Source organism: Chlorocebus sabaeus, chromosome 22, assembly GCF_047675955.1.
Source record: "Chlorocebus sabaeus isolate Y175 chromosome 22, mChlSab1.0.hap1, whole genome shotgun sequence".
Classification (NCBI taxonomy): Eukaryota; Metazoa; Chordata; class Mammalia; order Primates; family Cercopithecidae; genus Chlorocebus; species Chlorocebus sabaeus.
The window spans coordinates 46,687,785-46,759,873 of record NC_132925.1 but is presented as its reverse complement, the minus strand read 5'-3'; the positions used below and the strand labels follow the sequence as shown (position 1 = coordinate 46,759,873).

Here is a 72,089-nt window from a genome sequence, read left to right as displayed (position 1 = left end):
TGTTGAGTTCCTTAATATTAGAAATATAGTAAGATGCACATTTCCATGTAAAATGTATCTGCAAGCACAACAAAATTACTGTAACATACCAACTCTAAAACCCAAAGCATAATCTTTGTTCACAGAGGGTCAGGTGTATCTGGCTCCAGGCTCCAAGGAATCACACATCTGAACCTGCCCCATTCTGCTGTCTCTCTCTATGACTCTGCTGGGACACTAAGTCCCTGCTTACTTGGAGACCTTGCTCCTGTGCATCATGTGTTGTCATTGTTGTTGAGACAGAGTCTTGCTCTGTCACCCAGGCTAGAGTGCAATGGTGTGATATTGGCTCAATGCAACCTACGCCTCCTGGGTTCAAGCAATTCTTGTACCTCAGCCTCCCGAGTAGCTGGGATTACAGGCACAAACCTGCCACCATGCCCCACTAAGTTTTGTATTTTTAGTAGAGACTGGGTTTCACCATGTTGGCCAGACTGGTCTGGAACTCCTGACCTCAAGTGATACCCCGACCTTGGCCTTCCAAAGTTCTGGGATTACAGTCATGAGCCACTATGCCTGGCCTGTGTGTCATGTGTTTTTAATTTTATTCACTTGTACTGAGTTTGTGTCTGCCACCTGGAAATTTCACTTATTGCTTTAGAGCTCAGCTAAGTTCTTAAAACTTAAGTATGTAGCTGGATGCTGACTCAGTCCATTTGGGGTGCTGTAATGAAACACCTTAGACTGGGTAGTTTACAAACAACTGAAATGTATTTCTTGCAGTGCTGGAGTCTGGGAAGTCCAAGATCAACACAGCAGCAGGTTCAGTGCCTGGTGAGGGCTCATTCCTCATAGATGATGCCTTCTTTGTGTCTTCACGTGGCAGAAGGAACAAACAAATTCTCCCTGGCCTCTTTTATAAAGGCACTAATCCCATTCACAAGGGCTCTACCCTTATGATCTAATTGCCTCCCAGATGCCCCACCTCTCAACACTACTGCACTAGAAATTAGGTTTCAACATAAGAATTATGTGGTGGGGGACACAAAGCCTTCAGACATAGCAGGTACCTCCACACTTTTGGGGTGCATGTTGGGGGTAGATTTTACATGTGCCTGCTCTATCATTTGACCTACAAGTTCCATTTTTCACTCCTGGCTGGTTAACTAGTTGGGTAGTAATGTAGACTGTGAACTTTCACAATGCTTAGCACAAAATAAGACTTAATTGTTGTTTGATGAATTGATGAACAAAGAGATGAATGAATGAATGAATGAATGAATGAATGAATGAATGAGGCTTCCTAGGAGAGCAAACAATTTAAATTCAAGAGACAAATCACCAGCACTGAAGGAGCAGGAGCAGGGCAATCTATCGGGAGTTGATTAAAGCAAAAGCTTACACAGCCTCACCTGGCCCTGGAGGCTGCTCAGTGTGCAACTCAGCCAAAACTTGGACAATGTGAAGGAGGAGTTTGTTCAATTGACCCTGGATACTTCCACTTGCTCTTAAGGGAGGAAGAGGCAGCAAGACTGAGATTCTCCAGTTTGAGGATCTAAAGCTAGACAAATTTGAGGTTGAGTCTTAGCACTGCACTATGAGCTGTGTGGCCTCGGCCAAGTTACTCAATGTTTACTGCCTCAATTTTCTCAACTGTGAAATAGGGAAGGATAAACAAGAGTGTAGCCTCATCAGGGCACAGAGATGCATAGACATCAAGCACTGCATCTGGCACCAAGGAAGTGCTCACATATCCATTAGTATTGTGAACCAGGTGACACCTGCTGCCTACCACCAGGAGCAGGATGTCAACCCACTGCACAGTTTGCAGGTGTCAGGGTTGCCAAGAAAGGGTTGCCAAGAAAACTCACACAGGCACGGGATGGAACAATACTTTACTTACATGGAGAAACTTCACTAGTGACTGTTGGTTCCCCATGGCCAGCAGGTCTTGTCCTGAAGCCGATGCAGGGAGGTGGTCTGCACGTGTCCCTCTCAGGCTGCAGGCAAAGGACCTTATTTCCTTCTTGTTGGCAACAGATGTGGCAGTGAGGTTGGCCAGGTACCATATGATGGATACTATGAAACAGACCAAAGAAATACACACAAGGAAACAACTGAGAAAGGTATCCTCAAGCACAGTGGTGAGTTCAGCACAGGTTGTGTTTCCTGAGTTCCTTATCTCCAGGGAAGGAATGGCTCCAGGCACAACTTCGTGAGATTGAGCAGGGGTCGAGCAAGCTGCTCACGGCTGCCTTTCCTGGCAAGTGTTGCTACCAATATGATGGTCCTGGTGGTCATTTCTCGTTGACCCCCCTCTGCATCTCATTCTCCTTCTCACCTTCTCTCTTTTTTTATTATATCCTTCTCACCTTCTTTATGAGAACTCATCTGTGCGCCATGAGTCTCAGACTTCAGCTTCAGAGGAAGCCCCAGCAGTCTTGGTGCTTTCTTCACCTCTTTGGCTTATTTAGTTTTTCATTTATACTATTGTCTGATTACAACATTAACATATGTTCATTGTTTTAAAAAGACAAAAAAATCCCTGAACATGCAGAAAAATGGAAAGAACAAAATTTAAATTATTAGTAAGTTTATCATTGCTGTCAGTATTTTGGAGTATTTCCTTCAAGCTTTCTTTCTACACATAAACATACACACATTATAAACAAACTTGAAATTATATTACATATAAAGTTCTTAATATATGTTCTTACTTAACATTTTCTCATCTCATTACGTATTCTTTGAAAGCACCTTTTTATGCCTACAAAGCATTTTATCTTATGGGTGCAACATGCTTATATAACTGCAGCGATGTAATTCTGGTAGATGTGATATTTTTGAGTCTTGTCCTCAGATAGCAAACATTTGTAGCATGTTGCATTTATCTAAGTCTGTACTCAATTCCACCTCACACCCTTTCTTCAGAAGGCAGAAACTTTGATCTAGTCATTTCCAGGTAAAGTCAGTCACTTGAGATTTAAAATTAGATCATTTCTGCTTCTCTCCTTTTTCCTCTTCTCCTAGGTTGGCATCTAAGATTCATTCTTTTCTGTTTTTCAAAAGCAAAACCCTAAAAGCCTCAAGACACGAAGTCAACATCACCAACCACAGTCAGTTTTCCCACCAGTCCGGGTAGGATAAAGCCATGCAACAGCAAGTCAAAAGGAGTGGGGGCCTGAAGCCCAAAGATAGCAGAGTGCAGGTCCCTGGAACTTGCCTGGGTCTGTACTTCTCCCTAGCTGCATGGCACTATCCCTTGGGAGCTTTCCAAATTCCTGAAACCAGGCCATGCTCCAGGTGAAGGACATCAGATTCTATGGCTGGCTCCTGGCTTCAGTGCTTTTTATCTCTCTCCAGACGATTCCAGTGTGCAGCAGCCAATGCTACTTGCCTTTTGCTGTGCACGTGTGGTCCAATCAATGGATACCATTCCATTAAAATGTGGAATCTCGGTCCCACCTCAGACCTGCCCCCTCAGAATCTGCACCTTAGCAAGGTCTCCAGGTGGCTTAAATGCACATTAAAGTGTGAAGAATTTATATGAAAAATAATAAAAGTCGTAAAAACCATTTATACAGCTCTTAACCTCTCATGCGTATTGATGGTATAAGAGGACAAATAATTGGCTTTTGAGAAATACTGGAATAGGATTACTTTAGAGAGAGCTCTGCTGTGATTCCCACCTGCCCAAGGGGTGTGGTGGTGGTGCGATCTTGTCATTGTACCAAAGAATCTGCTGAGAACTTGTTGTCTGCCCTTGTGGTTTGGGGAATGCCATAGCACACTGTCTGAATCACATATAAAAGTACAGGCTGGGCGCTGTGGCTCATGCCTGCAATCCCAGCAGTTTGGGAGGCCAAGGAGGGCAGATCACGAGGTCAGGAGTTCAAGACCAGCCTGGCCAATATGGTGAAACCCTGTCTCTACTAAAAATACAAAAAATAATTAGTAGGGCCTGGTGGCACATACCTGTAGTCCCAGCTACTCGGGAGGCTGAGGCAGAAGAATCACTTGAACCCTGGAGGCGGAGGTTGTAGTGAGCTGAGTTTGCACCACTGTGCTCCAGCTTGGGTGACAGAGTGAACCTCTGTCTCAAACAACAACAGCAACAACAACAACAACAATAACAACAACAACGAAACTACAGAGAGTGAGGGCTGGCTGAGTGACCTGCAGAGGCTAAACTAAAGGACTCTGGTTTGGAAAGTCACTCTGCTTCCAAGAATTGCTGGGTTAAGGAGTGAGTGAGTGTGTCCCCTGGACTGGAGGTGGACACATGCCTGAGAGAGTATCCTGGATGCCCGGGGCTTGAAGGGACACACAGATCTGGGGCTGTAGAAGGAATTGGGAGTGATCACAGCAAGGCAGCTGTCAATATGAGGCATCCCGTAGGATGAGCAGACCGTGGAAGGCCCTGTAAGAGGAAGCACCAGCTCGAAACACCTGGCACATTCCAGAAACCAGAGAACAACCATAGTCCCAATCAAGGAAAATTCTTCCTGTCCCCTGCTTCCCAGTGGGGGTAATGTAGTTTGGCATGATGGAGGAGTGGAAGGAGCTGAGCACGCAGTTCTTCCTGGTCTGCAGCAGGCCCCAGAGCAGGGGAAGGAGACATGGCTCTAAATCCTGGCTGATTGCTTCCTGCATGAGGATGTCAGATCACTGATTTGAAACAGAGGCTGGTTATTTAATGTGGCCCTGGGATGCTGTATTGGCAACACGATGACTGTAACTATCACTGCTCCTGCCATCTACAGGACCAGAGAAGTTATGGGGCCTGCCCAGCACGGAAGAACAAGGAATGGAGAAAGAAAACTCAGAATGAAGTTACTTCTCCTTGTCCTGCAATGGCTGGCATGGCATTTGCAGGCTGGGTGGGGTTGGGGAAGCCCCCGGGCAGAGGCCTCTGAGGCGGGATGGATAGAATCCCAGATGTATTTGGGAATCTGGATAGGAGAAACTCTAGTGCCTGCTGCCCTCCAGGGCTCTGGAAGGCCACGAGTGGTCCAGGGTTCCTCTGGGGCCTGGCCTTCCTCGAGATTCCACACCTGGCCATGGAGTGAGGCAAAGGAGGTCCTCGTGGGAGGTGTTTGGGTCATGGGGGGAGTCCCTCATCCTGCTGTACGAGCTCCACGAGAACTGATTGTTCAAAAGAGTCTGGCACCTCCCTCCCCTCTCTCTCTCTCTTGCTCTGCTCTCACCATGTGACATGCTAGCTCCCCTCCACTTCCACCATGAGTGGAGTCTTCCTGAGGCCTCACCAAGAGCAGGTGCTGGAGCCATGCCTCCTATACAGTCTGCAGAACCATGAGCCAAATAAGCCAAATAAACCTCCCTTCTTTATAAATTACCCAGCCTCAGGTATTTCTTTATAGCAATGCAAATGGACTAAGACAAGGTCTATTATAGCATTATATACATATTCATATGTAATCTCTGGAAAGCTTTATATTAAATGTTAGTAGAGAACTCTTTGGGTTATGGAATTGTGGGTAATTTTTATTTTAGTAATAGCTGTGCTATGATTTTTACATAGAATATGTATTACTTTGATAAAAACAATAAAATTTACCTTAGAAGTCCTTTTCCATTTTGGCATAAGGTAAATTATTATGTTTATTTTCTTCCACTTATTTTATTTGTTCACTTTTTACTTTGAAATCTTTAATCCATCTGTAATTAACTTTGGTGCAAGGTGATGATCTGTATTTTTTTAGAGTATTTAGCCAATATTCCAGTAGCATTCATTGCACAGTCCAGCCTTTTCTTCTGATGTCTTAGCCTTTCTTCCTATTTCCCTTGCTCCTGTATTCTGTGCTACCTCTATCACACATAAGTTTGTCATACATACAAGGTCAGTTTCCATTTATCTGCTCAGCTGTTCTAGTGCCAGGATCACACCATGGTATTATGCCTTTTAATAATATTATTATCTAGTAATGTAAGATCATGCTCATCATTTTTAAAGTGTATTCTTCCACGTAATCTTTAGAACTACCCTGCCAAGTTTGAATTAGATATCACAATTATTTAAGAAGAAATAGCATATCTATTTAGGCTTTCCATTCAGGGACATGGATCTAACAGACTTCTTTAATGTCTATTATTATCTTAATTTTTTTTCCTTTGACTAGTACCTGCAGTCTTCGGGGGGAAGAAAAGTCTTGGCTGAAGAAAAATAAGACTTCAATTATAATTTGTTTAAAAAGCAACAATAGTGAAAACACTACATACTTAAACAAATAGGGACATTAAAACTATATTTAGAGGATTATTCAAAGCCTTTAGTACTTTTTTTATTTTTTTAGATGGAGTCTCACTCTGTCACCAGGCTACAGTGCAGTGGTACGATCTCAGCTCACTGCAACCTCTGGCTCCTGCGTTCAAGTGATTCTCCTGCCTCAGCCTCCCGAGTAGCTAGGACTACAGGTGCGGTCCACCACGCCCAGATAATTTTTGTATTTTTAGTAGAGATAAGGTTTCATCATGTTGGCCAGGATGGTCTCGATCTCTTGACCTCGTGATCTGCCCACCTTGGCTTCCCAAAGTGCTGGGATTACCAACGTGAGCCACCTAGCCTGGCCAAGTACTTTCAATAGTATATAAGAAAACCTGAAAATAAACTAAGAATTCAATTAAAAAAAAAAAAAGCAGAGCAAAAGAAAGCAAGAGAAAGGAAATGGTAGCATTACAGTCAGAATTTTGAAAACAAGAAAATTAGAACTGATGAATAAATCCAAGGTCCACTTATTTAGTCTCTAGATGTATTAATGAATTTATTTGTTTCTTCTTTCAGTCCTATCAGTTTCTGCTCCATGTGTTTTAAGACTCTGTTGCTAGATGCATGTATGTTCAGGATTATTCATGTCTTCTTGCAGAATTGACTCTTTTATCACTGTGCAAAAATGTCCCCTTTTTCACGAAAAATATTTACTTTTATCTTTTGTGATGACTGTGTGTGTCTGCAGCTTTCAGTTAGTATTTTCATGGTATATCTTTTCATCCCATTGCTTTTATCCTCTTTTTGTCTTACCTTTTGTAATAAATACTTATTTCTTTTTGTGGTAAATTGGCAATAGTAAGTAAAATGTTTCTTTGAGTTCTTTGATTTGTCCTGACAAATTATTAAACATGAGGAGGGCAGTCGTGGGAACCCTGATTCACAGCAGGTCGGTCAGAAGCACAGGAAAAATGACCTGGGGCTCCCATTTAAAGTGGGAGCAGACTTGTGGTGCTGAGCCCTCAAACTGTGGTATCTGACACAATCTCCAGGTAGGTGGTGTCGGAATTGAGTTAAATTGTGAGACACCCAGCTGGTGTCCGCTAGAGTATTGCTTGGTCTGTGGGAAAAACCCACACATGTTTGATGTCAGAAGTGAAATATTGAGGGTGTCGAGTGAGAATATAGTAGGAGAAAAAACTGGTTTTATTCCTTTATAGACAAGTGATCAATACAATAAACGTGGAGCCCTCTAATTTATTGACCGCAGCCTGTTAGCAGTATAGAAAATTTAGTCAGAGGATGAAAACGTTTTACAACATCGAAATGAGGAAGCTACTGTGTCTACAAACAGAGGACATGTGTGTTACAAATGCACGCTGCATTCAGATCTATGCTGGTCATTTTGAAACCTTGAAAAAGTGAAAGATTTTATCTTAAAAATACGAATGATCAAAATTGATTCAAGAAAATGTAGAAATGGGATATGTCGGGAACTATGAAATAATAAAGGTATGCAAAAGCAAAAATGACCTTTAATGATAGCACTGGAGTTTGGCTGGGTAGGATTTTTTTTTTTTTTTCACACTTTGAGGGAATTGGTAAATTCCTGGCTATACAAAGATTTGGTGCTATTCCTCACTGAGGATAGCTACAGGAGTTATTTCTTTCTTTGTGTAGTCTGGATTTATTATCTTTTGTTGTTCATACCCTATTGATTTTTTTCTGGGCTGGTTACTTCTCCCCATTGGGGCCCCATTTTTCCCTGGAGAGGAGACTGACAGGTGCTTCCATCCCAGCTCGAGTGCAGGCATTGAATAATAAAATCCTTAGGAACTAGTTTCTTTAAAAATGTGTAAATACACAAGGAATGCATTATAGTTATGAGGAAATAAGGAGAAAAACAGCTATTGCCAAAGTCTCTGGTTCCAGAACTCTGCTGTACAACTCTGTACCTATAGTTAACAATACTGTATTGTACACTTAAAAATTTAAGAGCGTAGATCTCATGTTAAGTGTTTTTACCATGACAAAAAAAGAATATTACAGTTCATGAAGCCTTTAAAAATAAAGCCTTTATTGAATCCTTGTACTGAAGGAAATAACTTTATCTTGTATAAAAAAGTGTTTTACTTCGGGAATATAAAAGATATGTGCCTACAAATAAAAATAAAGCTTGATTTTTTTTTTTTTTTGAGACGGAGTCCAGCCCTGTCGCCCAAGCTGGAGTGCAGTGGCCGGATCTCAGCTCACTGCAAGCTCTGCCTCCCGGGTTTATGCCATTCTCCTGCCTCAGCCTCCCGAGTAGCTGGGACTACAGGCGCCTGCCACCTCGCCCGGCTAGATTTTTGTATTTTTTTTAGTAGAGACGGGATTTCACCGGGTTAGCCTGGATGGTCTCGATCTCCTGACCTCGTGATCCACCCGTCTCAGCCTCCCAAAGTGCTGGGATTACAGGCTTGAGCCACCGCGCCGGGCCAAAGCTTGATTTTTTTAAATGGGTGAAAAGGAGAAAAGAAAGAGAGAGAGAGAGAGAGAGAGAGAGAGAGAGAAAGAGAAAGAAAGAAAGAAAAAGTCAGTCAGTCCCTGGAGACAATCTTCTCCATTCCAAGACACTTTCCTCCTCATGGGCAGTGAGTGGAATTAATGGGTGAGAGCCACATTCTTAATAGGGTCCGTCAAGATCTTCATGGCTTCCTGCAGAGATGAAAGGTCTTTTTGCAGAGTTTATTTCCTCATTTTATAATTATACTATATCTAAATTGTCTTTATCTTATTTTCTTTGCTTTCCCTTTTGATGTATGTAAACGTTATGGGAAATTTTTTTTATTGGTATCCAAACTAAGGTAAAAAAGATACTTTGATTAGACATTAACTTGGGTGCTCATTTTATGCCTCAAGAGAAAACCGACATAAAAATTAATAGAACACACCAACCCCATTCCCCTTTCCCCGAAGATGTCCACTGCTCAGCCCCTTGATGGAGCTTAGGAAGTTTTGGCTACAGTTGTAGAACCTCAGATACCTGATGTCTCTTACTCACCCAAGTGAGTTGCGTGGGCTCAGATCTTTGAAGAATTCCATCTTTCAGAGAGCAGTCTGAGGGGAGTGCATGAAATATCTGTCATGGTATGAAAAGAGGATGTGAAAAATGGGACTTTTGCTGACATCTGGAGTTTGGCGGAGGCCCCAAGTCCGAGGCCCCAGTGTCAATGCCCACATCCTGGGGCCAGATGCTGGCTTATCTGTGGTAGAGACTCCTGCCCTTCCTGAGAACCATTCTTCTTTCTTCCCTGGTCTTCCTTGGAGTTCATGTGGTCCTGTGATACCTCGAAACATAGGGAGAGGAAGGAAGGCTGACTCCAGGAGCCTGTCCCTCTTCGCCTTTCCCTGTTTTTCTGCTTGAAATATGAAGAGGAAAGCGAGAGTTCTGCAACCATCCTGAGGACTCAACAGTGGCTCAGACATTTGGAAAGGCAGAATGTGACCCTCAGGGCATGGCCTCATGCCAACGTGGAGCTCTACCTCCAGACTTCGTCTGGGTGATACACTCAGGCCACTGTTTGGGAAGCTCTGCAAGTACAGCCAAGCACAACTACTGGCTTGGACATTGAAATGCAACATGGTGCTAGATTTGAAAAGGCCATAGAAGGGAGGGCTGAGACCTGACTGTGGGAGGGAGACTGGAGGGGAGGGCTGCTGGCACACCCTGCCACTTTCTCCGCTTTGCTAGGTGAGGGGCCTCAGGAGGACAACTCTGAGATTGGCAAGCACCTCTTCCTGAGCTTCAGAGCATGTAGTGACTGACCTGACTCCCCTGAGCCACCTTTAAGAGAGACTGGGAAGGCGGAGTGTGGGGGACAACTGCTGGGCTGCTGGCTCCTCAGCACTGACCTTACTCCCACCACAGCTGTCCTGCAGGCCCCAGGAGGGCCCCATAAAGAGAAGCCGGACTGGGCCACCTCGAATGAGATTCTTCTCAGAAAAGGCACCTGCAGAAGGGTGGCCTGGAAGTCAGCATGGGGCAGAGGGCCAGGGACAGAGGAAAGAGGGTGCGACGCTGTAGACAGTCTCAGTCTCGCCTGGAAGCTGCCAGGGTGGCTAGGGAGAATGTCAAGAAGCTGGGAGCCCCATGGAAGGGAAGAGTCAGTGTCAGAGGGACCTGTGGCTGCTGCAACAAAGCCCAGGCATGGTTGGCAGCTTGGTGGCAACAGACATTTACTCCTCACGGGGCTGCAGGCTGGACCCGAGGTTGGGCACCCGTGGGGCTGGGCTCCGGGCTGCTCCCTTTCAGGCTGTAAGTGGCTGCCTTCTCGCTGTCCTCACACCGTAGAGAGAGGCAGGAGCTCTCTTGGGGCCTCTTTCATAAGGGCTCTTATCCCATTCATGGGGCCCCCATCCTCATGACCCAGTCACTAATGCCACACCCAAAAGCCCCACTCGTAACACCATCCTTTTAGGGGCTAAGATTTCAAGATGTGGATTGGGGGGACACAAACATTCACTTCATAGGAGGCAGCATCTGGGCTCTCATCATGGGGAGCTCTGGCAACGCCAAGGGATGGAAGGCTGCCTGATGCGGTCCTCGACCCAGGTGACCTCTGCAGCCACAGAGTCTGCCATGCAGAGGAGGAGTGGGGGACAAGGAGAGGAAAAAGTAACCACTCTTCCTTTCTCAGCCAAAGGCCTCATTGAGATAAGCGCTAGAGGAGCAAAAGTTTTTAATGAGATAAAAGTCTGGAGTTTTGATATCGGACCAGACCAGACTTTGTCTTCTTTGTTAGGGATCAGAAATGCTGTGAAGCCTGCCTGAGATTTCACTGAGGTGGGGAAGAAAGATTTAACACAGCCGGGAGAAAAGGCGGCAGTGTCAAAGACGGAGGCTGCTTTCTATCTGCCCCTTTCTGAGCCAAGCTTGTTTAGTGACATGCCTGGAAATTTAAAGGGGACCAAAAGGGGGGTGAGCTCCTCTAGCTGGTGGCTGCCTCTTGGTGTCCTGCGGTTTCTGTTTCGTTGGAAGCAAAGGAATCAAAGCACTTTGCTGTCAGAGAGGTAAGGCATTCCCAATTTTGGCACACCATCAGATAACAGACGCACAAAAAGAATAAAATAAAAGTCGCCTGTATTCTGCTTCTCACAGATAACATTTTTGTGCCTGGTCTTTCAAATTTGATAACTGGACAGCAATGGCACTTTCTGTTGTCTCAGAGAAGTGTCTCTGAAAAACTGGTCCTAGACACATCCCTGCAGGATTTAACAATAGCCAACTGGATCCATCTTCATCACCCATTGCCTCTAGCTTTGAGAAGAGGTGAGCTGCTCAGCAGAAGAAAAGATTATTTGCTGGAAACTTTTAGACGTAGAGGCCTCTGCCTTTGATTTGCCTTTCAATACCTATAGTCAAGGAGAGTGTGTTCCTTCTTTGGGTCAAATACGAGGGTGCCCCAAGAGAGTCACTATAAAATTTAGGTTGGCATCCAATAGGGGAGTCCATGGCTGGAGGAGCTGTGGAAACTTGTGCTATGCTTGGGTGGAAGTATCAGCTGGTTCTTGGAAGAAACTTGTGTCCCTTGGAGTTTAGGGGTGTATGAACATGAGGACAGGTGCCTGACTCACCCAAGAACCTGGATGGCAGTGCTTTCCATGGCAGCCAGGAACAGGGAGCAGGAAAGTTGCCTGCAGGTACCGCCAGTCATGGCAAGGACATTTGATGTCTTCATGTCAGTGGACAATAGGGTAGAGGTCTGGTCATGAGTCATCCCAGAAGGACCCCAGCCCAAAGCCTGCCTGCCAAAGGGACTGTAGACAGGAGTCTACAGTCCCTTAGGGGACAGGAGTGGAGAGCAGAGGTGGGAAGGAGGAGTGCTCATTGGCAAGTCAGGGCATGGTGCAGTGGGTGTCCCTTGGGCGGTGGCTCTAGAACCACAGCACCCGCAAATGGAAAGGGCTTTGCCATTTTCCTCATATCCTAGAGGATCCAGAGCATGGAGGGTGGAAGTGCAGACTGTGCCCTCTCTCTGCCCTGCACTGGTCCCGAGGCCGAGTACCATGCCACGGCCTGGGGAAGGGAGACCTGAGGGTCCTCTGGAAAGGCTGTGGTGGGAGGAGAGCAGTGCCCTGTGCCACTGTACCTGGGAGGGGGGCGGAGCTGTATGCCACTGTACCCAGGAGAGGGGGGCAGAGCTGTGTGTATTGTACCTGGGAGGGGGCGGGGCAGAACTGCGTGCACTGTACTCAGGAGGGGGCAGGGCGGAGCTTTGTGTATTGGACTCAGAAAGGGGGGCAGGTCTGTATGTACTGTATCCGGGAGGGGGAGTGGCAGAGCTGTGTGTACTGTACCCAGGAGGGAGCGGGGCAGAACTGTGTGTTCTGTACCCGAGACGGGGCGGGGCAGAGCTTTGTGTACTGTACCCTGGAAGGGGCGGGCAGAGCTGCGTGCCACTGTACCTGAGAGAGGGCAGAGCTGTGTATACTATACTAGAGAGGGGGCGGGGTGGAGCTGTGTGTACTGTACCCGGGAGAGGGCGGGGCCGAGTTCTGTGCACTGTGCCGGGGAGGGAGTGGTGCCCAGCTGTGTGCACTGTACCCGGGAGGGTGCAGGTCCGCAGCCTTCTGGACGTCATGTGGTTTCGCCTTAAGCAATGAAGGAATAAGTAGTGTTTAGGATCTTGCATTTAACCTAAGAATGTATTGTGACCATTTTTCCGTATAGATAAACTTCTACAGCTACATTGTCAGTGCTTAATTGACACATTTATTTAATTCCTTAAAAGAAATTGGGTATTTGTAAGGATTCTTCTTTATTCAGTCTGAAACTCAATCTCACATCAGCAGCCATCACACCAAAGTCTAATAGAAATTAGGACTAAAATGTGGATATTGGTTTCTATTATTTTTATTTAACATTTTCCTGCAGTTTCTAGCTACTTCAATTACATATGAACCATAAATAAGAGGTATAATTCTTATAAGTGAAGAAACAAAATTATAATTATATGCAAATAATATGTTTATATATCTATGCTTCCCAAGAGTATCAAAGAAAAAATAACTGGAATTAATTAAGAGGCTTCAGTCTAAACACAATTTTACTCAAGTGAATTTTCTGTATAACGTAAGTAACCAGTACCATTGAAAAAGAGATCATTTACATAGGGACAGAAAATATTTAAATATTTGAAAGTAACATTTACCAAAAAATTTTAAGACTGCTATAAATACATTTACTATATTTTGCTGAAAAGAAAATCAATGGAGAACTGTATTTCTGGATAAGAACACTTAATATATTTTAAAACGTGTTGTGACAACTAAGCATATTTATAAAATTTTCATCATCATATGCCATCAGGGAAATGAAAATTAAAACAATGAGATACCACTGCACACCTATTAGAATGGCCAAAATTCAGAACACTACAACACCAAATGCTGGTGAAAAAGTGAGGCAGAAAGAACTCTCATTCATTGCTCATGGGAATGCAAAACGGTACAGCCACCTTGAAAGATACTTTGGCCATTTCTGACAAAGCTACACATACTGTTACTATATAATTTGGCAATTTTGCACTCTTAGGTATTTACTCAAATTATTTGAAAACTTATGCCCAGAAAAAATTGCACACGAATGTTGATAGCAGCTTTATGCATTATTGTCAAATCTTGGAAGCAACCAAGTTGTCCTTTAATAGGCGAATGGATAACTAAATGGTAGTACATCCATACAATGAAATATTATTCAGCAATAAAAATAAATGAGCTATCACACCATGAAAAGACATGGAGAAATGTCTTAAGGGCTTAAATGCATGTTACTAAGTGAAAGAACTCAGTCTGAAAAGGCTACAAACTGTATGATTCCAACTACATGATATTCTGGAAAAAGATAAAACTATGGGGACAGTAAAAAGATGAGTGGTTGCCAAGGGTTCATGGGAAGAGAAGGATAAATACATACAACACAGAAAATATTTAGGATGATGGAGCTGCTCTACCTGACACTATAATGGTGAATACATGACATTATATATTTGTCAAAACCCACAAAATGTACTCCACAAAGAGCAAACCCTAGTGTAAAGGGCAGGTCATCATAAAGTATGTATGTTCATTCATCAGTTTAAAGAAGTGTACCCCACTAGTGCAAGATATTAACAATAGAGGAAACTGGGGAGGTGGGTATAAACTCTGTACTTTTTGTTTAGTTTTTCGGTAAACCTAAAACTGCTCTAAAAAAAAAAAAAGCTATTAATTAAAAGAAAAAAACTATCCAGTCACAAAAAAGCATGGATAAATATTCATTGCTAAGTGAAATAAGTCAGTCTGAAAAAGCTACATATTGCGTGATTCCAATTATATGACATTCTAGAAAAGAAAAACCTATAGAGACAATTGAAATATGAGGGGCTGGGGGTTGGTTGAGCAGGGGAAGCACAGATTTTTTATTGTGGTGAAACTATTCTACATGATACTGTAGTGGTGAATGCGACACTATGCATTTGTTAAAGCTCATAGAACTTCACAGCACAAAGAATGAACCTTAATATATTCAAATTAAAGAAACAGTCATTTAGGAGGTGGAAGGATCCCAATGTAGGATGCAGGATATGACAAAACAATCTAACTGTATTACAAATGTATGAAACCACCTCACTGAAGGGGATGAAGGAAAATGGCACTGACCTAAGTAACTTTAGAAATGAGTGGAGACTGAAAATATAATAAATATATGTCAATAAAAATATATATCAACTCTTTCTTAGACAATTTACTGATTTAATGTAATTCAAAATCTCCAGTAAAATTGTTTTTTCCAAAAAAATCACAAAAATAATACAGATTATTTTTAAAAGAGGAGGAATAGCTAAGTAAATATTGGATAAGCAAAGCTGGGAGGTGAATTTCCATAACTGGTTATAGGCAAAAAGAACTTTACAAAATCATAGGACTGTTGATAAAGTTGTTTCCCATTGGCATTCAGTATAACACTTCTAAGTTAATGGACTGGATGGTGGGAGCCAAGTTTCTCACTGTTGGAGTGGGATGTTTCAGTTAAGCAAGGGAGGAAGCTAGAATGATCCATGTGACAATGGATTAGAGTTGGAGACATCAGCATGAACTTAGGTTTAGCTTAATATAGATGTAATTGGTTATACAGAGAGATTCACACATATGGATAGATGATGGATAGGTCAATAGATAGATGTATGTGATTTGTATACACACCTACTTCCTTGTTCTGTCAGCTGAGCAGACCTCGAAGCAATGACACTCCAGCAGCAACAAGAACAGCTGGGGCCCAGGTATTGGTTTCTAATACTCTCCAATGAAAGGAACCAAAGCTCATGGGAAAAATGACTGGTTTTAGGACTAGGGCAGGAAATATACCAAATCCAAAACCAAAACCCCTATGATGATGGGAGTATTTAAAAGGACAGAGGCACTACCTGGAAGAGTTCCCAATGAACCTTTGAATGGCAAAATAAATAGTGTAGCATCAAGTTACAACCCCCCCTTAATGAGTTGCAAAATAAATGCCCATAAGTCCATACTGATATAGACAAGTGATTGAATAAAGAACTTAGTAGGGTTGGGGAAGGGAAAAGACAAATCTATAGAGAATTCCAAATAATTTAGATACTCTGCCCTCAGGAAGGTAGGGCCTAGCCCCCACCCCTTAAGTGTGGGCTGCACATAGTATCTTCCTTCTAAAGATTATGGTGGAAATGGGAAAAAAGGACTAACTGCAGTAGAGAAACCTGACAAATCCTACCTCTGCCAGGTGACCATAGTCAACGTTAGTAGTGGTTTGAGTCATGTTGAGAGCAAGTGCCCTTGATAGACATGATGAGAAGGGTACTTTTCCTCTGTGGTCTTCCTCCCTAGCACACCTCATCTTGGTCTAATCATGAGAAAAATACCAGACAAATCTCAGTGGCAAGACATCCTGCAAAATATCCGACCAGTATGCCTCAAAAATGTCAAGGTCATCACAAGCAAAGAACGTCTGAGAAACTGTCACAGCCATTAGGAGCTGAAGGAGGCATGATGACTAGTTGTAATGTGGCACCCCGATAGGATCCTGGGACAGCAAGAAGGCCATCACATAAAACCGAAGAAAATCTGAATGGAGTATGGGTTGTAGTTAATAATAATTATCAATATTGGTTCATTAATTGTAACAAATACAAGGTAATTGTAACTAATTTAAGATGTTAGTAATGGGGAACTGGGTACCAAGTGTATGGGGAATATCAGTAAGAGCTCTACAATTTTTCTGTAAATATGAAACTATTCTAAAGTTGAAAATTTACTTAAAATTATATGTCAACTCTTTCTTAGCCAATTAAGTAATTTTAATGTAATTCAAAATCCCCAGTAATTTTTTTTCCAAAGTGGAAAACTGATCACAAAATTATGCAGGTTATTTCCCAAAGAGGAGGAATAGCTAAGTAAATATTGGATTAGCAAAGCTGGGGAGTGAATTTCTATAAGTGATTTTAAAACACGTAAAGGGACAACCTTAAAACAATATGGTCCTGATGCAAAAACAGAGCAAGGAAATGGAATGCTTGACCCCAAAACAGGCTTGAGAGCTTGCCTCTATAAAGGTGGCTGCTCTGAAGGACCAAAAAAAGAAGGAATTGCCATATTTGCAGATGTATCAGGCATAGAATCATTCAAAAAGCATCTCATTTTATTTTAAAATGTGGTCTGAGGAGCAGAAGGCTATTGGTAGCACTCCTCAGATCATGGCTGGCTCTCATCCTCACTCCATGCAAGGTTCCTTCTGGTTCTTTTACGTTTCCCCCTTATCCTTCATCCTGACCTTACCTCCCCAGCAGTAGCCAATCCAGTGTGTTTGGTTTATGTCTTTAGAAAAGCAAGTACTTCTGAAAAATAGGTAGTATTGTTTTATGTATATATTTTCAGCTTAGATAAATGGTAATATCCAGTAGGTCTAAATGTATTTCTTTCCTTTTTAGCCCAACAATACGCATCTTCAGATGAAGCCATGTTGCTGTATGTGCTCTAGTGTAAGGCTTTGGGCTGCTGCATGGTGTCACGTAGAATGCGCCCACCATGTGGATCGCTCCCTTCCTCTAGCAATGGAAGTTGCCTCGCCCTTCCCAGTCCCACGTGTGATACTACGATGAAATAACTTTCTGGTTCTCGTTTCTTGTGTATGTGTGACTTTCACCAGGATTGACAGGAGGGTGGGTGCTGGGTCATAGGGCCACTCATACTTGATTTCCTGAGTGCTACCAGCTTGCTCTTCATAATAAATGCACAGCGCACATTACAGCCAGCTGTGCACAGGGCTTCCATGACCTACATTCTCCCCAACATGTGTATTACCCAATTTCCTCATTTTTCCCATTGAACAGGAATATGTTGCATCCTGTGGATGCAGTGTTTTCGTTTAATTACTGAAAAGGCTGAGCACTGCTCCCTCTTCTTCTCTAGTCCAGCTTCTTCAACGGACAGCCCATTCATATTTTTGCTCATTGTTCTATTGAATTTCCTGCCTTTTTTGACCATCTTGTTATGTTATCTTCTTTATTTATGATGTTTTATAGATTGAGAGGGCACAGATGTAGTTTTGTTACACAGATATATTGCATAGTGTGCAGGTGGGCTTTGAGTGTAGCCATCGCCTGAACAATGACATTGTACCCACTAGACAGTTTCTCACCCCCACCCCCAGTCCACCCTCCCACCTTTCTGAGTCTCCAGGGTGTATTACTTCACTCACTAGGCCCATGTGTACACATTATTTAGCTCCCACTTAAAAATAAGAACAAATGTCCTGACTTTTGCTCATTGATTTGCATGAGTCCCTGGTATATCCCAGATTCGCCCCTCTGGCTGATGGCTGTCTTTCTGCCTTACTGTGGAGATCAGCAGGCCATGGCTTACTTGAGACAATGTGGGGAGACTAGAGTTACCCCCAAAGTCCTCCTCCTCCACCTCTGTCTTGTGCTAAGGGCCTTCCTCCTCCACCTCTGTCCTGTGCAAAGGGTCCTGCCCTCTCTTCTACTCAAAAGTGCCAGTGCTCCATCTCCCTGCCAGTTCTCCAAGCACCAGTCACAGCCAGTGGCCCCAGGGGGTCTCACTGCTTTTAGTGTTGGTTTGACAAATCCATCCACCTCCCTCCGGCATTGGTGTATCTCTGAGGCTATCTTGAAGCAGTGACCCTGTGCTAATTTGACATCTTACCAAGAGACAGAAGACAGTGTGCCACATGCCAGTTTTACAGGGAAAAAGATTCAGGAGAAAAGTATTTAAGTACTTTTCACATTGTATATTGAAAATATATTAAAGTTTTTTTTTTAAATTTTTTATTTTAAGGGAAAACGTAATTATTGTGTTTGTCACATCTAGTGGTTGAAAGCTGCTCTTCTTGTTTTCTCCAAGTCCTTATCATTTTCTTCGTGGGTGGCAGACCTCACATGAGGCCTGTACCATTAAACAGAACCCAGGGTCATGGCAACAACTTGAGTGCTTCTGCACCATGGGCTGTGGGAGCGAAGGATTGAAATCTGAATGATTCAAGAATAACGCAAACTGTAGTTCCTGTGTACCGAATGGCCTGTGATTCATTATTTTTGTGAAGAAATATACAAAAGGAAGTGGAGTTGGTGTTTGGAAGTGGAGCTGGTGTTTTCCTTGTGAGTTTTTTTTCCATGACCGCACTTCATCAGAATCTCTGGGAGTGGGACCCAGGCGTCCTTGTTTTTAAAACTCTTCAGGTGACTTCAAGGACAGTCAAGGTTGAAAGCCACTGCCAACCTAGACAACTGGTTTTTAAACCCGGCTACACATTGTATTGCCCAAGAGGATCCTGCTTCCTGGCTCCCACTCCCAGAGGTTCCTATTTAATTGGTATGGAATACAGCCCGGGCACTGGGATTTCTAATGCTGCTCTAGTGATTCTAATGTGCAGCAAGGCTGAAGAGCCTTGGCTTTTGAGTGTGGCAGTTCCTCTCCCCTATACCTCTCACACCACTGTGTTCTTTGGTTTCATTCCATCTGATTTTTGAACTTCCCTTCCAATAGTCACTATTTATTTATTTTTGTCCTGAAGGCTCTTCTGGGATGTTGCATATGTTTATCTGTTGTTTATTCACCATTGCTTTTTGTATCTCATGCTTTTCTTTGGTACTTTTTCTTTTCCCTACACAACAGCTTCCTTTAGAAGTTCATTTAGCAGGAGTCTGGATGGAGCTATACATTTTCTGCACAGGTTTTAGAAAATGTATTTTTTTTTAATCTTCTGTACTAATGGTTTGGCTGGGTATGGAATTCTGCCTTGATGGGCTCTCCCACTCTGAAGGCATTGTTCCACTGCCTTCTTTCCTCCAGGGCTGCCAGCGAGAGGGCTCTGCCAGGCTGTTAGGTGTTTTATATAATGTCTCTTTTTTGTCCGGTTGCTTTTATGCTTTCTCTCTTTGCCTTTTGTTTTTGGCAGTTGCACTCATATAATGTTTGGGTGTCAAGTTATTTATTCTTAGCCTGCTTGCAGTTTTTTTATTCTTTCATCTTAGCATTCAAGTCTTAGCTCGACTCCAAAGCATGTTCAGCTATGCCCTCTGTGGATGTGTCTCTTCTCTCTCCTCTGAAATGTATGTTGGATGCCTTTAGAACCTCCCACATGTTTGTCTCCTAACCTGTCTTTCATATATTCCACCTCTTTGTCTATTCATTTGCACTATATTTGAATTCTTTACCTTTAAGCTATGTAATATTAATTTAATTTAATTTAAATATTTTTAAGGTAGGGTCTTTTTCTGTTGCCCAGGCTGGAGTGCAATGGTACAAGCATAGCTCACTGCAGCCTCAAACTCCTGGGCTCAAGCCTCCCATGTTGCTGAGACTACAGGCACATGTCACCATGTCCAACTAAGATTTTTTATTTAAAAAAAAATTTTGAAATAGGGATGGGATCTCACTATGTTTCCCAAGCTGGTCTCAAACTCCTGGACTCAAATGATTCTCCCACCTCAGCCTTCCAAAGTGCTAGGCCACTTAAAATTTAAATTTTGATGTTTATACTTACTTCAAGAAGTTGTATTTGTATTTGCTTCATTTCAAAATCTACATGTTTTATTTGTTTTCATATTTTCCTGTTCATGCTTATGCATTTTATTCCTTATTTTATCTTGTTAATAATTTTAAGCATATTGGCTTTATACTTGTTATTTAAATTTCTTGATATGCTAATCATTCTCTTCCTTTTTTTAGCTGACTCTTCCACTCAGAGACTCACTTCGTTATCATTCATATGGGAGTCCTTATCTTCTGGAGATGTGTATTGAAATATTTATTATTGAAATGGCATGGTGCCTAAGGTTTGCTTCAAAAGGATCGGGTGTTGAGGGAGTGGGTAGGGTATAGATAAAGCAATACTGGGTTCAGGTTTTGTAGTTTTTACTTATGAGCTCATCTTTACTGAAGACTTTTTCCTTTGGGAATTCTCGTGTTCTGTGTTGTGGAAGTATTGCTAGAGAGAAAATTTTTGTTTTCCTTAGCTACTTATCCTCATAAATTTAACAGATTCTGGATAAGATTTTAAAAAATTGATATCTTGTCTTTGAGATTTTGGCAACATATGGTTAGTATAAATTGGGATTCCACACCCTGCTTAGGAACCTAGGATTCTTTTACCCAGAGCTTCAGTAGACCTCAGCCTCTTTGTTGCTTCTCTGGGCTGCTGGAAGATTCATTTTAGTTCCCTTTTTCACCAATGGGCAGTTTTTCCAGGGTCCCAGTTTGTAACTCAAGTCTCACTTCTGGCTCTCAAATGCGGGGGTACAAGGGCAAGTCTCCATTATGAGCCAATGTTTATAAGGTCACCATTATATCAGTTATTTTTGTCTTTCAAGGTCAGTTCTATATTTATACATTTTCCAGCATTTCTATGTATGTGTGTATGTTTGTAGTCTGTGTTCTGCCATGCCATTGGTTTTTGATTGTATATAGGAAATAACTTAGCTTTTTCCATTTAAATTTGTAATCAAGACTTTTCTTAATTATCTTATTCTTGGATTTCTCAGATAGATAATATCGCTTGAATATGTTTATAAAAATAATAATTAAAATGTATTGTTTTCCTATAAACAATATTATCCATCATTGTTTCATTATTTCACCTATTATTTCAAATTATCCTCGGATAAATCTCTGAGTCATTATGAGTATCCACTCTGCAGGTGGAGGAATGAAGGCTTGGAGCTGTTAGGTGACTTGCCCAAGGTCATGTACTGTGAGTGGGACACGGGATTTGCAGCCTGGGTATAGCCACTTTGAGTCTGCAGAGTTAATGCCTACTCCATGGTACCTCCCTAAATGATTATGATACATTTGCTTTTTAAAAAAATTCCTTTTTTGGTGTTTTATTAAAGTGACTAAATGTTCCAGAACAGTCTTTCAGTACAAACCTCCTGTAGGATAGAAAAGTTGACCCACACCCAGTGTCCAGGTGCTCCTCCACATTCCCACCCTCACCTGAACTTAGGTTGAGGCCACGTGCCTGGAGCTGGCCAATGAAACGGGAGTGAGAGTGAAATTTCGTGTTCCAGGTGGCAGAGGCTGCCAAACCCACATCAACCTTACATGAGGAAGAAGTAAGCTTGCACTGAGGAAAGCAACTGGGGTGGGAGAAGGGTTTTGTTGTGACAGCAAGTGCCAGTTACCCAGCTTTTTCCTGCTACTTTGTAAGAAATAAATCTCTGCTCTTTACACATTGCTCAGTCTCAGATATTCTGTCATAGAGGCACAACATACACACACACACTACCTACACCTTTTCCTTCCTCACTGTCACCATAGTGTCCCCTCCTTTTGTCTAAAATCAATCCTTCCAACCCTGTTTCTCTCATTATCTGTGCCTTCTCTTCTCAGAACCTAATCAATTCATCTTTCTCAACCTCATATATTCAATCCTGTTCTCTTAATGGGATCCTCTTCATTTCTTTTATTTTACTTAAACATTCTTATCGTGATTATGATTTTTAAGGAGAGTCCTTACCCTTTAAATATGTACTGAAATATTTATGGTCTCAGTGGCATTGTGCCTGGGATTTGCTTCAAAATAATCCAAAGTTGAGAGAGGGAGTAGAGCACAGATGAAGTAAGATGGGCCAAGTTTTGGTACCTGTTGAGGCTGAGTGATGGGTACATGAGGGAGGTATCACACTCTCCTGTCTACTTTTCTGTAGAAATGTTTGAATTTTTCATAATAGGCAGCTTTTCTTGAAATGGTTCACAAAAATTAATAGAAGAAAAACTTTTTTAAGAAATTATTTTTCAAAAACAGGAGGAGAAAACAATTTTATTGCAATCCGTGAAACACACTTACCCCCAATGCCTCTTCATTTCCATCCTCCTTATCTCCCACTTGTTCAGCACTGAGGACTTCGAGGGTATTTTTGTTACATTGGGGCCTTCAAAGAAGGAGGGAGGGGCTGTGAGCCGATGAATGAAGGCAGCTTCTAGTAGCTGGAAAAGGCAAGAAAACAGATTCTCCCCTGGATCCTCTAGAGGAAACTCAGCCTCACTGATACCTTGATTTTAGCTTTGTAAGACATATTTTGGACTTCTGACCTCCAGTGCTGTAAAATAATAAATTTGTGTTAAGTCACTAAGTTGGTAGCAATCTGTTACAGCAGCAATAGGAAACTAGTATACATGTTTTACCACTGAATCAGAATATGGTCGTGGTCTGATACTGACTTCCCTTGTGGACAGCAGCAAATATAACACATAGGTTAAGACTTGGAACTCTTGAATAAGAGTCAGGTTAAAATCCTGGTTCTGCCCCACAGTAGCTGGGTGACCGTGGATAAGCCACTCAATCACCCAATGCCCCCGTTGCTTCCTTTGTAAATGAGAATAACAGTATTACCTACACACTAAAGTTGTTGGGAGGATTGAATGCATGAATATGTAAAAAGGACTGGGAACAATGCCTGGCACATGGTAGTGTCCAATAGATGTTAGTTATTATTATTAGCTGTTATATGATTCTGACCTATTCTCATCAACTAATTCACCTGTTCCTTTGCCAATACCATACTATTTTGATAGCTGGGAAAGGCTCAACTTACTATTGTTTCTTTTTACAGCTTTTTTCCTCTGACGTTTAATTCTCCATATAAAATTTAAAACATTTCATCCAATTCTAAGAAAGAAAAAAAAACAGCATTGATTTTAACGAATGGTGTTGGAACAAACTGGATGCCCATAATTAAAAATATAAATCTCAACCCTTACTTCACACTCTACACAAAAATTAACAAAAATGGTTGTTAACCTAAAGGTGAAAGCTAAAACTATAAAACTTCTAGAAGAAAATATAGGAAAACTCTATATGACTTTCCAGTAGGCAAAGATTCTTTAGATGGGACACAAAAATCATGAATTGTACAAGAAAACATTGATGCATTTTTTGCAATGGGCACTGTGATTTGTCACTAGACCCTTCTTCAGAAATTAAGTATTTGTGACCTCAGCTGTGAGAATTGCCACCAGCAGACAGCCCTCAGCCCTTGCAGATGGACCCTAAGGGACTGCCTTGGCTGAAGGAACTCCCCTGACCCTTACCCATGGGTACACTCATCCTCCAGGCAGCTTGCATCCGGCGACATTCAATGGGGACATCAAGGCCTGGCCCTATTGCCCCAACTCAGAATAGCTTTAGAAGGTCACCTTACCACCAGAATATCCCAGCGGGTCTACTGAAGCACAGTACTGAGGCTGAGTGGTCCTGCCTCTTTCCCTCCAACATCCCTAAAAGGCACACCTCATACACCTTCTGCACTCTAATTTCCATCTCAGAGTTGGCTTCCTGGGAATCCCAACTTGAGACACTGGCCCTCATTAAAATTAAAATCTGTTCTTTCAAGGACACTGTTAAGAAAATGAAAAGGCAAGCCACAGAATGGGAGAATACATTCACACTCAATACATATATTCATCAAAGACCTGTATCCATAACACACAAAGAACTCTTACTACTCAAGAATAGAAAGTCAACTCAAAAAAAAGGGTAAAAGTTTTGAACAGAAACTTCACAAAAGTATCTATGGCTGTAGTCAGTGAGAACATGAAAGCCCAATAAGGATAAGAATACGCAAACGAGCACAGAACATCCTGTGGTGCCAGGGAGCAAGGAGGGGCTCCAGATCAAACCAAAAGCCACAGTGATGGGGCATGTATTAGTCAGTTCTCACACTGTTGATAAAGACATACCTGAGACTGAATAATTTATAAAGAAAAAGAGGTTTAATGGACTCTCAGTTCCATGTGGCTGGGGAGGCCTCACAATCATGGCAGAAGGCAAAAGGCACATCTTATATGGAGGCAGACAAGAGAGAATGAAAACCAAGGGAAAGGGGAAACCCCTTATAAAATCATCAGATCTCATGAGATTTATTCACTACCATGAGAACAATATGGAAGAAACAGCCCCCATGATTCAATTATCTCCCACCAGGTCCCTCACACAACACGTGGGAATTATGGGAGCTACAATTCAAGATGAGATTTAAGTGAGAACATAGCCAAACCATATCAGGGTGTGACAAAAGGACCCAGCAACCAACTGAAGGAGCTCCCAATGGCCAAGGCTGGAAACTTTGAGTGACAAAATAATTAACTAAATAATTAATAATTAAATATGTAATGAAAATATTTAACAAAATAATTAGCTAAATTATTAAATAATTAATCCCATGAAGAATTGGATTATAATCCAAAGTATACAACAGATATCCATGAGTCCATACTGATATAAATAAATGATTAGATAAATAAATACACGGGGAAGAGTAGACAAATCCCCCACACAGGAGAACTCCAAATAATTTAGATAGCCATTCTCCTGGAAGGAGATAAGCATATTTTCCCTTTTTTAAAGTGTAGGCTACAGATAGTGACTTCCAAAAAAATGCAGCAGAGAAAGAGAGGGGAAAATTACTTTATGGTGGAGAAACCTACCAACACTGCCCCAGCCAGGTGACCAGGACGAATACCATCTGTGATAAGCCATGTTGATAGTGTGCACCCTAGATAGGATGGGATGGGAATAGCTCTTTCCGTCGGCAATCTTCCTTACAAAAACACACCATTCCAGTAGGATCATGAGGAACACATCAGATGAATTTCAGGAGAGGACATCTTACAGTATATCTGACCAGTAATCAAAGTGTCAAGGTCATCAAAAACAAGGCAAGCCTGAGAAACCCTCGCACCCAAGAGGAGATATGACTAATTATAATGTGGTACCCTGGATGGGGTTCTGAGACAGAAAAGGTATGTTAGGTCAAAACCGAGAATAGATCAAGCATAGACTTTAGTTAATAATGATGTATCAGTATTGGTTAATGTATCAATAATTGTTATTTCCGTACTAATTATTTATGACAAATATACCATGCTAATGTAAGATGCTAGGAATGGTAAATTTTGTGTGGGTTGTATGAGAACTCTCTGTGTTTTTTCCAACTTTTCTGTGAGTCTAAAACTATTCTAAAATAAAAACACTTAGTTTTAAGAATCCATTAAGCATATCATTAGTCATCAAGGGAATGCAAGTTGAAACCACTATGAGACACCACTCCACAGACACTAGAGTGGCTTAAAGGAAAAGGATCAGTGACATCAAGTGTTGACAGGGATGTGGGAGTGCCTAAAACCCTCACACACTTCGGGAAGGAATGTAAAATCCCACGACCAATAGGGAAACAATTTGATAATTTTTTATAAATCTAAAAAAACCCACTTGATTATTTGACCCAGAAATCTCACTTGTAGATATTTACCCAAGTAAAATCAAAGCATATGTCTATCCAAAGTCTTGTACATGAGTGTTCTTAGCAGTTTTATTCATTATAGTCCCAAACTGGAAACAACCCAATCAACGTCCATCAGCTAGTAGTGACTGGATAAACAAACTGTGGTCTATTCATGCAATGAGAGACCACCCAGCGATGAAAAGGAATGAATGACTTATGCATTCTACAACACAGATGGACCTCAACAACATTATGTCAAGCAAGAGAAACCCGGCAGAAAAGGGGGTGTACTGTATGCTTCCACTTATGTGAAATCCTAGAACACGCAAAAATAATCTGTAGAGATAAAAAGCAGATCAGTGGTTGCTGGGGCAAGGATGGGGAAACTGGCCTGACTGCAAAGGGACACAAAGGAGCTGGCCCAGTGATGAAATTATTCTCTATCTTAGTTGTGGAGGTGGTTACCCAAGTCTACAAGTTTATCAAAATCATCAAATTGGGTACTTCAAGTGGATGCATTTTATTGTGTGTAAATTGTACCTCAATGAAGTTGATTTTTTTAAAAAACAAAAGCAACAACAACAAAAAAATTGAGAGGCTAACTGGAAAGACATTACTTATACACCTTATATATATTTTTATATACATTTTTATATACATACATTACATATATATATATATATATATATTTTTTTTTCGAGACAGAGTCTGACTCTGTGTCCCAGGCTAGAATGTAGTCGTGCGATCTTGGCTCACTGTAGCCTTGACCTCCCTGGTTCAAGTAATCCTCCCACCTCAGCTTACATAATGGATGGACCACAGGTGGGTGCCACCACACACAGGTAATTTTTTTTTAGTTTTTTTGTTTGTTTTGGTAGAGATGGGGCCTTGCTATGTTGCCCAGGCTGGTCTCAAACTCCTGAACTCAAGTAATTCTCTCACCTCCATCTCCCAAAGTTCTGGGATTACAGGCAAGAGACACCGTGCTTGGCCAGAATTTTTAAAACAACATTATCGGAGCAGGGTGTGGCGGCTTATGCCCGTAATCCCAGTCACTTAGGAGGACTAGGAGGGAGGATTGCTTGAGGCCAGGAGTTTGAGATTAGCCCAGGCAACACAGCGAAACTTTGTCTCGAAGACAATAACAACATCCAATTAGCAGGAGTGGTGGCGTTAGCCTGTGGTCCCAGCTACTCGGGAGGCTGAGGTGGAAATATCGCTTGAGCTTAGGAGTTCAAGACCAGCCTGGGCACATGGCAAACCCCATCTCTACAAAAAGAACAAAAATTAGGCGGGTGTGGTGGTGTGAACCCATGGTCCCAGCTACTCGGGAGGCTGAGACAGGGGAATCGGTTCAACCCAGGAGGTGGAGGTTGCAGTGAACTGAGATCGCACCACTGCGCTCCAGCCTGGGCGACAGAGGGAGACTCCGGATCTTTAAGAAACCAACAAGTAAACCAACCAACCAACCAAACCACTGCAGGCGCCTTCCTCTGTGCTGGTGTTTCCTGCTCTCTTCCTCCTCCCGTGTGTCCGTGTGTGTACCCACAGCGGTAAACGCACGAGGTGTGTCTTAACACGTATCTCCAGCCCCATCACCATCTCTCTGAGTTCCAGACCCTTTTTACAAAAGGCCACTTGACATCCTCACGTGGTGCCTCAAAAGCTTCTTCAACCCAACCTGCAGAAGCCAACCTCTCCACTTTCCACTCAGTGCAGGTTCCTGGTCCACCTCTGTCTGAAGGAACGGGGGGCCAAGGCTGCAGGCTCCTTCCCTCCAAGGGCTGTCTACACGGCTCACTTTCCCTTGCAGATTTATCTCCCCCCCGGGGAACGTTCTTTGCCTCTGATGCCCACAGTCTTAGCCTAACACAATCCTGCTCCCAGCCCCTAGTGCTGTGTAGCCTCCTTGCCTCTAGGAGTTAACCTGGGCACCCTGAGTTCTCTCCTTCACAGCTAGTCTGACCGTTTTTCAAATGTTCACCCACTCAGGACACCGTTCCGTGGTTTCCCGGAACAAGACCAGCTCCTGCGGTCCCCGCCCCCACCTCGCACACCCGGGACCTGGGCCTGGTCTCCCCCTCCATTTGCGGAATGGGCTGGCCTCCCTTCCGGTCCGGGCCTCAGTGCCCGTTCTTCACCACCCTGCCTCCCTCCCTGCCCTTCCCAGCCCGGTTCACGTCGACTAATTTCAAATTCCAAATTCCAAACTTCCCCCCTACCAATGCTTTCCTTCCCCACGCTCAGATCTAATCAAATCAAATCTTCCTATTTGCTACTCTCACGGCACCACACCTCCCTTTTGCTGGCACTTAATTGTAATTATGAATTTTTTTTCTCAACGATTAGATTGATCAATCAACCACTGACATGTATGAACCGGGGCTTCACGGTGGGCCCCATTTGACAGGCAAAGGACTGGCCCAATGACCTTCCAAGCCCTGTCAGGCCCGCCCCAGCTGGCCCCGCCCCTGACCTCTCCCGTCACGTGATGGCCTCACCGCCTTTCAAGAGGGAGCGCGCGAGGCTGCGAGCAGTCAGTCAGCTTTCTGCCGGGCTCTGAGCTAGGACCGCTGGGTGCTCCCTCCCGCCTGCCTGGTAGGGGGCGCATTTGAGGGCGACATCGGAGCCACAGCCGTGATCCTGTGGACACCTCCAGCTCCTCGGGCCTCTCCTCATAGAAGAGAGCCAGCTGCACGGAGATCAGGTGTGTGTCTGGGTGTCCCTGAGGGGTGAGTAGAGTTTGCGTGGGTACAGGTGGGAACAGAATCCTCAGTGCTCTAGAAGGCCGAGGCCACATCCCTTGTCACCACTACCTTCTTCACAACTCTGTTCCCCATCCTCCATCTTCTTTCTCTCTTCCGCTAAGGAGGGATCATTCCTCCAGGAGGCCTAAGTCTCCCCAGTACAAGCTTTGCCTGAAGAAACTGGGATAATTAATCAAGCCGCCTGTAGGCCAGTCCCTGCTTGCTACTGGCTCCCCCTTGGAAATCCCTTACAGTGTGGAAGTCTCCCCCCACCCCAACTCCCACCTTCTTCACAGGATCCCCTTGACTGCGCCCCGCCGGCTCTGTGCAAATGCTCCGAGGCACGCGAGCGGCGGTGGCCCTGGAGGAGGGGGTGAGGTAGGGTCCACATCGCTGCGTGACGCTTGAGAAATTAGGCTGTGGTTTAACACCCTGACTGACCCATTTTCCTCCCCGCTCCCTCCCGCAGATTCCTCATGGAGGAACCAAGGCGTTCGAAACGACTTCGCTCCATGGCCCCTAATCAAGGTACCGTCAAACATCCACCATTCTCTTTAATTTTTTCCAGATTTTTACTTTACTTTTGGTATCGACTTATAGAACTTAGATATGCAAATGTGACATGTTATGAAATGCAGCAGCCCCTGCTCCTTCTCAGTCTCCCGCACCTTTGGGACCACCACCTCCATTACCACCAAGTAATGGCTAGAAGTAGCCATTACTTCTAGCATTTCCTCTCATTCTTTAAATAATATGCGTACCCTACTGCTATTTCTTTTTCCGTTTAGACTTTATTTATGGTCTTCCCGCTAGACTAGTGGAGTATTTAGCTGTAGTTCACATATTCCCACCACCACCACCACTCACCCAGCCACACCCATCCCAGGGCACACACCCTGTGCTCCTCCCCCACTGCCCAGGAGCCAGGAGGACACTAGGATTACTTTGCACCTCTTGCATAACTTGAGTTTTCCAGGACTTAATATTTCTCCTCGGTTATTATGTGTTCACTTATCACGAGTCCATTCCCCAATTCTTCCCCAATTGCTTAAATTCAAACCCAATTAAGCATTCTTTCAGTTTCACTTTCTCATAGCCTGCTCCAACGGGGACTGGCTGCTCCGAGTCAGCTCCCAGCTGCCACTCCAGGATCTCCCTTCCATATCATCTGGGAAATTCCTTTTCCTCTTTTGAATTTTATCCAATTTCCTGTCTGGTGTCTTTTTCTTTCTTATTTTACTTTTTCTCTTCGGAAGAGTGAGTTCTCACACTATGTCTCGATCTGTGTATGATAAACCAGTACTCTCACCTTGTTCTTTTCTGGAGGTATTGGAATTTGATGGCCATTGCCAAATTACTCTTGAAAACATTTCCCTTCATACACTGTCCTAAATCTTTTAATCTTGTCTAGTTTGATAGACACATTACAGTAAAGCATGCCTTGAAGGGAAATTATTTAAGATCTTGCTTGTCTGCAAACATCTTCGTTTTAATTCCTAAGGGATACTTTGGTTGGATATCAAATTTTGGGTGGGAAATCCATTTCATTCAAAAATTTTGAAGACATTTTCTATTATCTTCTAGATTTAATTGCTGCTTTTGAGCTGTCTGATTTTTGAGACATGTTGAATCTTGACCCTTTCCATATTGCCTTTCCTCTCTTTCTCTTTCTCCCTCTCCGGAAGATTTTAGAATCTTTCGTTGTCACCACTACTCTGGAATTTTATGGGGATGTGTCTCAGTAACAATACGCTTCTAATTTTCTTTTATTTTATCTTCCTTCCTTTCCATCATTTTGGATTTAAGCTCTCTTTTCTGGGAGATCTTCTCAACACTATCCTCCAGAATTTCCATGGAGATTTTTATTTCTGCTTTCACAATTTTAATTTCAAAAAGCTGTAGTTTTTCTGAATATTCCTTTTCAAAAGTACCCTATAATTGATTCATGGGCAAAATTCCTTCTATCTCTCTGGGGATATTAATTATAGATGTTTTTGGAAAGTCTCATCTGTGGCATAAACTGTTTCCTCCAAGTTGGCTTTTTTTGTGTTATTGTTCTATCTCTTGTGTTAGAGCCTTTCCTCTGATGTTTGGCGATCTCTGATTGCTGTTTATAGTTTAAAAATGGGACCTGGAAGAAGCTGTTGGGAGCCCCAAGCCTGTGGATGGGGCTTGTTGATTGGGTTCCACAGAATATATATGGTTGGGCTATGTAACTGGGCAACCCTAGATACCAGTTTCTTGGGACTTTTTCTTAGGCTACACAGGTTTCCCTAGGAGGAATATTCAGATGATCTTCAATGCCTGCTCTGTCACTGATAAAATTTCTGTAGACATTTGTCTAGTTTTGGACTTCCTGTTCTGTTCCATTGCTCAATCATGTATCTGTGTGAACACCTCCCCTCCCTACCAAGCTAGCTTATAGCTACCCTAGGCTTCTTTCCTCCTGGAAGCCATACAACTACCCCTGGCCCCCCTGTCACCTGGAATCCTATCCCTCCCTGCTATCCCTACTAATCCTCTCTCACCTCTGCCTTTCTAAATCCCACCCATCATCCTTGATATCCCCAGCTTATGTTAACTTCTCCAATAAGACTTTCTGATCATCTCCTTCCCAATACATGTTAAGAAGCTTACTTGAACCAGACACTAATCTAAACATTTCTCTTCTAGTAACTCAGTTCTTTTAAGGACCCAGGGGTTGGCATGTTATTATACCAATTTATGAAAAGGGGCACTGATGCTCAGATAAGTGAAGCTGCCTGGGAATACAACCCCAGCATTCTGGATCTGGAGCCACCTCCCTTATGATACCCTTCACCTCCCAGCTGGTCACTCATTAGCATCATTCATTTTTAGGTGTTCTGTTTGTCTCTCCTACTGAGGTTTAAGCACAGCAAGGGCAGGCAATGTGTTATTTTTATTCAAACTCAGCCTCTGCAGGGAACCATAGACTCATTTACTTATTAGTAAAATGGCGATCATAATATCTGACTGACAAGGTCATTGCAAGGACTTGAGAGGCTCATGGAAAGTGCTGAGCCCAGGCTAGGCCCTTGGACAGACAGTGCTCCTGAGGGCTCACCCTGCAGGCATCTCCTGACCTTCACTCTATTTGCCTGGGTTTCCCTGGGCCCTCCCTGAACCCCTCTCCTTGTCTCCCTTCCTGAAGGCTTCCTGGGTGGCCCCTACTCCATCTCCTCACACTCTGCTTCTCTTTTAGCTTCAGGTGGGCCTCCTACAGAGCCAGGCTGCTCTAGTATGGACCATGAAGACCCTGTAGAGCCAGTCCAACCTGCAAAACCCACTGCTTATGTGAAACCCATGAGATGGGAGCCCCCAGCTCGCGCAGAGCTGGCTCGTCCTGCAGGAAGAGGCCGGCGCAGGGGAGGAAGCTGGTGGGCAGGTCGAGCCCGTGGCAGTGGGGCCTTGCTCCACAGGGTCCCCGGCCAGAGAGAGGGGCCAGACGTGTACATCCATCTGAACTACCATGGAGAGCCAGGCCACCAGGGGGAACCGGAAGCCGGGCAGAACCCAGCCTTCTCTTTTACTGAAGCAGCTCCTATGCCCGGAATTGTGCAGGAAGGCCCCGGTCCCCATGCAGCCCAGCCTGAGGTGGGGTTTCAGGAGCCACCTCCTGCTGGGCCTGTGGCTGTGGCCAGGCAGCCCATGTTGGCCCTCTATCCCTGTATCGGGTTCAGGCCTCTGGGTGGCTCAGCTTTTTTGCGCATCATGCAGACCTCCAGTGGCACCTACGTGCACAGGGTCCCAGTGTTCCTTGCCCACATTGCACACTAACCTCTGTCACCCATATTGCTGCCAGCCTCCCTTTCTTCCACCTGGACTTTCCCCCATCCCCAAACTCTAGCCCCATTTCTGCTCCACTCATCCCTGCCCATCCCAGCCAGGGCCCTTACTTTGTGTTGTCATGCACCTCCAAGTCCTCCTCCCAGGATCCTGACATTAGTCCATCTGCTTCCAATGTCCCTCTTGCCTCTGCTTTGTATGTTCTGTCAAAGATACAGATGCATGGAATTCCTCAATACTTATTCAAATAAACCAGCAGCTCCCTAAGTCCTTTTAGTGTGCTTATATTAAAAGCCAATTAAAGATACTTGGGATGAAAAACAAGGTTGTTGGAATCCAAAGTTATGTTGATGATTTGAATCACAGAATAGATAGGACTGAGGAATAAAAAACTAGATATTTGGGCAAGAGAGAGATAGAGAATGTGACAGAGCAGTCACCCAGGGAGCTCTCCTGTGGATCCACAGGTCATCTAACGTGGAGCTCCCCAGGGATCCATCATCCTGGGAATCAGAGGTCATGTAACATGGAGTTCTCCTGGGATCCATTGTCCTGAGGATCCACAGGTCATGTAAGGTGGAGTTCTTCTGGGATCCATTGCCCTGAGGATCCATAGGTCATGTAATGTGAATCTCTTATGGGATCCATTGTCCTGAGGATCCACAGGTCATCTAACATGGAGCTTTCCCAGGATCCATCATCCTGAGGATTTGCAGGCCATCTAACATAGAGCTCTCCCAGGATCCATCATCCTGAGGATCCACAGGTCATCAAAAATGGAGCTCTCCTGCAATCCATTGTCCTGAGGATCCACAGGTCATCTAATGTGAAGCTCCCCTGGGATCCATCGTCCAGAGGATACTCAGGTCATTTAGCATGGAGCTCTCCCGGGATCCATTGTCCTGAGGATCCACAGGTCACCTAACATGGAGCTCCCCCAGGATCCATCATCCTGAAGATGAGAGGTCATCAAATATGGAGCTCCCCTGGGAACTGTCATCCTAGGTATCCAGAAGTCATCTATCGTGGAACTCCCCTGAGATCTGTCATCCTGCGGATCCACACATCATGGGATGTGGAGTTCCCTCACAATCTGTCCTGAGGATCAGAGGTCATCTAACATGGATCTCCCTCGGGATCCATTGTCCTGGGTATCCACAGGTCATCTAATGTGGAACTCTGCTGGGATTCGTTATCCTGAGGATCCACATGGCATGTGACGTGGAGCTCCCTCATGATCCATTGTCCTGAGGATCAGAGGTCATCTAACTTGGAGCTCTTCCGTGATCCGTCGTCCTGAGGATCCAGAAGTCATCTAACATGGAACTCTCCCAGGATCCATCATCCTGGGGATCCACAGGATCCATCGTCCACAGGATCCAGAAGTCATCTAACATGGAGAGCCTGAACATTTGGATGACAGCAAAATACGAGGAAATTATGGCTATATGAATTCTCCCAATGAAAGAAAGATGTGAATCCTTAGCAGGCTACAAGAATAACACCCTTTGGGAGTATGAAGTATGGTAGAGAGAACATTCCAAAAGCTGCCTGAAAGCTGAGACCTGCATGGAAAGCAGAATTAGGCTCACAGTAGACTTTGCGTGACAGCATCAATGACTGTGGAAAGCAGCGGTGCAACATCCTTAGAGCTTTGAGAGGGAAGTAACTCCGAATCTAGAATTCTATGATCAATCAAATGTTTTGGAGGAGGAGTGAAGGAGGCAAGAAATGTCAGCTCAAGGGCAAGGCCTCATGAAGAAAGAGCCTACAGAAAAGGGACAAAAAGCCAGACTCCTACTCAGACTGGACCTGAAGCCTGAGCTTCCCCCTGAACTTAGAATACACAACTTATAATGTGTAAGCTACTAAACCGCTTTTCTGTTCAGGGAGGTCTGAATTCAGCTGTTATGCATGGCAAAAGTATGAATAATGTTTTTCAGCCAGGGGAAAAGAAACAAAAAATCCTGGAAAAAGTGGGATGCAAGAAGAGTCAGAAAGCAAGGAAATTCGTTAGCTATATTATTAAGTCTAGATAAGTATGATTCTGGAAGAAAGATCTGGAAGGGCGATCTAGAATTAAAATTCCAAAAGACTTTGACATAGACATTTGGGGCATGGGGGACTTCAGAAAGAGCTAGACGTTATTAAAGTTCTTGTCTAGCTCCTGGAGATGACCTAGAGGCTGAATATAAGAGAACAATGAAATTCTAGACTCTGACACATTTATAAGTCGAAGTGTATGTTTCCATTGGGAACCACAACATGAATTAGAATAGAATGTAAAATTTCAAACAGATTAAGGAAAAGGGGGATCAAAGAAAATTTGATAATTCAAACAAGAGGCATGGGAGGTTAATAGAAACAAGGAGAGAGTGTGACATACTTACGGTGCTAAATAAGGAATCAGTAATTTGATGGCTTCATCCTTAGCTTCCTCCTGGCTTTAACGGAAATATTTTAAATGTTTCACCATTAAGCAACATATTTGCTGTAGGTTTCTCACAGATGTTTGATCAAATTGAGGTAGTTCTAATTTTTTTAGAATTTGATAAAAGGTGTATTATGAATTGGATTCCGTATTTTATTAGGTAGGCTTTTATTAGCTGATTTTGAGTCACTTGTAAGAGAAAATGTCCAAGTAACATGAAGAGAATTTTTCCCATCAAAAATTTTTGTCTTGTGTATTCAATCCTCTTAAATAAACCCTTCTCTTTGACTTTTTTTACTATAGCTCTTTTACTAAAATTTCACAAATTATGAATATAGAATGTCTTTACCAAAACCAGAAAAAAGAGACAAAAGGTAGAAAAACAATGTCTGCTGCCTCTATTCTTCATTCCTATTGTATCTTTCCCCATAATCATATGAGTCTATACAAGCAAATGTGTACATTAAAAGTATCGTTTGTGGTTTGATTTTACAAACACCCGGCATGCCATCCACCAGGGGTCATGCTGAAGTGACTACAGGGTCCAGGCAGGCAACCCGGGTGTGGCAGATGTGGTGGGGACCAGCGCCTCTCTTGAGCCCATGCCCCCTCCAAAGTGGGCAGAGGCAATTTAGTATTGAAGCACAGCATGAACCCCAATGAGCACACTGCAGTGGGAGCTGCTTCTTAGGTTGCCACTGGGGTCTGTCATGCATAAGCCGACAAGCACCCTCTCAGACATCCTATGCTCATGTGCCACTATCTCCTTGCTGGATATCTGTCTGCAAGATGAACAGGCTTTACGTTGTGCAGGCAATGGTCTGCCAATAGATTGCTTCCAGGGCGTTTCTACTACCAAAATGCTTCACTAAATATTTGTACATGGTGTAAGACTGGGTCTCATTCTGTTGCCCAGGCTGAAATGTGTTGCAATCAAGGCTCACCACAGCCTCCACCTCTCGAGCTCAGGTGATCCTTCCACTTCAGCTTCTTCAGTAGCTGGGACCACAGGCATGCACCACTATGCCTGGGTAATTTCTGCATTTTTTTGTAGAGACAGGGTTTTGTCATGTTGTGCAGGCTCGTCTTGAACTCTTGAGCTCAAGCAATCCACCCCCTTTGGCCTCCCGAAATGCTGGGATTACAGGTGTGAGCCACTGCACTTGGTCTTTTTCTTTTTAACTTCGTAAAATAAATTCTCTAAGTGAGATTCCTATGCCAACCAGTACGGCCATATTTTATTTTATTGATTTATTTTTAAATTTAATGTTTAAGTTAAATTAGACCCCAGTGTATGTTGTTCCCCTCTATGTGTCCATGTGTTCTCATCATTTAGCTCCCACTGATAAGTGAGAACATATGGTATTTGGTTTTCTGTTCCTGTGTTAGTTTGCCAAGGATAATGGCCTCCAGCTTTATCTGTGTCCCTCCAGAGGACATGATCTCATTCTTTTTTGTCATGGCTTCATAGTATTCCATGGTGTCTACCACATTTCCTTCATCTAGTCTATCATTTATGGGGACTTAAGTTGATTCCGTGTCTTTGCTATTATGAATAGTGCTGCAATGAACATATGCATACATGCGTCTTTATAATAGAATGATTTATATCCCTTTGGGTATATGCCAGTAATGGGATTGCTGGGTTGAGCCATGTTTTATTTTAATAAATACTAAGAAATTGTATTCAAATTAGGTGGCATCAATGCCAATTCCAACCTGCAGTGATAAGGGCACCTCTTCCCCCCACTATCTCCCCAGCAATGAATGTTGGGACTCTCTAATTTTTGCCAATCTCTTGGATAAAGGTATGTTATCTTGTTATCATTCTAATTTGAATTTTCTTGGCTACTAATAAGGTTTAGTATCTTTGTATGCATTTATTGGCCACTTTTGTATCTTTCTCCATTAGTTGCTAATATATCTTTTTTACACAATTTTTTGTTGGATTTTATATCTTTTGTGTATCAATTAGTAGGAACTCATGTTAGAAATGCATAAGTGCTACAGGTGATTTTCCCATTCCAACCTTCCTCTTTAGTCATGGCTTGGGCCGTCTTTGGCCTGCCTGTGTGCCCAGCCTCAGCTCGTAGTAGACCTCTTCCTTTGGCCCCGTCCCCTAGGTTGGTTTTCTGGCTCCTGGCCTGGGCTCTGCTCCTGCCACCTGAGGGCCAGAGAGCCACATCTGCCACACAGGTGAACACCTTGCAGTGACAACAGTGTGGAAAATGATTTTCTAATCATTTCAAGATCACTCTCAGTTGTTTCAAGATTTGATCATAGTTCATGAAAAACTTGGCCAATTCACAGGTTCACTGCTAGCTCAGGGCTCCCCTACTTCTCTTTCTTGGAGGGACTTGCCAAGATGCAAGCATCAGGAGGCTCTTCCAGTCCTAGGGAGACATCAGCATTCTAGATCCACTGCTGAGAGGTCTTTCTGCTTCTATTCATGGCACTCTGGGTCCTCTGATCTTCCAGATGACTCAAGTCTGCCAAGGAGAACTTGGATGACCCCCTGGCCTCAGGTGGGTAGAGACCCCACGGCCTGCCTCAGGGCCCTTTGCCAAGATGCCCCCCAAAACCTATGTACCTCCACTCTTTACTCAAAGATGGCAGGATTCTAGCTCATGACCCATTGTCCTGCTTTTCTTTGCTCTGTCATTTCCCTCCCACTTCTATTAACTTCTGGCCAGAAGGGCAAGTCCCAGGCCCCTCTTCTGCACCGAACACTCCCATTTTCTCCCCAGCTGTCTTCCTCCCTCCAGCTCACAGGAGCTCATCTTGTCCTGCACAGTGGGTACAGTGCGGCCCAGATAGTCAAAGATCCTTTAATGCCACTTCTCTGTAGCAAAACCTTCTCCCCAGAATGTGCTTTGAGGCTTTGGATTTTGGTAAGCAAAAACTAGGATTTCGAGACTCATTTTTTTTAACTATAGATTTCAATAGTATATTTTGCAAGTTAAAAAAAGCACATATCTTAGCAGCACAGAATTGCAAAATCATTTAAATCACTTTTGAATTTAAAATTGTGTAATAATCTTGCACCACTGATGGACTGTGAGTGTAGAATGCTATTAATGGGTCTAGGATGTTGGGAGAATGACTGGGATAACAAGTGGGATCACATTTAGTGGCTCATAACAGAAAACAAAGATAACATTGGCTGAAACAAAACCTAAGCTTATTTCTTTCACAAATGGAAGAAGCTTGCTGGTTTGAAGCTTGCTGGTTTGAAGAATGGCAGCTTTAGGGGCTTTCGTCTTGGTGCTCCATTCTAGGATGTGACTTCCAGTCTCACAGTCACCTCATGATCCAAAATGGCTGCTGGAGTTCCAGACATCATATCTTAGTTCCAAGAAGCAGGAAGTAGAGGGGAAAAAAAACCCCTCAAAACTAAAAAAAGCAACCTCTGAGTCATCTTTCTTAGAGCAGCCTTCCTGGAAGTCTAGCTCTAGTACTCTTTCTCTTCTGGCTCAGCAGCCCAAACTGTTACATGGTCATGCCTGGCTGCAAGGGAGGAAGGGAAACAAAATTTTCGAACTCATTGCTGTTCCAAGCAATATCAGGGTCTGTCTTAAGGAAGAAGTGGAGAATGGATACAATGTAGCAAATAGCAGTCCCTAACATAACAGAGTAAAATAAATTGCAAAGAAAATAAACATCTGTCAATGCTTTAAAAATATTCCACCACAAACCATTTTTGTCAGGCATCCAAAACTGTTAGTAATATTTTGAATAGAAGTGGGTTTGTTGAACATTTAATTTAAGTAAAAAAATATTTTTACAATGTTAAGTCTTTTTATCCAAAACTAAGGTATCCAAAATACATGTCTCCGTTTACTCACTTGTGGAGAAAGGAGGGGCTGACCCATTTTGGGGAGAGGGTTAGCTCCTCCACAATCTTCTCAGTTTTATTGGAATTGGGCACATTGCTATGAGTCTGTTTGGCTTTCTGTTTATTCCTGAGTCAAGTCTGTCCCCAACACAGCTGCCAGGCTGCTACCCCTCTACCATCTTGTTGAAAGGCTTTCAATTCTGCATATCCATGGGAATCAGCTGGGGAGTTGAGAGGTAGATAATGGCCAATCCATTTCAAAACACCTCAGAGGGGTGGATTTCACCAGCTTAGGGTCTGGCATAGGCAACGGGTATTCAAAACCTCTCTAGGTGACTTGTATGGGTGGGCAACTTTTGCTATTCCCTAGTTCCCTGGGATTGTGCCTGAAGTCTCTCCTGAGATGGCCACTAGGAGGGCTGAATCAATCCTACAATGTTGGCAAAGGTCCGGACTACCTTGCAAGGCAAAGAAAGCATGCATACATGAAATTCTAGACCATTTGCCTTCACTTTTACAGAAAAAGTCCAGCTGCAGAATGGTACTGAAATTAATGATTCCATCCTGAGCTCATGCTTCTCCTCCCTGCAGAACAAAATTTGGCCACACCCTAAGCTGATGAAATCAGGAATATGTGCAAAAGGAGTATGGGGGTGGTGCTTTTTCTTCAGAGTCTGAGGGTCTAAGTAGTCCCAATGATTCAGGATACATTCTAGAGGAATGCAGGCTGAAGATGGTTGGTAACCTATCTGGAAGAGAGGAAAGAGGAGGAAAAAGGTTTTTTCCTCTCTCTCTACAGTCTGAGGGTCAGAGGGGTCCCAGTGATTCAGAATATACTCAAGGGGAGTGCAGGCTGAAGATGGTTGGTTACCCATCTGAAAAGAGGGAAAAAGGCATTCCTTTGTCCCTTTCTCTTTCCAGTGAATACCCAGGGTATGTGAGGGAGACAAAGAAAGTGTCCCATTTCTTTCTTCTGACCTTATATCCCTGAGTTCCAGTGATCTGTGCAGGTGCTGACTGTGGGTGCAGGTGCTGACTGTGGGTGCAGGTGCTGACTGTGGGTGCAGGTGTGACCTTCACCCATGAAGACAGAGGAGGCATAGCCAGCAGGAATATTCACACTCACCTGTGTGGTGCCTAAGCCTCCTGCTGTCATTAACCTTTGAGTTCCCTAGACCTCATCTGTGCCATAGATGTGAGCATGACCTCCATCCATGAAGCAGAAGGGCCCTAATCAGCATGAATTAGTCATGCTCACCTGTGCTGTGCCCTAGACTTCTGCTGTCTTATGCCTTTGAATCTCTCAGATCTAGTTTTCCTTTCTAGGGCCTCAAACCAAAACTTGGGAAAAAGATGCCTCAGGAGGGTGTATGAATCCATTAAATTAGTCTCAGTTGGCCCTCACCAAATTGAAGCCAGCAACCAGCAAGGCAACTCCTCCATTGCTTCCCTATCATAAACAGGTGAAGCTGCAGGACCAGGTCCTCTTCAAACAAGGGAGAGAAAGGAAGTCCTGGAAATTGGGAACCTGGCCTCATGAGATTCCTCCCAAAATTACAACTTAAGTGTAGGGGAGGGGAAGGTGCCTGGGGAAAAAGCCTCTTGTCCTATGCATATGGGTTCCTTCATCAGGGGAAAAAAACCTCTCAATCATTATATTCTTCTTGCTTCTAAGAACAGACAGACACCACATTGTTCTCATTTACACTCCTGATGACTAAGCCAAATGCTCATTCTACCCAGCAATATTTCTGTGGTTTACAACAACATTCTTAACATTTAACATTGTATATAAAGAAGAGACAGGAACCATGACAGCTGGAAAGAAAGAAAGAAGAAAAGAAACAAAGAAAAAAAGAGAGAGAAAGAAAGAAAGAGAAAAAGAGAGAGAGAGAGGAAGGAAGGAAGGAAGGAAGGAAGGAAGGAAGGAAGGAAGGAAGGAAGGAAGGAAGGAAGGAAGGAGCCAGAGGTCCTTTTGCTGACACCCTAACAGGTGGTTGGGGACTGGAGTTAGTTCAGGGGCCTTTGGATAACACCAAGGTGTAGCCTCAGCCAGATACCTTCAATTGCCCTAGGACTTTCTGGTCCCACGGGACAGCTAGGCCTCCGTGAAGGGAAACTGGTTTTGAACAAAGCCAACATTTCCAACACCTGAGGGTGATGGGGGATTGATGGTGTCCTTTCCAGTAAGCCTTCTCTCTGTGTCATAAGTTTGCCAGCCACGCTAGTCACTTTTAACTGGCTGACAGATGCTCAGTATTTTTCTTTCATTTTAACTATTGTTAAATGTTTAACTATTGTTAAATGTGGCCAAAAAGCAGATCGATCCACTTTTACTCACCTTTCCACAGATCCCAGATGAGCCCCCAAAATGTTATGGGATCTTTTGTGTGTCACTTTTCTGGCTGGAAGCGTCTGTGGCTGGTGGCACCTTTGCCTGAGTTCTTGGCCTTTATCCAGGAAGAATGAGGTATGCAGACAAGTGGAGGGTGAGCAAGATGAAAAGGAGCCTTACTGAGTATTAGAACAGCTCAGAGGAGACCCACAGTGAGTAGCTCCTCTCTGTAGGCAGGTTGTCCCATCCAGTATTCAGCTCTCAGCAGAGAGGAGGCCTGGAGTGGGTGGAGTGGGTGGTTCCTCTCTGCTGGCAGGTCAATTCAATGAGTGTTCAGCTCTCAGCAGAGAGGAGACACTAGAGAGGGCGGCTCCTCTTTGCAACTGGTTGTCCCCATCTCTGCTGCTCTCATCAGAAAGGAAGCCTAGCAGGGGGTGGCTCTTCTCTGCAGCAGGTCGTCCAGACTTCTGCTGCTCCCAGCAGAGAAGAGGCCTGGGAGAGGGTAGCTTCTCTCTGCAGCTGGTAGTCCCAACATCTGTGCAGGTCTCTGAAGCTCTAAGGAGAGAGGGTAGCTCCTCTCTGCAGCTGGTTGTCCAGTTGTCTGCTCAGCTCTGGCTGAACCAAGGCCTTTTATGGGCTTCAGAGGGGAGGAAACGCATGTGGATTGGTCCATGGGCAGCTATGGGCTGCCTGGAAAAGGCACCACGATTTCCCACTCCGGTCAGGCCTCAACAGGGACTGCCCCCTTCCACTCAGGAGTCTGCCTGCCTACTGCTGCCCTTCATGGCACCCATGCTTGGCCCTTACTTTGTTCTGAGATTGGAGCGGGCACTGACAGCAGAGAGAAGACAGCAGAAGCAGGCATTTCTGAGCCTGCCAGGGAAGGGGGGCCTTCCAAGAGTTCAGGCATGCCTGAGTCAGCAGCCGTGGTTAGGGCAGGTGCAGTTTCACATAGGGAGGTGGGTTGTGGGGAGGTGGGGCACAAGGCTTCTGCCTGCTCTGTGGAGTGGGAAGCCCAGATCTACAGCCACAGTTTGGGTGGCTGCAGCTGCACCCAGGAGGGCAAGGTTTCTGCCTTATCCCCACCCCCAAGAGCACAGGGAGGCTCAAATCTGCAGCCACCCAAGTTCTGTGCAGCCCTTCCTGGGAGGGTGGGGCTCCTGCCTGTTCCATGGAGTGGAAGGCCTGGGTCTGCAGCCATAGGTCGGGCGGCTGCAGCAGCAGCCAGGGAGCTCCTGCCCCAACTCAGAAGGGGTGAAGCTCCCGCTTGTCCCTGGCTCCTGCCGGCTCCATGGAGCATGCATCCCCTGCCATCCCTCAGTGCTGCAGTTGGCATGATGGCAGTGGCAGGCTGTCCAGAGCAGTTGCTGCCATCACTTTGGTACCTTGCTTTATTTTGGTCAACATTGTATCTTTGGTATTAATTCATGCTGAAAAATTCCATTTTATGAATTGAAGAAAGTGTAAGTATCACTTAGTGTAAGTATCACAGCCTTACCAACAACAACATTTTTCCTTTTTTAAATTGTAGTCATTTTAATTGATGTGGCAACAAACACCCTCCCACATATCTTCAAGGTGCACGTGAATGGGAATCCCTCTAGAGTGGGTACCTAAACGTTGAGTTTCTGGATAGTAACACAAGTGCATCTTCAACTTTTCTAAGTATCTCCCAACTGCTCTCCCAGGTGGGCCATGCCCACTGGCCCCCAGCCAGCAACAGTTTACACATCACCTGTCCTTTGTCAGTGCTTGGTACAGTTATGCTTCTAACTTTATACATGATTTTGCATTTCCCTGATGAGCAGTGATATTGAGCAACTCATCTAATGATCCTCGTCCATTCTCATTCTTTCTGGAATTCCCGTCTCATGCTTAGCCCACCATGTCACTAACTTTAAAATGGCAATAATAACATCACTTCCCTAGCAGGTGCTGTTAATTAAATGAGGCCATGAAGTGAAGTGTTTGGAATGAGTCTGTGCCCCCTTGCTGTGGGTGCTAAGTACTCTATATGTTTGTACTGTGACGCACATATGCATACATTATATCAAGGTTTTACTTGCAGTGTTTATGTGTCCTATATCCTTAGTTAACTTCTTATTTTTCTTATCTATCAATTTCTGAGAGGCAAATACTATAATCTCCCACTATGAGTAAGAATTTGTTCATTTTTCCTTTTTTTTTTGTTCCAATTTTTGCTTTTTAGTAATTTAAAGGCTAATTGTTGAGGCACGCAAGTTCAGTTTTTATATCTTTCTGGTAAATTCCTAGTGAAGTTTTCCTGTTATCTTTATACACTCACTATCTTTTTTCCCAACAATACTTTTTTCAAACTTATATGCTTAAATACTTTGTAAAGTTTACAATTGATTTATATTAACATAGCTATAGCTATGTTCAAAATTTATTAACAATTACTTAATTTATTTTTTTCATCCTTTTATTACTGAAGTTTGGACCAATTTGTTGTGAGTGTGTTTCCTATAATTAGCACATTAAAAAACTTAGCTTTGTCTCACCTGAGAGTTTGTCTTTAATTTGAGGGTTTAGTACTCGCATTTACTTCTGTCATCTCCTTTTGGGGCATTTACCACGGTTTTCCTTTGTGCCTCTCCCATTACCTTTCTTACCTTCCATGGGCGTGATTGAATTTTTTTTTTCTTTCTCCATTTCACCTTTTCTGGTTTCAGAGTTCTCCAGTGAATTTCATTAGGTTGAACCATATGAAATTGCCATTATGTTGGTCAAAATTGGTCAGATATCAGCAATTTCATAAGGTTCAATCCAATGCCTCTATTCTTTTAATGATTACTCTTATTTTTTTAATATGCATACTTGACTCAATGAAGTCAACAATTAGTGAAGCTCTACCTTCTCTTGAATGCTATAAAGACTTTAGAATATGTTTGCTCTGATCATCTTTTCCATTTTACATGGTATTATGATGTAATATCTTAGTTTCATTTCATCATCATCAACATAATCCTTATTAATCCATTGATATTTACTGTCAATACTTATTTCACTATACGTCTGTGTTCTACCAATTCATTTGCTGTCTTTTCATGCATTACTCTTTTGTTTGGAGCTCAATTTCTTCCTTCCTGAAGTACACTCTAGAGATTTTTAGCAAAGAACTTTCAGCGGTAAACTCTTTCAGCCTGTCTGAAAATGTATTTATTTCACTGTCATTCTTGAGTAATTATTTGGCTGGATATAAAATTCTAGTTTGGCATCTATTTTCTTTCAGTGCTTTGAAGATATTTTTCTGTTGTTTTAGGCCACAGTTGCTGCTGTTCAGAAACTTCTTGATAGTTCAAGCTTTGTTCTTTGGAGGCAAACTTTTGTTCCTCTCTGGGTTCTTTTATAATTTCTTTTTGTCTTCAGTGTTCTGAAGTTTCTCTATGAGAAGTTCATATGTAGAAGACAATCTTCCGTGACAAACCGAAACCCTGGGCCTCCCCTCCTGAGGACCTGGAGTCTGGCTTTTAACTTTGCCTCTTGGTGTAGGGACCATAAGCTAAGAAGCTGAGACAGGGTGAGTTCCTGGGACACCCACCCCCAGCACCTAGTATAAACCCAAATAAAGCCACAATGCAAGGGTGCTTCAACAACCTAGCCACCATAAAATTCCCATAGTAAATACAAAGCTTGCTTAGGATCAGCCAGACATGCGCACACACAGACACCCACAAAGAAACTACCCCATCAGGAGTGATATTTTGCTGGTTCAGAAAATATTTGTTTCCTGAAAAATTTAGTTAATTAAATAATCTGAGAGAAATTATTAAAGAAGAATATTCAAAATGATTAAAGGAACGAAAGAAGGCTTATAAATTAGAAGTAAAAAGTAAATGACACCCTATAACAGCCAATTTAGAAAAGAACAAAACAGATTACAGTGGAGCCCTTTACCCACAGGCGATGCGTTCCAAGACCTGCACCGGATACCTGAAACTGTGGTCAAGACCAAGCCTGTCTACAATGTGATTTTTCCTGTTCATGCATACCTATGATAAACTTTAATTTATAAATTAAGCACAGTAAGAAATTAGGAACAATAACTCCTAATGAAATAGAACCCAGCCTCCTAAGTGTTGCTTTGTACTTCTTTTTGTTCACACTTAATCTTTAATGCTTATTGCTTATGGCATAAACTGTATGCTCCAAGTATTTCAGGGCTCTGGCTTTATTTTGTGGGGTGGTGGGAGGTGCCAAAATGCTTTATTGGAGGAATGGAATACAAATGTAGGAGGAAAAAATAAGTGGATGTTTTTGTGCAGGGTAAAAATCATGTAAAGTTCTGGTTACCTAGTGCTGTGCAATAACTGCCCCAAAACTTAGTGTCTCAGAAGCACCACTCTATTCCACTCATAGTTCTGTAGCGCAGGAACTGAGGGAAGGCTCTGCTGGGCAGTTCATCTCTGCTCATACAGCACCAGCCGGGTGGCTAGGACTGCTGCTCCACTGCCAAGATAGCTTCTCACTTGTGTGCTTTTAAGATTAATTGATTATAGGTGTAGCTATAGGTCATTAATTTTCATTGCTGTATAATATCCAATACCTGAATACACCTCAATTTGCTTATCTATTCTCCTGTAGATGGGCTTGGGTTGTTTCCAGGTTCTTTTCCATTATGAACAGTGCTGCCACAATCATTTTGGTAGATAACTTCTGGTGGACATGTGCAAATTTGTTTTCTTGGGTATATAGCAAGGAGTAAAATTGCTGGGTTGCAGTGCTTGCAAATGCTGAAATGTATAAGATTACACTGAAGTGATGATCCCGAACTACATTCCTGTTGGCCATGTTTGAGAGATCCTGTTGATACATATTCTCTTAAACACTCAGTGTCATCAAACATCTTTGTTTTTGCCAGTAAAATGGAATCCCGGGGTTTGTACCTGCGTATATGAATCACTGGTAGCACTTGGGATCTGTAGACATTGTCTGTTCTGTGCAGCAGCTGTTTTAATTTTTGCCCATTGAGTTTTTTCCTTCTTGTTCTTACTGACCTGAGATGTTTTCTGTTTCATCTTGATACAGATTCTTTGTCAGAAATATGTTTTTTAAGTATATTCTCACACCTTGACTTACCTTTTTACTTGATCTTAATTGTCTTTCGATTTACGGAAGTTCTTAATCACAATGTTAGCACCTTTTGTACTTTAAGAAATCCTTTCTTATCTTGAGATCAGAAATTCTTACCTATATTTTCTTCTAAAGATTTTTAAATTTTGCTTTTGACATTTGCTTTGACATAGTTCTTTATCTGGTGTGGATTTCAGTGTGCAGGTATAATGTGAGGTGGAAACATAATTTAATTTTTTTCATATGGGTAACCAATTATTCCAGGTACATTTATTGAAAAGTAACTTCTTTCTCCACTGGTTTGCCATCAATTTGACAACCTATGCATGGATCTGCTTGCATTTGGTTGGATCGGCCAATTTGGTCTATTGGCCAATTTGTTTACTCCTGCGCTAATACTACACAGTATTCTTTACTAAAGCTATAATAAATCAAACCTGGTAGAGTAGCTTGCATTTCTTCTTCAGAATTGTCTTAGATATTCTTGGCCTTTTGTTCTTTGATTTTAATTTTAGTAGCAAATTGTCAGCTTCTGTAAAAGATTCCGTTAAGTTTTTATTGGAGTGGTGTTAAGCCATTACATAAATTTGAGGAGATTATGTTATGATATCATATCTTCCAATTTGTAAACATAGGCTATCTCTTCATTTATCTAGGTCTGTAAAAATAAAAGGGGCATATTTGGGTGGGACATGATAGATGTGCCAGGGAAATTTTACAAATTCCTTTTTACAGTCCTTTACAACTTTTTTTAGACTTATTTCCAGTTACATTTGTAATTTTTGTTGCTACAAAAATGATACAACATTTGTCAGTGTCTTGATGCTGTACAGAAATGCAATTGACTTTTGCATATGGATCTTATATTCAACTACATGTCTAAGCTCTCCTAATATTGCTAGTACTTTGGGTCCAAATTCTTTTTGATTTTCTAAAAAGAAAATCATAATCTGCAAAAAAAAACAAAAAAAACAAAAGATGATTGCTTTAGTTTTTCCTTTCCAATCCACATGTATTCAATTTTATTTTCTTGTCTTATTTCACTGTCTAGGCTCTCTAATATATTACAGAGTCAAAGTGGCAGCTTTGAGCATGCTTATTTTTTGCCTGATTTTAAAGACGCTGCATAAATAGAGTCCTCTTTGCCAGTAGCCCCTGGTGGGATTTTCCCTGGTGATCTCGTTGTTCATGTGCATCTCCCCAGTAGGGATGATGACTCCTCAAGCTACTTTCATCCAGTGGTCCCCATGGCCCCAAGTCATGTACCTCATGGAGGAATCAAGACTCCCTGTGGACATCACATTGTTCACCATGTTCAAAGACATGTGCATTATTGTTCCCACAGTGCTACTGTTCCTGCAGCATTCTCTGTATCTGTCAACGTGTGATAAGCATAATATTTGGGCTTTGACCCCAATTCCTGACACTGAGCTCCTAATGTAATACAATAAATTATCATTTTATTTTTTGTCCCCAGTTCCTGCCACAGAGCTTCTAGGACCTTGTGGTTTCCTAAGTGATAGAGGTGACAGGAGTGTTTCTTGTTATTCATAGCAAGCCACTTTCAACCGTATTTGAGTTTATGCTAACAACGTGAATAGCCTCAGGATAGAGAGGGACTGGTTGCCAGGGGAACCAAGCCTGTGATTAGAAGGTTGGAATTTTCAGCCCATCCCCAGATCCCCAGAAGACTAGAGATTGACTTAATCATGAGTGGCCAGTGATTTAATCAATCGTGTCTATGTAATGGAACCTCTGCAAAAACCCAAATGGAGTTCAAAGAGCTTCCAGGTTGGCATCCACATGACAGGAGCATGTAACACCCCAGACTCCAAGGGGACAGAAGCTCCTGTGCTTGGGACTCTTCTCAGCCTAGCCCTAAGTACCTCTTCCTCTGGATGTTTATTTCTATCCTTTATAGGTAATAGTAAGTAAAGCGTTTCAGAGTTCTGTGAGCCATCCTAGCAAATTATTGAACCTGAGAAGGGAGTCATGGGAACCTCCAATTTGCAGCCTAGTTGGGTGACTTGCAATGGATATCTGAAACAGGAGCAGTATTATGAGACTGAGCCCTTTACCTGGTGGGTCTGCACTAACTTCCAGTAGTCAGTGTCAGAATGAAATTACATTGTAGGACATTGCATTAGTCTGTACTCACATTTCTATAAAGAACTACCAGAGACTGGTTAATTTATGAATAAAAGAGGTTTAATTCACCCACAGTTAAGGCTGTACAGGAATCATGGTTGGGAGGCCTCAGGAAACTTACAATCATGGTGGAAGGTGAAGGGGAAGCAAGCATGCCTTACCATGGTGGAGCTGGTGAGCTCGAATGGGGAAGGCCTACACACTTTTAAACAACCAGATCTTGTGGGCACTCACTCACTATCATGAGAACAGCAATGGGGAAATCTGCCCCCATGATCCAATCACCTCCCACCAGGTCCCCCCCATGACATTGGAGATTATAATTCAACATGAGATTTGAGTGGGGACACAGATCCAAACAATATCAGATACCCAGTTGACGTCTGCAGAAAATTGGAGAATTGCTTGCTATGAAAAACCCACATATTTATTTGGTATCAAAAGTATTGTGAGCAGAAGAAGAGTTTTTATTTATAATTCCTCCCCACCCACCCAGAAACCTTGCCATTGCCCCCCTTCCCTCTCTTTAGTCACCAACATCCCATATAGTCTACTTCCAAAAGAGATCTTAAAGGTGTCCACTTCTTCCTCTTCCTACTGTGAATTCACCACACCTTCCCTGCATCTGGCACCAGCACCTTCCTCCTGGGTCAAAGCTACATCCCTCCAACTTGTCTCCTTGCCATCACTTTGTGTCTCCCAATTTCTTCCCTGCCTTTCGGTTGAATAATGCTTTCTAAAATACATAGAATAGCAAACCTCTCCCCTGCCCAAAAGCCTTTAATTGTTGCCCCTCTTGAAGTGTCTGCAAAGGAACTTCTCAACCCCAGCCTGCTAGCTTCTCCGCCCCCTCTTTCTCCACGGTCCCCTCCCTAGGGACTCTCACTGAGGCATGTACCCTGCAACCTTACAGCTCTGGTCTATTACTTAAGTCCTGACTTGTGTCCGTGTAATGTGAACTCACCTGCTCTACCACTCCTTGGAAAAGACTGACAGAAGGCACCGATGAAAGGAGAAGATGCTTAATATGTGGCCTGGCATCTGTAAATACTGGCCACAAGCAGTCCTCTCAAGAATCCTGAGTGAGGTTACCTTTTTTTCTTTTTTTTCAGCAGCCCAAACTGAAGCCAGTGGGTTGCAGGGATAACTGGGCCCAGGGCAGGGCCAGGATGCAGGCCCAGGTCTGTAGGACCATGAAGGCCATGGAGGGGCAGGTGGTTCCTGCTGCAGAGTGAAATCTCACATGTGGGAAGGTGGGAATGCCATCAGTCTCCCTGCCACAAGGGGCTGTGGGAGGCAGCTGGGAGACAGCTACAGGCCCTTCGCTGACCCCACTCAGGGCCAGGAGCCAGGAGGGGAAAGCTTGTTCCCTCTCCCAGCACTCTGTCCTCTCCCTTCCCCGACTGGCCTCCCTAACTGCTGACATCATCCTGGCCTGGGTATGGTCTTCAAGGCCCTACAGACCTGGGCCTGCATCCTGGCCCTGCCCTGGGCCAGTCATGCACTCAGCTCATTGCTAAACACAGCAGTGCTCAGCCTCCTTGTCCCCACCAACAGCTACTATGATGGTGCCAACTTTAGGGCAGGAGGGGAGCCCTCTCTTTGTCTTAAGTATCATCCCCCGCTCCAGGGTGGGCCCTGCTCTGGCACTTGGGAGGACAGTGTTATTTCCCATCCCCCGCAGGGCCCCCGCCTGCCTTCTCCTGGCTGCCGCTACCGCTTCCTCTCATTAAAACATCCTCCTGCCCACGGGCAGCCCCTTCCTGCACTCTTAAGCTGCCTGTCCCTGTCTGCTCAGTGAAGTGGGCAGGCTGGATTATTAATAGTAACATTAATAACCCACATTTATTGAACACTTATGGTGTACTTGGCTTTGTGCTGAGCACCTTAAATGCATCATCTCAATTGCTCCGTGCCCCCCAAGCTGCCGTAGCACTCGTTTTCTTGTAAGAGTCTTTAGAATTCATGAGACTCCGGTTTTCACTCTTGAGCACATAGAACTCCAGAGAGAACATGCTGCTGGCCCAAGGTCACCTGGCAACTTGGTAGTGAGAAGCATTCTGTGCAATGGGCACAGCCACTCCTGCTTCCGAAACAAGCTGCCAAGTGCCTCTCACTGTGCCTGGCGCTGCACTGAAGTCAGCACTCAGGGAGCCGCATCCCCCAGCTCCTTACCCTGCTGTGCCTGCTCCTCCTGCCAGGCCTTGGGCCTGCCCTGGGCCCTCTGAGAAGGGTGTCTGACTGTGGCATACATAGTTGGGGTCAGCCCAAGTCTCCAGCAAGGCCAAGTTCACATGTGACTTGGTGTGGGGCCAGGGTTGGCCATCAGGGTCTGCCTAGTGCAAGGGGTCAGTATGGTTGGTTAAAATGTCAATGTAGGCTGAGGCCAAGGGTTAAGATCATTGCTGCCAGAAGCCAATGTATGGCTGGGGTCAAAGTCAAGGTGTAGTCAGGAGTAGGGGTCAGTATGTGCCTGGGTTCAGGAGTCAGTCTGTGGTTGAGTCAAGGGTCCGTGTGGAGCTGGGATCAAGAGTCAATAGGTGGCCAGCTACCTTCAGGAAACTGCACTCCTCCAGACCCTTTTCCTGGCCCATCTGCTCCACCCAGCCTCCCCCGTGGCCCCAACTGTGAAGGCAGGTGCTGAAAGGAGCATAGCGTGAGGCAATGAAGGCCAGTCTGATGGGAAGCTGGCTCATAGCATGACTGCCCTCCAAGGACTGCCTAGGGCTGATCCTGGAGCAAGGAAGACTTGGAGCTAGAGGAACAGAGGGCTCTAAGGAGTCCATCCTGCCCCTCCCTCTGTGCCCTGGCCCTGCCTCTCCCTCTGCCACTGGGCTGCAGCTCCAGCCTCACCCCTGTACCTGCTATCCATAGGGCCTCTCCAGGGACCGGCAGGACCAAGTCACTCTGCTCAGGCTGCACCCATGGGGCCTATTCTTGGGATGGTTGCCCTTCCTGTGGAGCCGTAGCTCCTACCACCCATGCTGAATACAACATGGCCAGGGCCCGAGGACCCCGTGGGGCTCCAAGGAGAATGCCCACTTTCCCTTCCTTCCCTCCTACGTGTTTGCCCCTGCTGCTCTCCCCAGCAGTATGCTTCCCCGCCCCAAAGTAGAAACCCTCTTCGTGCCTCAAAGTCCACCTCCCATACCTAACTCCCCTCCAAATTGGCTTCCTGGGCTGCTCACACTGTCTCATCCATGGGGGCTGGAGCCTCTGAGGACACTCGGGACAAGGTTAGACAGGTCACAGGTCTGCATTAGGGAACAGTGCATCCCTCTTTAGGAGAAAGTTCTTTTTTTGCCACATCTCGGAGAAGGGCTCAGGGCCACCGCCTTGTGGTCCCGCCTTCCTCACAGTTGTGAGTCACTCTGTCTAAAGAAAGAGAGAGGAAAGGGTGGGCTCAGAGCCAATGGGATGGAGGTGCTGCTCCGAGGCACCCAGCTCTAAGATTCAGAGTCTCAGCAGCCAGACTTCAGCCCCCGGAGCTGCCTGGGCGATGCCCACCCTGCCCAGAACTTGGCTTTGTTGTCATGGTATTCATATTGTTTTGAGAGTTCCTTTCTCTTTTTCACCTGTGGCAGTTGATGCTACTTCTCTCTGAATAACAGTCCTATAAAATGTCCTTTTTAAATGCCAGAAGAGGTCGGAGTGGGTGCAGTCCAATGGAGCTGACCCGTTCACTGGGAAGCCCTGGCAGTCCGCTTTCCTGTGGCCGTGGCTTGTCCACCCCAGGCCTCACAGCCTGCAGGAGAGTTGGACTCATTAAAAATAATTGCCTGGCCAGAGTCATGAGTTTCCTTGGCAGCGCCCACTCTAGATGGCCTTTCCTTCCTTGGCAGGCGCCCTCCCCTCATCCAGGGCCCCCGTGTTGCTGCTGCCATGAAGCAGAAACCCAGGGGCCCCTGGGGACCTTCACTGGAGGTGAGGGGAGACCTGGGGTTGGAGCCCATCAGGTAAGGAGAGGAAGCAAAGGCCATGCAGCCCCAGACATTCTGGCTCTGGCACAATTCTATGGCACTGAAGGGGGTCACTCCTGTGTTGCTGGTGGAGAAAGCAGGGCTCAGAGAGTGCAAGGCTCAGAGAGGTGCAGGCTTGGAGACACACAGCTGTGGAGGGCACACGGCTGTGTCTGGGCACCTGGGGCAGAGTCAGAGGCCAGGGATGGAGGGCTCATGCCAGGTGTGCTGGGTGGTGGGTGGGCAGCTGGACCTGAACAGGTCAGGGCTTTCAGGTCACTGCACCTGGACAAGATGGGAGACAGGGCCATGGTTACATGCTAGCCATTACAACCTAGAGGGCTGGACAGGGACACCAAGGCAAGACCCTAGTGTAGATGGGCAGCAGAGCCCCCAGGGTTCCCAGAGGCCAAAGGGATGTTTGTTAGACCCACAGCACCAAGGCCTGATACCAGGCGACCCATGTCCTGCCTGCCCTGACCAGGTGGCACCTGGACACTGTTTAAAAGCCTCTGCCACCTGGGCCTGAAACTTACTGCTATCATAGGAACCAAGAACTCCCTTGGTGTTTGGGCAGGTGTGACCACCTCCTGGATGTAACCCTGGGAATGCCAAACAGGTCTTCTTGCTCCAAACACACACATAGAATGGTGTCCCCCTAAATCCATGTGTTGGAGCCCTCACCCCCAGTGTGGCTTCTAAGGAAGTAATGAAGGTTAAATGAGGTTATAAGGGTGGGGCCCTGATCTGAGATGAACAGTGTCTCCATAAGAAGAGATACCAGGGAGCACACTGTTCCCGCACACGCACAGAGAAGATGCCCTGTGAGTACACAGTGAGAAGGTGGCCATCTGCAAGCCAAGGGGAGAGACCTCGCCAGACACTGTCCCTGTCAGCACCTTGATCTTAGACTTCCAGCCTCCAGAACTGTGGCAAATGAACCTGTTGTTTAAGCCCCCCAGTCTGTGTACGCACATGCACACACACACGCACACGAACACACACACGCACGTGCGAACATACATGAAGTCTTTTCCTCTGTCCCTCATCTGGGGGGGGGGGTCCCCTTTCGGAGAAGGCCCATGAGTTGAGAGGCAGGGATTGGGGAGGTCATATCACACCTGGAGGGGCCTGAGCCTAAATCCCAGAAGGGGGATGTCCCTTTCCAAGCTGTCTATGGGGACTTTGGCAACTTACCATTTGGGTCTCAGTTGTCTTATTTATAAACAGGGATAAAACTCATCTCCAAAGGTGCAACTCACATGAGCAATGCTTTCAAAATGCTCCACCCTGCTCAGAGCATGTGAGGCGTGGGCACTATAATTTGTTAATTATAAGAGCATCCTAGTGATGAGAGGGTAGACTGAGCAGAGATGCGCAGACAAGATAGTGCTCCATGTGAAGGCCACCCGGACTGAGGAGGGGGGAGCAGGGAGGGAAGCATGGGTGGCTGGAACTGGGGTGAGGGAGGAAGGGACAGGGTCCTTCCGGTGGATCAGCATACATTTACTTAAAGACTGCAGGGGCTCAGCGCCTAGCAGTGGCCTTGGGGAGGGCCAACTCTCAGTGGTTGGGGACAGCTTCAGCTCTTCGGCTGTGAGATCTGAGGAAAGATGGGAATCAGGCTGGCTTAGCCTGGCCTCTGTGAGTCTTCTGTTTCTCCTGCCTCATATCCATGCAGCATGAGCCACCATACACAGAACGTACAGGGTAGTGCACAAACGACCTTGGCAGCAGAGGTCAGAGCTGGCAGGGACTCGGGTCCTGTCTGGATGTACCTTGGAACCAACCACTTGGAGGGGGGGACTCTAAGAGCCATGAGGTCCGAGGTGCACCCCTAGAGAACCTGCCACAGCTGTAACTGTGTTTATGCCACGCACAGCTGACTGTGAGTCGACAAAGTCCTATTAGGGTTAGCCACTCTCAGGGCATGTTAACAAAAAGAACAATTCACTGGGAAGACATTAAAATCTTCAACTTGTATGTGCAGAATAACAGGAAAACATAACCACTAAATACATGACGGCCTGTTCCATTGCACTAATAATAAAAGGCCAATGGAAAGAGCGTTGGCCTGAGACTTTCACCAGATTGGTGTGCAAAATGTAAAAAGAGAGGATGCTGCTGTCTATAGATACTCATGTACTGAGGGGATTAACATCAATTGGTATAACCTATGGGGAAGCCAAGTCTATCAGATTAAAACTTGCATACTGTGCCTTGGCGATCCATCTTGTGTATGCAAGATAGTCAGTAAAGTCAGGCAGATCTAATGTGTGGCATGTCCAGACAGTGAGTTCTGGGACCCATGGGGGCTTTATCCTCTGTGCGGGTCTCCAGGAGCCACCATAGCCGGTTAGGCTGGGCTCCCAACACACCCTCAGCTGCCAGCTCTAGAGAGGGAGGTCGGAGCAAGCTGAGAGGGTGGTGGCATTCTCAGTAGGCACAGCCGATGCTTCACGCTGATGCCTGCCAGGAGGAGAGGGAGCCCTGAAAGTCACAGGGAGAGGAGATGGAGGCAGGATGGTGTTTCCATGGAGTAGGGCTTGGGCATGTTTCTCTCGCTGGGAAGAAGCCAGCAAGAGCAGGGAGGAGCAGGAGGGGTTATTCACTCCTTCTACATCCTAGGCCGAGAGAGGGAGGCAGCAGGAATTGCTTTGTCCAGAAAAGGAATACTTCCCTATGAGAAAGTGCGGAGTGAGGACCGGTCCTCCCAGATCTCAGGGAGACGCTGACTGGGCCATCCTGCTTCCCAGGCCCAGCCACCACTCCAAGAATTTCACCAAACCCTGTTTCGTCTCCCTCTGCCAGAGCTGCCTTCTGTTGCACACCAACAAATTCCCTGACTGATCTGGAGCACAAGACCAAAGGCAGGGTAGAGGCAGCTGGCCAGGCCTTTCCCAGGATGCTGCATCTGCCTGCTATCGGGGACGGCTTTGTTCCCCTGTACCCTCTGTGCCACTGTGCCCATGGATGAGCCTCTCCCTTTTTTCAATAATCATATTTTAAAATTTCTAAAATCTCCAATTAGTTCTTTTATATATGAAACTGCTAATTCTTATTTAGACAGTGATATCCTTCCTTATCTCTAAGGATGGCAATTTCCAATTTCATAAAATAATTCCTGCTCTGCTTGCTCTGTTAAAGCTGGCTCTTTGGGTAAAGCACTTCCATTAGTCTGATCCGTCATTTTCCTCCGTGGCCCTCTCAGCAGCTGCATCTTCATTGCGAACGTCCCAGGCCCTGCCCACCCAGGGGGTGGTTTTCCTCTTTTACCTTACCCAGCTTCTCTCTTATTTTCAAGGAATTCACACATTGTCCGGCCCACCGAGTGTGGTTGTTCTTGTTTTAGAGTATGTATTTGTTAGATTGTTTTCACATTTTTGAAAAACCACTTTGTGGATTTAGCATGGGAGAGAAGATGGCGCCATGTTCCCAGTCCATCACGCAGGATGGGAAGTGGCTCCATGGCTTGTAATGTCACTCGTCATGATCTGTCCCCTTTTTGTTCTACTTCTATAGCAAACATAAATGTGATCTTCTTCAAAGATATCATCTGACTAGTGATCTATGTTCTATAGGAAAACAATTGATTTTGGGTATATTTCTATTGTGTTCAGTGACTTAAGACCTTCAATCAATTGTAATTAGCTTATCACTTAATTATCTGTATAAGAATTATATGAGACAGCAACTAGACAGACCCAAAATGTGAACGACTTACATAAAAGCCCAAAGGAGTGGCTCAAGGTCAGCACGCAGACTCTCCACAATATCCCCACATCCTCTCAAGCTCATTGTCCTCCCCTCCAGGGTGTGGCCCTCGTCTGCATAGTGCAAGGTGGGCAGCTGCAGCCATCAAGTAAGTTCCAGGCTGCAGGACCAAGGAGAAGAAGGAGGGAACGGGTGGAATGTGACTTTAAGGAGGTTTCCGGGAAGTTGCCACATGGCCACACATAGCTGTGAGTGGGGAAATCTCATTTTCCTCTAGGTGGCCATGCTAAACACAAGATTTGATTACTACAAAAGTAGGAGAGAAGGGATATCAGCAGACAATTAGCTGTTTCTGCCATGATTCACTGACAAATAATAACTGTTTTACCTCCCTACTTTAAAGAGCAGTGCCTCCTATATTTGTTCAGGAGACAAGAGACGATGGTGTGCATGATGACCTCTTCAAAGCCCAGTGCTCACTAGGTCCTTGTTGCTCCTCCATGTGTGCACTCCAACAGGGAAATGAAACAGATAGGAGATATGTTTTGGGAGCTGTCCGAAGAGACTGGCTGGGGGGCTGGATGGGAGAGGTGAGGCAGAAGGACAGAGGCTGACTCTCCCTGGTCTCCCCACGTGCATGACCAATGGGAGACATGGCTTCAGCCAAGGGGGTGGTGAGCCAGGACTTTGTACCTCAGGGCACATCTTTTTCAAAACTCCGAGAGGACTCACATTGATTGGGTCTTCACTAGAACCCCCATCTTTGAGTGTTAATGGGAGTTTGGCTGGGAGCTTCATCAACCCCAAACAGCAAGCTTTGGGCTGGAGGGGGTTCTCTGACGCTGGACAAGCTCAGGGCGTGGGTGTGGGCTGGGGAGGGAGGTCCCAGGCTGGGTAATACCAAGAGGCTGACCTCCTGAAGGGAATCCCAGGCCTGGGTTGGAGGGACACCCCACATGGTATGTCTCCCCGCATAGCAAGCAGAGGAGCCACAGCAATTCCTTGTTGCAGCCCCTAAGACAGAAAGCCCTGGAGCTGGTTCCCTACCACCCGATCAGAGCCTGCTGTCCTGACAGCCAGAGGCTGGGGTCTGGTGGAACCGGACCAGAGGCCTGAGTCTTTGTGGAAGTCTGGAGCCCTGAAGAGGGCTGATTCTGTGCACCGGCTGGTACCCTGCCCAAATGGACTTCTGCAAAGTGACCTGGTTCCAAATGGCATCTCCGCTCCAGGGAACACACCCGCCTTTCTGTGGAGAGAACAGAGGTGAGAAAACGAGGAGGAACAGAAACCTGCTCAGGAGGAACAAAGGCCTGCTCAGCAGTGGGGGCAGCTGTCAAGGGCCAGGAAAGTCTTGGGGAAGTTCTAGCACCTTCCACCTCCCACCACTATGCAGTTGCCAGAGACTGGCAGTGGACACGTTCTGGGAGCGCCTCTGCTTACATGAGTTGTCTGAACTTTCCTGAGCTGGGGTTGCTCTGCCCAAATGCCAGGTGAGGAAACCAAGGCTTAGACAGGCTCACTCATAGACGAGGCCGGTCTGCATCAGTGTTTTGCAGGTGGCAGCAGAGGGACTGGACCTGGGGCCCAGGAAAGGGCAAGGAGCCTGCCAGGCAGATGGGACTGCCCTGCTCAGCAACCCCCAACCCAGGGGGGTGGGGGTGCAGAGGTAGGGGTGTTGGGGGGGACGCCGTACAGGTTTGCAGTGGGGAGGGGGCAAGGAGCAGAGTTGGGGCAAAAGGAGGTGGTATTGTGGTGGATGGTGAATCCACATAGGGAAGGAGAGGGCACAGAAAGGTTGGCAGGCCACAGGCCTAACCCCCATTGGTTGTCAGCAGGGTTGGAATCGGGGGCTCATGGGAGTGATCTGGCAAACAGACCCTTAGGGATGGGTCGAGTTGAGGCAAAGGGCAGGACTGTTAATAAGGACAATCCCCCCCAAGGGCAGGGTGGCCAGGGAGGAGGTGGGGCAGGGCTCTACAGGAGGGTGGAAGGAGAAGATATCATGACGAATGAGTGCTGGCTAGATCTTCCATGGGCTGTGGACTGTGGAAACCCCAAGGTGGCCAAACCCACTGCCATGTGACAGGAACAATCTGCCCCAGAACAGGGCTGAGCACACAGACTTAGTTCAGGAACCAGAGAATAGAAGTACCCTTTGCACATCTGAGCACCTAGGAAATGTGAACCTGCTTCAGATTCGGAACGTAGTGGGATGAATCATTTTGAAACTATTCAGAAACAAACAACTTGAAAGAGAAAAGGACTGTGCATGATGGGAAAGCTTTTTTGCAATGTCACCAAAGGCAGAACGACTGAAGATAAATTGATGCGGTGACAAAAAAAAAAAAAAAAAAGAAAGAAAGAAAATTAAACATCTGCATACAAAAAAAAAAAAAGCATCAAAAGAAAAACTGGAAACAGAAAAGCAAAAGAAAAACATAGACTATGTAGAGCCAAGCCAGGAGAAGACTCACAAAGGCCTACGGACACATGGAAAGCTGTTAACTTCAAGAATAATTAGAGAAACTCAAATCAAAGGTAGAGGGTGATGTTATCTTTGTCTGTCAGATTGGCAGATTCTAGGGTTCAGCAGGTGGGGCTCCAGGCCCTGGGGAAAGCACATGTCTACGGGTGGCTGGAGGGACTAAATTGGAAGGGAGAGCCATTTGGAAACTACTCTCAAATTCAAGATGTCTATTCCCCTTGGCCCTGCTATTCTGCTTCCTTTTCCAAGATGAGTTAACTGAAAAAGGAAATTTACTGGGGTCAGGGGCTTTTGAATCAACTCCAGGGGGAGGCGTTTTGCAGTGTGAGCTGGTTTGTGGAGCTGTATTGGGGATGAGAGAGCCGCGCCTCTGAGGTGCACACATCCCCCAGCCTCTCAGATCCACGCCCAGGTGAGGGGCTCAGAGGCCCTTGTCTTGCCAGAGTGTGCCTGTGAGAAGAGATCCCCAGGGGACAGGGCAGGGAGGATGCCCTGTTGTAAGGAAGGGGGTAGAAAATGGAATTTTCAGTCCCATCAGGAAAGAGTTAGTGGTGGAGAGAGGGTGTGAATAGCGGGACTGGATTTGGATTAGGCAGAAGAGCTGCTATGAATCCTGGATCCAGGGGAGGTGATTGGACAGCCTTCCCTGGGGGAAGTCCAGCCCTTCTCATCAGGAATCGAGGAAGAAGGAAGGAGGCCGACCCACTGGGGGAAGCCAAGCTGATGTGGAGGGGGCCTCAGCAGGTGGGCCTGAGACCCTGTGCCCCACCAGAAGGATCATTCTAGCCACAGGTCCCTTGTTTCCTCCCACGTCCCATCAGAAGAACTCAGCCCAGTCCTGGGGCTCTCAGAAGCCAGCCAGTCATGGAGACCCAGCAGCTGCCTCCCTCAAGGTGGCCACTTCTGTCACCTGGTGGGTGGGACAGCAGCTGCTCCCCTCTGGAAGGATTTCAGTGTCTCCATTTCTTTTTCTTTCTTTTCCGTTTTTTTCTTTGTCTTTTCTTTTCTTTTCTTTCTTTTTTTTTTTTTTTGAGACGGAGTCTTGCTCCGTTGCCAGGTTGGAGTGCAGTGGTGCAATCTCGGCTCACTGCAACCTCTGCCTCTCAGGTTCAAGCGATTCTCCTGCCTCAGCCTCCCAAGTAGCTGGGATTACAACCGTGTACCACTATGCCCAGCTAATTTTTGTATTTTTGGTAGAGACGGGGTTTTACCATGTTGGCCAGGATGGTCTCCATCTCCTGAACTCATGATATGCCCACCTCAGCCTCCCAAAGTGCTGGAATTACAGGTGTGAGCCACGGTGCCCGGCCCAGCGTCTCCATTTCTAACATGAAGTTGAGCCAGGCCATGATTCAATTAAGTCATGGTTGTGTCCTCCCCAGTTCATGGCTAATTGTGAACTGTACTGAGGGAAAGGCTGTGTGTGAACCCCGATCTTTCCTGGATATGACAGAGGTTCTTGGCCTGCCCAGAAGAAGCCTGAGGGGCATGGCAGCAAAAGCACCTTCCAGCTGGGCCTGTGGTGCTGGCGAGACTCAGCCAGCCTGCTGCAAACTGCAGCTGCACTCACTTCTAGTGGGGGCCTTTGAAGTGTAACCTCATCTCCATGCAGCTCCATCCGAAGCCTGGATGACAGAGCCCCACATGCTGGGGAAGCGTGGGCCCCTCTGGGTACAGGCCACCGGAAGGGACACGTTTCCATTTCACTTCATATACTTCTGTCTACTTCATCCATAAGCGTGCACTATTTTTATAATTAAAACGTTGAATAGAGATTTTTTTTTTTAAGAAAAGACGAAAACAAAAACCAGGGTATGGCATAAGAAGCAAACTATTATTATGAATATTAATAATGATTATGATAATATTATTCATAATAATTAAGATCATCATTGCTAGCACTGTCATTCCCCACAATGTCATGGTATGATTATTGTCAGGCGAGCTTTGCCATCCTCTGAGCTGGGTCAACGAGGCTTTGGAGTCCCAGGAGCCCAGCTTGCCTTGAATCTGCAACTGGGCTGTATGTCTACCATGCAGAGGAGCTGAGGGAAAAAGGATGGCTGTCATTGTCCTGGACACAGATCCTGCAGGGAAGGAAGTGAGCGGAGGGCAGCTGTGACTGAGTGACTGAAGAAGCAGAAAGAATAGGAGAAGTAGGGGGTCGATGTTCCTTTGACAATTCTCCCCTTGGAGATGCCAAGGGGGCTGTAAGAGCCCTAGCCCAGGAGGGTCCACGTGGGGGCAGGTCCTGGTGTCTAGGATCCAGCCTCTCCCCACCCCTTTTCAGCAGTGTCTCCAGCCCCCACCACCACATACCAGGAGCTGCTCTGGAGCTCACGCAGTGGTGTGTGTGTTCCAGCTGGGTAATAACGTGTTCTCTCTTCTGTGCTCAGAGAACAAAGCAGATCTGTGTGAGGGATGCTGAGGGGACCCGGCTTGTGCCTCCTGCTTCCAGGTGACTGATGCAGATGGAGAGGGGAGGGCTGAGTTCACCAAAGAGGTGCGATGGTGTAGGATCCCGGGGTGGGAGCTGGGTCAGGAAAGTGGGTCAGGGAAGGGCAGGGAATAGCCTGTGCAGAGACCCTGAGGAATAAGGGAGCGGAACCCTTGAACCTGAGGCTGGACTGAGCTGGGCAGGGCTGGTGGGCACCAGCAAGGTTGAGAAGGGATGGGTTGGGTGAAGGAGCAGGACTTGGGGCCGGGCTCTGAATGGGGCCCTGAGAGGCCTGGGAAGCCAGTGACGGTATTTAAGCCCAAAGAGTGACCAGTTTTCCATTTATACAGCATCTCCAGGGCTGAGGAGAGTGGGCCAGGGTGGGGATGATAGGACAGTGGAAAGGCCAGATGAGAGAGAATGTAATCATTGGGAACTGGGGCCGGCCTGGACAAGTTGGGAGACAGGGGCACTGGCAAGACGGATGGAATGTACAGAATACAGAGGGGCACCCGGTCCCGCTGCAGAGGCTGTTGCTCAGACTCGTGGGACCAGGTCATAGGGAACTCGTGAGATTTCCACTGAGAATTCACCTGCCTGGCGAAAGACTAGAGAGACACCAGACACCGACTGGGAAGCCCTGATATCATACATTTAATCCTCCCCAAATTCACAAATGCGTTTAATACAATTCCACTTAGAAACTCAATTGTTTGTTTTGAGATCTGAGCAAAATGGTTTTAAAGTTTACATAAACTAAAAACACATGTCCACAGAATGCACAAAAAGGATAGTCCTTTGTTCATAATAGAATGATGTCCTTTGGGGAGAGGGCAGGAGTGTAACTGAGCATCCCAGCCTCAAATGTGTTTAAAATTTTTCCCCTTTCTTGTTTTTGGCCTTGAAACACTTTGAAATGCCTCCCTTTCCACCAGGCACTTTCATGAACAATGTTCACTTATCTAATTATGTTCTTACTTAGAAATTCCAGGGGCCAATTTGGAAACAAACCAGGCAGAGTGGACCAGGTGCAGAATCTTCCTGCTCAGTGGAGTTAGGAATAGTGAGCCCACCACCATGGTGCTGAGGTCACCAGGATGACGCAAACTGGACCCCCAAATGGGCAATTACTGCAGATAACCATAGGAACAGACATAAAGACCAATGCCATCCTGCATATCTCCACACCTTTTCCTTCTTAAACCCCTCACTCTGACCAGAGGGCAGAGATGGTTTTTTTGAGGTTTGAGCCCAGCCATTCTTCCATCTGCTAGCATTTGACCAGTAAAAGCTGCTTTCCTTCTGCCACACTTCTTATGCTTTGACTTCTGGGTGGTGAACAGCTGGATTTGAGCCATTTATAAACTCAGTGCCCCGTGTAAGGAGCTGTGTGTTTTGAGCAGCTCAGCCTGTACATCTGGTTTCCAACTAGTGGAGCAATTGGCTGTGGCAGTGCCAGGGCTCAGCCACTTATACTACCAGGAAGAGCAGGGGTCACTTGCAAATGCCAGCTGCTCTTGGCCAGATGATCCTGCCACTGGGACTTTAGGGAATTCCCAGCAGCTGCTGGAACCACCTTTATCTCAAGGATCTTCCCTTCCCTCCTCTTCTTGGCATCAGCTGCTTAAGGAAAGCAGCATCTGGGAAGTTGACAGACTTCAAAGACTGGGCAAATCAACTGGAGTGCACCTGGGAATTCTCTGTCTCTGCCCTCTGGGCTCTCCAGCCGTCTGCACCTCGTATTGGTAATCTGTGCTGCCATCTTGGCCTCTGTGCCATCTAGACCTAACACAGGTTACTCTGTGGTACCTTTTGGGCCTCTGTGAAGTCTGGACCCAATGCAGGTCATCTGTGGTGCCATCCGGGTTTGAGACAAGATTTCAGGACTTTTCTCCAGCCTCCCCTCTTCAAGGAGCAGTTTGGAGTTCCCTGTCTGCATCTGCATCTGTGTTTGTGTCTCTGTTTATTGTTACCCCTCTCTTTGAGGGTGCTTTGGCATGGTCTCCATCTCACCAGCCAAGACTAAGTCAGAAAGTAGCAAGATGGGCTGTTGCTCTCCTCCCTAGGGAAGAAACAGTTTCCAACATCCCAGCCCTGGATTTTGTCATCCTCTTTGGAACAGTAGTGTATTTCGCATATCTTTGTCAAGCTTTGTTGAGGGAGAAAGCATGTGAACTCTTTTCTAGACTATCTGGGACTTGAGCTGGTTACATATTATGGCCAGTTTCTGTGCACATTTTACACTGATAGGCAAATGACGGTGAAGAAAATCCAGAGCTCAAATGGTTAACATGGAAATATAAAGGTAAGCAGAGTCTTCTAAAACTCTCTATCTACTTCTCTCTGCCTGCTTTGAATGTGCTAGTTGCTTTCAACGTGCTGTTATGAAGCTACTGCTATTGAAATGAAGCTTACTATTTGAAGGTTACTTGGAGATTTTGTTTTTCTTATAATGTTTATCCAGACTGGCTAAAATGGAAACATTAGAAAATAATTTGAAACTGAATGAATAAAAAGGTAAACAAGGTTTTTAAAACAAAATTGCTATAGAGACTGCTTTATCCAAATTTTGGTTCACAGTTTCTTAGATCAGGGCAAATGAGGCTTAGCCATGTGACCAAGTTCCAGTTTCATCAGAAAGATAATTTGGACCCAGCTATCTTTTATCAAATGGTAAGTATGTATTGTTATGACTAGAGTTCTCAGGTAAAAGCTATTGGATTCTTGTTTGTGCAAGTATGTATAGGTGTTTGGATATATTTGTGTATAGGTACATGTATTATGTTATATGTTGTGTCTAGCATTCTACCAAATTGGTTTATAAGTAAACGACTACTCATAAATTAACTCTAAATGCTTTTCAAATTCATGTGAATCTTTAATATCACTGATAAAAATAGATATGTCTTCGGAATTGTGAGCATACATTTCTTTGTGAGTTTATTGACCAAATGGTTTTATATTTGTCTCTGTCTATATTTTAAGGTGTCATGGTTTGGCACAAAGGTTATAAGACTATAAACCCATCCAGAAACGGAATGATCTTTGTTTTTGTGATTTTTTTGACAAATAGGACTAATTCAGATTCTTGGTTCAATGCAAGCAGTGAATCTTTCAAGTTATCAGCAAAATGTGTTTAACTTTAAGGTTCTTAAGTGTTCACCTGTTATTCAGACATTTTTAGTGGCTAACAATAAAATAACTTGAAATAATGACTAGTTTTGTTCAATATCTCAGTTTTCAGAAGTAACCTAGATAAACTGTTAAAAATGCAAAAATTGAGTATTTGTAAATGAGATAAATGCTTGTAAGTAGACTTTTGTATACTTAAATAATAGATGCTCATTGAAGGTTTGTGTCATTTCCAATAAAGAAAAAATTATAATATGGAAAACATGTTCCAAAAATTATGGAATGGTTTGTTTATAAATTGCTAACATCTGACAAACAGTTCAGGATTTCTTGCTTCCTAGGTTTTCACTAAAATGCAAGCTTACAAAGAATGAAAATTCTAATTAATATATAATTCTACAAGCTGTGTTCTTATTGAAAAGATAATAATTTTATGTAATTTGGAGGTTATTTAAAAGTTATTTATAAAAGAAGGTAGAAAAAATGTTAAGTAGGAGAGAGATGTGAAGAAAGTTGTGGATATGAAGATGTATTTTTGGTAAGAAAAGTTATAATGGAAAGAAAATGATTTTGTGTAAGAAAGAAACTTGTTTTCCTTAGGATAAATTTTTGCCCTAAAGAAAAATGACCTATATTTAGGAAAGAGAGAAGTATAGGACATGTAAGAAAGTCCAAACGTGTCATAGATGGTCATTGTAAGTCATGATAAAGTTCATGAAGGGGAATTTATAAAAGGAATTTTATACTTAATTAAGTTATCTATAATTAAGGGAATTATTTATAATAGTTTTTCTAAAGAATGGTTCCCTATGTTAAAACAAAGTTTTCTAAAGGTATTGATTTGCTCTTAATGAAATTAAATATATTTTGCATTTTAATTCTATAATCTGTTTCTTCTGAAAACTTCTCAGATTCATATCTCAGAAGTTCAACTTTTGTTGTATCTTGCTGCTTTCATCTTTTTCTGCCTTTGAAAAGGCCTGAGATGATAACTCTCTTTCAACTTTTTCCATCAGCTCCTATAATTTTTTCCCCTACAGTTCTTTCCCCTACAGTTCTAACTGTTGTGGCCTGATGAGGAAATGTTTTATCCTAGAGGTCCATAAAAACAATGTTTTCCCCCAGTAAAACATGATTCTGTAATCTTGGATTTTCTTTTTCTTTCTTTCTTATCTTTTTTTTTTTTTTTTTTTTTTTGAGATGGAGTCTCACTCTGTCTCCCAGGCTAGAGTGCAATGGCACGGTCTTGGCTCACTGCAACCTCCGCCTCCTGGATTCAAGCATTTCTCCTGCCTCAGCCTCCCAAGTAGTTGGGACTACAGGTGCCTGTCACCATGCCCGACTAATTTATATAGTTTTAGTAGAGATGGGGTTTCACAATGTTGGCCAGGCTGATCTCCAACTCCTGACCTCAGGTGATCCACCAGTCTTGGTCTCCCAAAGTGCTGAGTTTACAAGTGTGAGCCACTGTGCCCAACCTGGCTTTTTTTGATATGTCTAAATTTTCAGTGCAATCAGGAAATTTCTCATGCTGTTACTAAGAGTGATATATTCCCCTGCTATGTTCATAACTTTGAACACACTCTTCTTGTGTCTGATTTAATTCAAGCACCCTTTTCATCAAGTATGACTTCCAGGGTACTAAATGGGCCTCCCATAAGTAGAAGCAGTCATACTGCAGAAGGTTTTTCTTTGCATTTTTGGTAACTGGCTTAAGAAACATGATTTTACCTTTTATTGAGATAATTCCTGTGCTGTCTTTATTAGGTTTTTGATTGCTTAAAAAACTGAAATTTAAAAGGGTTAATGCTTTTACATCCATTTAACCTTCTGTATTGCCTTTACATTCATTTATCACTTTGATTACATGAATAACTATTATTTTACAATGACTATTATTCTGCTTTAATCAAACATTTTCAGTCTTTTAACATCTTTGACAAATGTCCTCAAAATCAAATCCTAAATTAAGTCTCTTTCTTCTTGCTGGGGTTTATCAAAGCTAAAAGTTAATCACCACAATGTTGAAAAATCTTTTTAGAGCTTCCAATTGCATCATGTTCTCCAGTATTACCACCCCCAACCCCTTGAAAAACTCCTTATCATGTGCTATTAACTAATCCTTATGCTGTTAAGTTATAGGGCTTTGACTTCTGGGTGCACATATCTCAACTAAAGAAGGCACTGACTCCTGCCAGTATCAGATACCAAAGTCAAGTTAACCAGAGCCTCATCTTTGGACCTAGGCAAATGCAACAATCAAAGTAAACTGCTTTCATGAGACATGTATTCAAAAACATTGATTCATTAAATTATTTTGTCTCTATGTGGAATAATATAATTTACTATATGTCTTGATACTAAAACATTTAGTTGCCCATGAGCTTCCTTTCCTGTAATTCTCAGAAGTAGGTAGGGCTTATGACCTTTTGATTTTAAACATTGCTAATTATTTATGTTTTGTTTTGCCTCCAGAATTTTTCTTGGGCCAAGCAAGAAAAGGTAACTCTTAATACATCCAGTATATCTGTAAGATGCCATAAAAAATGGTCATTCCCAGTGGTTCTACCCACTAGCCATCTTCCTCCCAGGCAGCAGCCAAATATATAGCATTAAAAATAGAGGCCCTGGCTAAACATATGACCACTGCCTTTAATAACACCCATCATGCCATCACCCTTCTCACAAAAGAAAGCTGACAGATTAGACAAGTGGCCCTATAGAACTGTGTGGCCTTAGGTATCCTGACTGCAGCCCAAGGCAGCACTTGTGCACTGATAAGACTGAATGTTGTATATATATACCAGATTATTCTCATTACAACCCAAGCTATGCATGCATTGGACTCCCATATTTCTACCATCAATGTTCTCTCCCAGGACCCCATAACAGCATGGTTTAGTCAGCTTCCTCATGCATGAAGGACTTTTATGTATAGTACAATTGGTATTCTGCTCATTGTCTTCTTTGTCTGCTGTTGACTTTATTACTATTATGTACTTTGCACAGGGATGCAGGACAGACTTTCTCAGAAGCTCCTAGGTCCTCACAGCATAATGCTCCAGCAAGTTCCTGCTGTGAGTCTGGGAACTGGAGACTATTTCCAAGGCCAGGTTAATGAATTCCATTCTGATACCCCTACTACAGCTCTTTGCAGCAGGAAGTGGACAGATCGACTGTGTCACCGACTTTCCACAGAAATGAAATGGAATTTGACAGTGGGGAATTGCAACCGAGTATCCCAGTCTCAAATGCATTTTCAAACTTTTTTCTTTCTTTCTTGCCTTCGGCCTTGAAATGTACTTTGAAATTCTTTGTTTCTCCCTTTTCCACCAGGCACTTCTGTGAACAGTGTTCACTTACCTAATTATTTGCTTGCTTAGAAATTCCAGGGGTCAATTTTGAAACAAACCAGGCAGAGAGACCCCAGTGTAGAATCCTCCCAGTCAAGGGGATTTAGGAACAGTGAGCCCACCACCACCAGGCCAAAGTCAGGATAATGCAGACTGGATCTTCTCATGGGTGATTACTCAAGATAACCATGGGAAGAGACATGCAGATCCCCTTTTTGCCACTCTCAGATGTTTCTCACACCTTTTCCTTCTTAAGCCCCTCACTCAGCCCAGGAGAATGAGATGGCTCCTTTAAGACTTAAGCCCAGCCATTCTCACATCTGCCAACATTTTACCAATAAAAGCTGCTTTCCTTCTACCACACCTCACTTCTCATGCTTTGACTTTTGAGTGATGAGCAGCTGGACTTGAGCTGGTTACAGGAGGGTAAAGAGAGTCATTAAAGTGAGAGGCTCCATGTGGGTGGTGTGCCTGGGATGGAGAAGTGTGGTGAACTCAGATCTCACCTGGGTCCAGAAAAGGGAGCCAACCACTTACGGGATCACTCACAATTATGAATGCATCCATTGCCCCAGTAAAAGAGAAAGACAGTGAGAAACAAAGAGAAATTGCCGTCTTTTCTCAGCCCCATTCCCTGCCTCTGCACAGCGGTTCATTTCCTCAGCACTGGAGTTCCATATACCAGGGATGGCAGACATAAATGTCTTTGGGCCAGGCAAGAAAAGGTGACTCTTAATACATCCAGCACATCTGTAGGATGCAGTGGGAGGTGTCCTTCCAAGATCCTGTTCTGATAACCAGTTTTCCAGCAACATCCCTTTTTTTTCTTTTTTTTTTTTGCTGAACGCACATGGGCTTTGTCTTATGGGAGTTCCAAACATGGGTCCTCTGGTCCCCACCCACTGGGGTATTAGCTTACTCCTGAACTGAACTCATTGTGTTCTGATTACAGTTGCTTTCTAGAAAGGTATGACATCTAGTCAGAAAAGTGCTTTTCACGTTTTTGCTGAAACCTAGGGTCTTGTTAAAAGGCAGATTCTGATGGGCAGGTCTGGGTAGGCTTTGTGATCCTGAGCCCCTAAGAGGCTCCTGGGTGATGTAGTTGCTGCTGGTCCTGGTTTGAGGACCACGCTGAATAACAAGCTCTAGAGCTCATTTTGCTTCTACTTTTTTCACTCTGTGCTGTTTTTAAGATTTTTCCATGTTGCATGGCTTCCGATGGGTAAATCATCTATTGCATGGTGTGCACTCCCCAGTTTTCTGATCCAGTCATTCCGAGAGGGACCCCGGCTGCTTTTAGTTCCTCACACAGCAGTACTGAGGGCAGCATCTACACGGTGCCCCCCAGTGGCTGCAGGAGAGCTTGTCTGGGGTGTGTGCATACACTTAATTTGTAGAGGCCCCCTTGGTTGACAGTGACGGCAACGTATCAGCCTCTCAGCACCCACAACAAGAAGCAATGCCAACACTTGGCATACCCAGTGTTTTGTTATTCTGATGGGCTAAAGTGACCCACCTCTGTGTAATTTGCATTTTCCAACAAATCGTGTATTCTCTTCATGTTTGGGAACACTTGGAGTTTCTTTCTGTTTTTGCCTATTTTCATCCTCTGTCTGCTTTTCTAATACAGTTGTAATCTTCCACTTGGCGATTTACAGGGATATATCTGTATCTGTGTATATTACACTAGATAGCAGTCCTTTTTCCATTTCAGATACTGAATATATCTTGCTCCAGTCCATTACTTGCCTGTTAAGCTTGTCTCAAGTGTCCTTTGTTGAGCAGAAATCCTTGATTTTGATGTAAACAAATTCATCCCTTTGGCCTGGTGATTTTCACTTTTTGGGTTTTAAGAAGTCCTTACTCACCTCTCTGCCATAATTATCCCACATCATTTTTATTCACTTACGGTTTTATTTTTTACTTTTAAGGTTTTTAATATTTCTAGAAGCTACCTCTGTATATGGTGAATATGGAGAAAAATAAAACTGTACATATACTACCACCATCTACAAAGTGGATAGCATTTTATTTACAGATAGCACTTTATTTATATTATTAATCTGGGGACACTTGACTTCATTATACTATTAGGTTATGTGCATTGAAGAACACTAAATGTCTCTGTTTTTCAGGTCTTTAAAAAAAAAATCTCACTTAAAATTTTCCCCTAGAATTTTATGTACTCTTTTCTAAGGCAATTCCTAGACATTATGCATTTTATTGCTGTCATTAATATCTAATTTATCTAATATCTAATTTTTATGTTTATATCTAATTTATTATATTTATTATATTTTCTAACTGATATGGAGAAATGCTATTGAGTTTTATTAAGTTTTGTATCACCAGCCTTGCTGAATTCTTAATACATGTCAAGGTTTGTATTTTGATGGTTTTGTTTTTTATAGACTTAAATATATAAATAATATCATATATGTACATAAATGACATACAGTAAAATGTCTCTAAATAAAATGACATATGTTTATTTACACAAAGGCAGTTCTATGTCTTCTCTTTATAATTCTCACCCCTCTTACATCTGCCTTTTTCCTCCTAGCATTCACCAGCCCTCCTGCACTGTGATAAACACTAGCAATGACAGCCACATTCCTGCCTTGGGGCCCATCTTTAAGAAGATGTGTCTAAAGTTTCTGCGTTATTATAGTGTTTTGACATATAACCTTTATAAAAGATAAGGAAGATTTTTTCTATTCCTGGATTGTTATGAAGTCATTATTATTATTGTTGTTGTTGTCATTGTAATTATTATCACTGTAAATAGGAGGTGAATTTTATCATAATTTCTCTGTATCTATTGAGATACTCATATAAATTTTCTTCTTTAATAAATAATAAATTTAACATATTTTCTAATGTTGAGCCATCCTTGCATTCTTGGGATAAACCCTACCTGGTTATAATGTATATTTTAATACATTTACATTGTGTTAACTAATATTTTACTTAAGCTTTTGCATTTACATTCGTAATTAACATGAGCTTCTTTCCTTTATAAATTTAGTTTAGGGATCAAGGTTACACCAGCTTCCTAACATGAGCTGAGCAATCTTTACTGTTTTTGACACTGAATTAATCACCCCTTGAGAGTTGGTTAAAAATCTTCCACAAAACTGTCTAGACAGGGGGCTCATTGGAAGGGAAATTATTAGATTTCAATTTATTTAACAATCAATGTCTTATTCAAATTTCCTATTTCTTTTTGTGCCAATTTTTGCATTATCTATTTTCCTAGAACTTCGTCCACATCATCTAGGTTTTTCAATTTATCCACAAGTAGTTATCATGCTATTTTACTACTATCTGAAGTAAATCCCTCTTTTGTCCCTTGAGTATATGCTTTTCCACTCTCTCAATTCCTCTTCCATTTCACTCTGCTTTGGTGTTGCTGATCTTGCTGTTCTCACTTTCACTGATTTCTGCCCTTTACCTTCTTGCTTTTAGTTTGCTTTGTTGCCCATTTTCTAATGTCTTTATATGAATGTTTAGTGCATTTTTTCTATGTTTTTGGTTCCTGGTAATTTTGTTTAAAATCATAAATTTCCCATTAAATGCTGATTGACTGTAACATTTTTATACTGTTGGTTTATGAAGTTTTAAATTTTTTCAGATTTCTTTTTTAAACCAAAGGTTATTTAGTAATGTGGAATTCAGTTTCTGGCCACATGGGATTTAAGGAAGAATTCCTTCACTATTAAGTTCTAATTGTATTACATAATTATTTTCAAATAAAGTTTCTATGATGGTGACTCAGTGGAACAAGTTGAGGTTTCCTTTGTGGCATAGTGAATGGTCACAAATCTTTGTCCATGTGCTTCATATGTGTTCAAAAAAATGTGTATTCTCTGTATTTGGCAGTGCGGGGGTGGGTGGGAGTATAGATCTCTACGTATTTCAAATAGCTAAAACTTATTGATTAAATTATTCAGCTATTCTAGCCCAATCCTGTCATAATCAGGGGTGAGCTAAGGGATATTGTGATTTGATGTATTTTTCCTACCATAATGTGTGGCTGGATCAGGTAAAAGTCAGCCGGGGTTCTTCAGAGAAGAACATACACACAAATTTGTGTGTGTGTGTGTGTGTGTGTGTGTAGAAAGAGGTGTATTATAAGGAATTAGCTCATGTGATTATGAAAGCCGACAAGTCTCCAGATCTGCAGGATGTGTTGATGAATTAAAGACCCAGGAGAACCAGTGGTGTAGTTCCATTCTAAAGGCAGACAGTCTCAAGACTGAGGAAGAGCTGATGTTTCAGTTCTAGTACAAAGGCAGGAAAAAGCCAATGCCCCAGTTCAAAGGCAGTCAGACAGAAAGAATTCTCTCATATTTGGCCTGCCTTTTTGCTCTAATCAGGACTCCAGTTGATGGGATGAGGCCCACCTAAATTGTAGAGGGCAATGCACTTTACTTAGTCTACAGATTTAAATGTTAATCTCATCTAAAACCACCCTCACGGAAACACCCAGAATGATGTTTGACCATATATCTGGGCACCCTGTGGCCCAGTCAAGTTGGCATATAAAATTAACCATTGCAGTGTGTAAAGCACATGTGGGAAAACAGTTTGAGGCAGGTGGAAGAACAC

General features: G+C 44.1%; 1 protein-coding gene across 1 annotated transcript; it reads left to right on the top strand.

Moving 5' to 3' along the window:
* The first annotated feature begins 28,540 nt into the window (after positions 1-28,540).
* PRR20G (proline rich 20G) lies at positions 28,541-32,820 on the top strand. The gene is made up of 3 exons (XM_007985488.3): positions 28,541-28,708; positions 29,218-29,276; positions 31,972-32,820. The coding sequence occupies exons 2-3, from the start codon at positions 29,225-29,227 to the stop codon at positions 32,544-32,546; spliced, it is 627 nt and encodes a 208-aa protein (XP_007983679.1). The 5' UTR covers positions 28,541-28,708; positions 29,218-29,224; the 3' UTR covers positions 32,547-32,820.
* Positions 32,821-72,089: the final 39,269 nt, after the last annotated feature.

Bases quoted from the DNA above. Each gene is read 5' to 3' on its own strand.
- PRR20G (XM_007985488.3), top strand. From the start codon at position 29,225: ATGGAGGAACCAAGGCGTTCGAAACGACTTCGCTCCATGGCCCCTAAT. The intron at 29,277-31,971 runs GTACCGTCAAAC...CTTCTCTTTTAG, and splicing joins CTCCATGGCCCCTAATCAAG to CTTCAGGTGGGCCTCCTACA.